Source organism: Marmota flaviventris, chromosome 9, assembly GCF_047511675.1.
Source record: "Marmota flaviventris isolate mMarFla1 chromosome 9, mMarFla1.hap1, whole genome shotgun sequence".
NCBI classification, from domain to species: domain Eukaryota; kingdom Metazoa; phylum Chordata; class Mammalia; order Rodentia; family Sciuridae; genus Marmota; species Marmota flaviventris.
This window is the reverse complement of record NC_092506.1, coordinates 114,953,596-115,025,684: the sequence shown is the minus strand read 5'-3', so window position 1 is coordinate 115,025,684 and position 72,089 is coordinate 114,953,596. Positions and strand designations below refer to the sequence as shown.

At 39.6% G+C, this 72,089-nt stretch overlaps 1 long non-coding RNA gene across 1 annotated transcript; it reads right to left on the bottom strand.

Annotated features, from left to right (window-relative positions):
• Positions 1-16,806: 16,806 nt before the first annotated feature.
• LOC139707136 (uncharacterized) lies at positions 16,807-43,317 on the bottom strand. Its single transcript, XR_011708681.1, has 3 exons — positions 43,176-43,317; positions 17,494-17,607; positions 16,807-16,909 (listed from the first exon to the last, which is right to left on the bottom strand). It is a non-coding gene; the product is annotated as an uncharacterized lncRNA (long non-coding RNA).
• Between the last annotated feature and the right edge of the window lie 28,772 nt (positions 43,318-72,089).

The following is a 72,089-nucleotide window of genomic DNA, read 5'->3' as shown; positions in this document are numbered from 1 at the left end:
AGACCCAAGGGAATTAAGAGAGAATTGAGCAAGGACACATCTATGAGTTAGCCATGTTGAAGGAGCAAGTCCACAATTCCTCATCTCTGCCCTACACACCAGTGTGCCCCCATATTATGATCAGTGTGTAAGATTGATTGATTGGCGATTGCCAGTATCTGCCAGGTATTATGCTGAATGGAAAGGTTTAGAAAGGTAGGGTTTTTTCTTCATCAAGAGGTCTCACATCCTGTAAACAAGAAGTAAAAGACCAGCCTTAGTGTCCATCCAGTGCAAAAGAAAATCATGTATCCCTCAAAACATGCTAGAGCTTTCAAAGAATATACTGCAAATGGGGCAGTAAACACTTAAGCAGTAACATGGTGATAAAGGAAAGTAAGGAATACAAGTAGTATGATAATCGGTCTATTGGTCCATTTTTATTACTGTAATAAAACACTTGAGATGGAATAACTTATTAAGTTTTGGAGGCTGAAAGTCAAAGATAAGGTAGCCCCTTTGATCAGGCCATAGATGAGGGCCTAATAGCAGATGGCATCATGGTGGGAACATATGCAGAGGCAAGAGATCACATTGCCAGGCAGGAAGTGAGAGATGGGGGAAGAGGCCAGACCTACTCATCTTATAACAACCCTCTCCTGATAAATAAACCAAGTGGTTTCATGAGAACTACCTTAATACCATCTAAAAGTAGTGCTTTCAAAGATCTAAGGACTTCCCCCTAGGTCTTACCTCTTAAAGGTCCACCTCATCTCACAACATCACCACACTATGGATTCAGCCTTTAACACATGAACCATAACAATTAAAAATCCCTTTATAAACACTGAAGGTTCATTTTCCTGATGTAGTCATTTTCCTACAATTGTTTGCTGGCACTAAATTTATTTTATTTTTATTTTTATTTTTTTTCAGTAGCAAGCTGTGTATTTATGAGTCATTTTCAGATTCTGTGTTCTAAACTGGAGCCTCCACAGGAACCCTGGCCAGCCTGACTCCTGAGCCTTGCAGAACTTGAAGGGCTGCTCAGAAAAACCTCTTTTCCTCAAAGATTAATAGATTTATCCTTTGGCCCAGAAATTACACACCCAGCTGTATGCCCCCCAAATTAAAAATATATGTGCACACAAAACTTATACATGAGCTATCATGGTGCATGATTGCCACAGGCCGGCTGCAGCAAAATAACCTGGGGGTGACGAACAACTTGTGTAGATTGATACAGCAGGAGTGGAAGCCGTTTATTGTAGGACAGGAGAGGTATTTATACATTCCACACAGCTTATCTTAATTAGCATAAACTAGATACAGCAGTCAACCAATAAGGAATCTCCACACTTAATGGCTCGCTGGTGTTACTTCACAAACCACTCCCTCTGGCAAAATGCCAGGCGCCATCCTGACTTGTTTACAGACTCTAACACATGATTTACAATAAACTGAGGAGCACTCAAAATGCCACCTGTGTATAATTTGGGGTCTGGCATTGTGATGCCTCCAGTTCTACTTTTCTCACTGGGGATTGCTTTGGCTATTCTAGGCCTCTTGTTTTCTTCAAATAAATTTCATGACTGCTTTTTCTATTTCAAAAAACAAAATGGCACCTATGAATGAACAGAATGTGGTACATCCAGGAGATAGAATATCATCCAGGCAGGAGTAAAAATGAAATGGGAGCATACTGCATTATGAGACATCTTAAAAACATGATGCCAACCAAAAGAAGCCAGGTACACAAGACCATATTATATGATTCAACTTCTATTAAATTTCCCCAATAGGAAGATTTGTACAGACAAAAAAAAATAGATTATTAACTACCAGAAAGTGGGAGGAAGGGAGAATGAGAAGTGATTTTTGATGAGTAATAGGTTTCTTTGAAGACAATAAAAATGCTTAGAAGTAGATCATGAGGAAGGTTGTACTATTTTGAAAATATACCAACATTTACTAAGTTGAACATCATAAATGGTGAAAGCAGTATGGAGATTTCTTGGAAAGCTGGGAATGGAGCCACCATTTGACCCAGCTATTCCCCTTCTCGGTCTATTCCCTAAAGACCTAAAAAGAGCATGCTACAGGGACACTGCTACATCGATGTTCATAGCAGCACAATTCACAATAGCTAGACTGTGGAACCAACCTAGATGCCCTTCAATGGATAAATGGATAAAAAAAATGTGGCATTTATACACAATGGAGTATTACTCTGCATTAAAAAATGACAAAATCATAGAATTTACAGGGAAATGGATGGCATTAGAGCAGATTATGCTAAGTGAAGCTAGCCAATCCCTAAAAAACAAATGCCAAATGTCTTCTTTGATATAAGGAGAGTAACTAAGAACAGAGTAGGGTCGAAGAGCATGAGAAGAAGATTAACATTAAACAGGGATGAGAGGTGGGAGGGGAAGGGAGAGAGAAGGGAAAAAGCATGGAAACAGAAGGAGACCCTCAGAGTTATACAAAAGTACATACAAGAGGAAGTGAGGGGAAGGGGAAAAATAATACAAGGGGGACAAACGAATGTCAGTAGAGGGGGCAGAGAGAGAAGAGGGGAGGGGAGGGGAGGGGAGGGGTGATAGTAGAGGATAGGAAAGGCAGCAGAATACAACAGACACTAGTATGGCAATATGTAAATCAATGGATGTGTAACTGATGTGATTCTGCAATCTGTATATGGGGTAAAAATGGGAGCTCATAACCCACTTGAATCAAATTGTGAAATATGATATATCAGGAACTATGTAATGTTTTGAACAGCCAACAATAAAAAATTTAAAAAAAAAAAACTAAATTTATTTTTTGAGTGTCATAATTTAAAGGCGTGTGCAGAACATAAAAGGGTAGAGAAAGCATTGCCTTGTCCTCCAAAGCTAGAAGAAATGAAGGCAGTTATGGGTGCAGGTGAAGTTGAGAACCATGAATAATCTCTGATAGCAAATGTGGACTAATTCAGCCTTGACTTATCTGACTTTTCCATGTAAATCCCATAAATAGAAAGGTGAGTTCAGTTATAATGGAGGTCATGGACCTCTTTATATTCATTCAGGAATCTTCACCACAATCTTTAATCCAAGTCCAATCCAACCCTGCTGTAGCAGATTTCCTTATATTCCTTTAATTCCTAGAATGCATGTCTTCAATACAAAACATTTCTTACATGTATGCTGTCTTCAACAGACATTTATCAAAACCTCCTGTTCAGCATCTGACTTTGGAAATTAACATAAAAAATTATGATCTTTGAAACAGATATATTGGTTCTAGAAAAAGTTTGTCTCGCCTATTAATATGTCAAATCTTAATTAAAGCTAAGATGTAGGCTTAATTACAATACTTTACTTTGGTGTAGACTCTCATGTTTCTTAGCTCCATGACTATACTCACACATCACCTGCCTCCTTTATTATTTAGGCATAATACCTAAACCAATGTATTTTTTTGTTCTTCTTAAGTTGTGGTACATTTAGGTTTCTTGTCTATGAAACCAATTATGATCATTATTTTTGGGGAGAGAGGTGTCTGTTAGAACAAAGATGCTGATACTCAGCAATGAGTATTGAAGATAACTTTCTTGGAATTTCTCAGTTGGACAACAGACTTTGTTGAAAGAGGAAAGAAAATCTATAAATTCTGTTAGTTACACATATGGTTAGCTCAGATCACAAAGAGTCCCAAAAAAGCTTAGTGGGCAGACCACAGGAGCCTCAGAACAACCGACTCCATGGGCTCATTCCCTTCAAAATCCAGTACCTACCCAAGTCTTGGCCTGGGGTTGGGGCGGGGCAGAGGGCAGGAGAACCCAAGTTCTAAATGCACAGAGGAGAAAGCCAAAAACAAAGGAGCGTGGGCCCATATGGTCCTCTAGATGTGAGCACACCACTGTCTCAAGACCCAGTGTGCTTCCACAGAATAGGAATGGCAGCATGCAGTGTTTGTCTAGAGAGGCACAGCTGGGCAGAGACAGCCTCCATTCTTCCCTTGATTCTCCACCTATGCCTGCAGGTATGGCAGATACTCAGAATGTCCAGAGAGGCCCATGGGGAATATGTAGCTCAGCTATCCTCATGAATTCTCCATTCAGGTCCTTCTCCCACTACCTCAGGTTTCCTGAATTACCTCATCATCACAGTTTCTCAATACTAACTCTCCTACTTCCTTTAGCCATAATCCTCTGGCTGTCAATGTCCCTATTTGTATATAATTGATATGATTTTCGGGCAAGGTGTGCCTAGCACCATGTACAATGGTCTGTCATTTCCCCTTCTCTGAATACTAAATTGCTTGTGATACAACCTAAGAATTCAAGTTCTGTTTTATTCATCATTTCTCACTGTGGGCTGATCTGAAATGCACAGTCAACCAAATTGCAAGTCCTTTTAAACCAGGTCTCTACACCCTTGTGCTTATGTAAACTGATTTTTTTTCTTTACTTCAAGCCAGGACTTGACTTGTTGAATTTCATTTTATTGATTTTGGCCCCTAGTTCCAGTCTTTTAAGACTATTTTGAAACACCACCCAATTCTGGCCATCTCTTCTTCAACATTTTTGTCAGCCAATTTTATAAGACATAAGAGAAATATATATCAAGCTTGTGGGTAACACAGGAAGTCCTATATCCCTGGAGGTCCCCCTTTGGAATGACTCTAAAGCCTTAATCAGCACATAAAAGAACAAGAGAACACCTCCCTTGCTAAAACACAACACAAAACTTGGCAAGCTTTTTGGAGAGGAGAAAAGCTCCAGAAATATGCCTGCCTTAGGTCTCAGGTTGCCCTAACTCTTCAATTCAGAGTACAAAGGTCAAGTTAGACAGACCTGTATTGGGGTCCCAGCTATGGAAGTCATAAAAGTAAATATTGAATAATTTTCCTATGAACTACCTAATAATCATCACCTTATCCGAGATGTGCTAGTATTCCAAACCCAAAACACAGAGAGATTCACTCCATCTGGAGAGACTTACCTTTCACATACAGAGCTGGAGCCGCTCACCTATAGCAGGCCTCAAGTCCAACAGTGCTTTCATCATACGGCAATCAAAATACAGAATCTGACTTAACTTTCCTATATGCACATATAAATACGCCGTAGTAAATACCTACATCATGTATAACCACAAAACTAGGATCCTAATTAGAATAAGAGGTAGTCCATGTGTGTACGACTATGTTAAATTATACTCTATTGTCATATATAACTAAAAAGAACAAATAAAGAATAAATTTTAAAAAAAGAATTAGCCAACTCATGGCTACAGGAACTTCCTTTTTCTTATACTCCTTGATTGTGGTATTCAACCATGGTAAATTAATAAACCATACTCTATATACAAAGATACAATAAGGCACTCAGATTGACTCCCTGCTAAATTCTACAGGTAATACCCCTATTGCATTCCCACTGAACTCCCATATGGTCGGTGCTATGGTTTGAATATTGTCCCCCAAACTCATATAGTAGTTTAATTTCCTAAATCACATTACATGATGTTAAGAGAATAGAAGCTTAATTTGACTATGGTGTTTAGAGGTAGGGCTATAGGGAAATGATTAGAATTAAAGAAGATCATTGAGGCAGAGCCCACATGATTGTATCCTGGTAGACTTACAAGAAAAGGGAAAAAGACAAGAATAGACACACAAGATAGACACACATGTTCTCTGGATCTTGCAATGTGGTGCCCTGAACCACCTCAGGACTCTGCCAGCAAGAAGGCCGTCATTACCAGATGTGGCCCCTCAACCTGTACTTGAAGAACTATGAGCCAAAATAAACCTCTTTTTTTTTATAAAGTTAACCTGCTTCAGGTATTTCATTATAGTAATAAAAAAGAGACTAACACAATTTGTATTCACTCATCTCTATATTCCCAGTCAGTATCTTAGACTATCAGTATCTTGAAGTCAGTATCTTAGACTGTCAGTGAATAGTCAGCACCTCCTATATAATCTCAACAACCATTTGCTGGTAGTTTTAATCATTCAGTAAGCATGTATTTCCTTTCTTTACTTTTTAAAACTCTCTCTATATCTCTATTTCTCTCTATCTTTCTTTATCATAGGACCTCTCTTCTACCAAGAGCAGGTTCCACACAAAATGCTGGCTCAAATTATAGCTAACTATACCACTTAACTAGCTGTGCAACCTTGTAGAGATGATTTATTCTGCGTCTGATTTTCTTCACTGCAAAGTGGGTCAATAATAATACCCAACTGACAGGCTTGTTAGAAGGGCTGTGGGTGAGCATGTATGATCTTAGGATGCTGACTGACAATTATTTCTTGATATTTGTCTCTACTTCATCTATTTTCTACTTAAAAGATAAATTTTCCACCTTTCTTCTGATTTACCTTGCCATGTTTTAGTCAGACCCAGAAGATAGCACCAAGCAGGCTTTCTTACCTAGGTTTTCTTAATTAATTCCCTTCTCTCTTTTAGTCCTTGATGTTCTTCACATATGACTCATAGTATAGGGTCACTACTAGATTTCTTGTATTAACATACATTGATTATAAGATACATCATCAATTAAAGTAGTTTTCAAAGGGAAAATAAAAGAATCATTGCCACACTGAATATATGCATTGTTTATCCACATTGCAACTTGCAAAACTTAAGTACATAGATATGTTTTCAAGTGAATATTAACATGTTAGACCCATATATATGGCAACTAGAATATGGAGAGAATTACAAAATTATTCTACAAATGGACCACAAAGCTCACTTGGCCATCTTGCAAAGATAATAATACCACTTATCACAGAGGAAGGCCAGACAAAAGGTTGAGTGGTTTATATGATCCATTATTTTTTGGAAAATACAAACTAAAATATATGCCTACTCACAATATAAAATTATATCTGTATTTTAAGTGATAATTAATCTTGTTTGAGTTTTTTTTTTTACTTTGGAAAAGTAAACAGTATAAAATTTAACATTTTAATCATTTTAAGTATATAATTAAGTGGTATTAAATGCATTAAGTACATCTAAAAACAAACAACCATCATCATTATCCATTTACAAAAATTTTTCATCACCCCAAACAGAAAATCACTAAACTTCCCATTTATGTTTTCCCTCTACTCTGGTAACCTCTATTGTATTTTCTGTCCCTTTGCATTTTCTTATTCTGGATACTCATATAAATGAAGTTATACAGTATTTGTCCTTTTGTACCTGACTTAGTTTACTTGACATAATGTTTTCAAGATTCATCCATGTTATAGCAGGTATCAGAATTTTGTTACTTTATAAGGTTTCAATAATTTTGTATATATATCTGCTATAGTTTAAATATTGAATGTTCCCCAAAGGCCCATGTGTTGAAGACATGGTCCCCAACCCATAGCGCTATTGGAAGCTAGTGGAGCCCAGGGGAAACAAGTTAGGTCATTAGGGGCATACCCACATGGGGAATATTGGAATCCCAGCCCCTCTCTTTCTCACCTTTTCCTTCCTGGCTGCCATGAAGTTAGCAGCTTCCTCCACAATATGCTTCTGCTGTGACATGCTGCCTCACCACAGGCCCAAAAGCAATGGGGGCACACGACCATGAACTGAAACCTCCAAAATTATAATCCAAAATAGAATTTTCCTCTTTTAAATTATTATCTTAGATATTTTGTTACAGTAACAGAAAGCTAACTAACACAATATATAAGAATAGAATTGCTGGATTATGTGGTATTTTATGTGTGCTTATTTATCTTATGTGACATTCCCATCAGCTATACATGATGGTTCCAATTTCTCCACATCCTCAACAATACTTTTTCTTTACCATTTTTTAAAAATAATCATCACCCACTGTGCATAAAGTCAAATTTAATTGTGGTTGATTTGTATTTACCTAATGTGTAGCTGAGCATCATTTCATGTACTTACCAGCTATTTGTATATTTTCTTGGAATACATACATATTCAGTCAAATAAAGTTGCCCATTTCCGAAATGGGCTGTTGTAGGAATTCATTATATAGACCAGATATTAATCTGTTTTCAGATATAAAATTTGCAAACATTTTCTCCCATTCTGTGGGTTGCTGTTTTTTTCTCCTGATCCTGTTTTTTAACTTACAAAATTTAATAATTTAGATGAAGTATAATTTAATTTTTATTTTGTTGTCTGTACTTTGGCTGCCATAGCCAAGTAAGCATTACTAAATCCAATGTCCTGAAGCTTTTTCATGTGTATTCTTCTAAAAGCTTTATGGATTTAATTCTTACATCCAAGTATTCATCCCATTTTGAGTTAATTTTTATATATGATGTTAAGGATGGGCTCAACTTCATTCTTTTGTATGTGGATATTCAGATTCCCAAGTACCACTTGTCTTTCCCCTGTTAAATGTTCTTAGTACCCCTGTTGAAAATCATTTGACTGTGTATGTGAAGGATTATTTCTGGGTCCTATATGTTGTCCCATTTGTCTATATGTCTTTCCTATTGCCAATACCATAACTACTTTTATTAGTGTAGCTTTGTAGTAAGTTTTGAAATCAGGAATGGTGAGTCCTCCAACTTTGTTCCTTTTCAAGTCTATTTGGCTACTCCGGGTCTTTTGAGATTAAATTTGAATTTTAGGTTCAGTTTTTATATTTCTGTTCACTGTGACCAAAACACCTGACAAGAACAATTAGAAGAGGAAAAGTTTGGGGGTGCTCATGTATTCAGAGGTTCAGACCAAGGCCAGCCAACTCCATAACTCTGAGCCTGAGGTAAGGCTCATGGCAGAGGGGTGTGACAGAGGAACACAGTTCAGAACATGGCAACAGGAAACAGAAAGAGATCTCTGCTCACCGGGGACAAAATATAAACCCCAAAGTAATGCCCCAAGTGACCCACCTCCATCAGTCACACCCCATCTGCCCAGTTACCACCGAGTCAATCCATATGAGTGGATTAATCCATTTATTAGGTTAAAGCTCTCATAACCTAATCATTTCACCTTTAAACCTTCTTTTGTCATCTTGCACATGAGCTTTGAGGGATTACTATTCAAACCATAACAATGTTTACCATAATCTGGAGGAATTTTCCTTTTTTCTTATTCTATTGTTTTTCTATTCTCTATTGTATTTATCTTCACTCAAAGCTTAATAATTTCCTTCTTTCTGCTAACTTTGAATTTAGTTTAATTTTCTTTTTCTAATTTCTCAAGGTGTAAAGTTAGGTTATTGATATGTTTCTTCTTTTATAAAATCAGCTAAAAATTTTCCTCTTAGCCCTGCTATGCACTACCCCATACATTTTTTTGGTATGTTGTGTTTTCATTGTTATTTGTTTCAAAATATTTCTGAAATTCCCTTGTGATTTCTTCTTTGAACTATTGGTTAAGGGTGTGTTGTTTCATTTTTACATATTAGTGGATTTTCTAGTTTTCTGTTATTCATTTCCAGTTTCTATTATAATCAAAAAGATACTTTATATGATTTAAATCTTTTAAAATTTATTAAGACTTGCTTGGTTGCCTAACGTATGATCTATCCTATCTTAGGACTAAGTACATAAATATAGAACATGACAATGTTTCACATACACTTGAGAAAAAAAAATGTGTGTTTTGCTGTTGTTGGGTGGTATGCTTCATACATGTCTCTTACATCTAAATGGTTTAGAGCGATGCTGAAGTCCTTTGCTTCCTCAATGATCTTTTGCCAGGTTGTTCTATCCCTTATTGAAAGCAGAATATTGGAGTCTCTACCTATTGTTGTAGACTATCCATCTCTATCTTCAGTTTTATCAATGTTTGCTTCAAATATTTTGGAGCTCTGATGTTTGGTGCATAACTTCTTACAATTGCTATGTTTTGACAAATTGATACTTTTTTCAATATATAATGTTTTTCTCTATATCTTGGTACATTTTTTTCCTTAAAGTCATTTTTTTCTGATATTGATATAGCTATCCCAACTCCCTTTTGGTGACTTTTGGCATGAAATATCTTTTTCACATCATTTCACTTTTGACCTATGTGTATCCTTAAATCTAAAGTGAGTCTCCAGTAGGTAGCATATAATTGGCATTTTTATCCATTCTACTAATTTATATTTTAATCCATTTACATTTTATCTACTAAATAAATGTTTTAATAAATTTACATTTAAAGTAATTGCTGAAAAAAAGAACTTACTTTTGTAATTTTGCTATTGGTTTTCTGTTCTTAATTTTTTTCCATTACTGCTTTCTATGGGATTTAGTTGATTTTTTGTAGGTGATATTTTATAACATACTGATATGCTGCTGTGTCTTTTGGGGGAAGAAAATAAGACATAATATTAGTTATAATAAGGCATTCACATTAGATGTGATTTACAGGTTTCAACTACTTATATTTGTACATACATGGTTTTGTACCATATCTCATGATCAATTTGGCCAACTGCAGTGATAGGAAAGAAAACAGCTGGGGAATGGGCATAATACTTCTCTTTTTCCTGGTCTCTGTGTTGAATCAACTGAGAAGGGAAGATTAAAATTCCAACTTTATTATGGGTATAGCTGTTGGAAATAAGGCTTAGATGTGGAACAACATTAGTCTTCCTAACAGTAAACTTTGAAATTCAACAGACTTAATCACATCACTATGGCAATCCTATACTAGATAAGCCTCATCAGCAGGGACAGAAGTACCCTCTAAAATGCTACAGAAGCAAAGCAGAACATGAGTTCTGCAAGGCAGATGGCAAGAGCATGAGGAGACGGGAAGGACTGAGCTGCACTTACCCAGTTCCTGATCCCAAGTTTACTGATCAGAATAATCACTTTTCATTATAAGTATGCATTGATTTAGAAATCTTCTGGAGACTAAGTTTTTTTGAAACTGGGACTCCCTCCTACACTAGCTGGATAGAGGCTGTCATAAGAGACAGGAAGATGTAGCCTAACTTCAAAAGTTAAGAAAGGAAGGAGGTGCCTCTCCTGCTCTGATACAACAGGGAGAAAAATCACAGCCTGGCACATATCACCATGCTTTGCATTCCATTGCTGCCCCTAGTAACAGTTTCTGACAACAAAATGTGGCTGGAATGCACACTTGTGTTAAATTATTGCTCTTGTCTAGGATAAGATAAAAAGACATTTCTCCTGAGTGGCTTACTGAATAGAAAATGGGTCTTGATGGCCCAGCAGTCAGGTATTTCCTGACAGGGTATCCTTATACCAATTACTTAACCTCTTGGTACTCTGGTTTCTTCATCTGTTAATAAAGTGAATTATAATAGTACCTACCTCATAGAGTTACTCTGAGCTTTAAATAAGTTGATGTATGTGAACTACTTAGAACTATACCTTTGAGTGTCCTATAATTGTTGAATATTATTACCTAATACTCTGTCATTTTCAAATCTCTTTATATTAAAAAGAAGGCAAGGAAGATAGACATTTCATAAATAGGCTTATATGCAGAAACAGAGTCTGTGAAGTTTATATTGCTCATTTTACAACACTAACTTTCTCTTCTGGCTCGGAGAACTTGGGGGTTGAATGGGGATCCAATACTCCCATATATCAGGAAAAATTCACAAGAACACTGTTGAGATTTGATGATGGAAGGAAAGACATGATTTCAGAACACTGCTATATGTGCATAAGTCTTTCTGATTCCCATTTCCTTTCCTTCCTAACTAACTTCCTTGATACTTGCTATCCCAAGTCACAGTCTTCGTACCCCATCCATAAGGGAAGGGTGAGTAGTGTTGACAAGCCCTTAAAGTCAAGGGATTTTCTCTCCCCTGTAAATTCTGTTATTTCAGAATGGCTGAGATGTGGTGAAGTGGGGATGACTGCACTCTGTGCTCCAGAGGCTTTTGCTGGAGTGTTGGCAGGAATTGCATCATTGGCAGCTCAAGGGAGGCCAGGGAGGACATCAGGGCTAAGCAAGACAGAGCAAAGCCATGATCCCCACATGAACATTCAAGGAACCAAATGATAGGCTGGAGCTGGAATCCCTATGGCTGCAGCTCAGAAGCCAGAAAAGCACAAAAAAAGGCCAGTGAGCCTTTGGGAAATCCCAGCTGTTCGACACAGGAGACTGGCAGAAGGCCACCAGCAGGACCACACTGTGGGCCTTCAGGAGTGCTCCCAGCTGAAAAACCAGGGGTAGCATTTCTATGGGTGCATAAGCTGTCAGAGGAGTTCAGAGCAAGGATTCTTCTTGAAAGTTTAAAGGTAAGTTAGGGCAGGACTTTGGGCACTAAAATGATTGTCAGAGGCTTCCTGGAGACCATATATCCAGAGTACTGGTTGGAAATGGACAAGGGCATGCTATCCCGGCAGTTGGTCTTCTTCTAAGAGCCTGTGACATTTGGAGCTTATAGTACTAATTATAATTGCTGATACCATCTATTAAATGTCTACTCTGCCAGGAAACGTGCTGACATTCACACTTATCATCTCATGTAAATTATCCAACATCACTAGCAATTATAGAAATGCAAATCAGAACTACACTGAGATTTTTATCTCACTCGAGTCAGAATGGCAATTATCAAGAATACAAGCAACAATAAGTGTTGGTGAGGACGTGGGGGGAAAGTACACTTATACATTACTGGTGGGACTACAAATTGATGTAACCAATCTGGAAAGTAGTATGGAGATTCCTCAGAAAACTTGGAATGGGACAACCATTTGACCCAGTTATTTTACTCTTTGGTGTATACCCAAAGAATCTAAAATCACCATATTACAGTGATACAGCCACCTCAATGTTCATAGCAGCTCAATTCACAATAACTAAGCTATGGAACCAACCTCGGCACCTTCAACAGATGAATTTGGATAAAGAAAATGTGGTACATATACATAGTGGAATATTACTCAACCTTAAAGAAGAATGAAATGATTGCATTTGCCAGTAAATGGATGGAACTGGAGACTGTTATGCCAAATGAAATAAGCCAATCCCCCAAAATTCAAAGGCTGAATGTTCTCTCACAATGCTGACTCAAAATAGGTGGGGGTGGCAGAGGAGTAGAGGTTTATTGGATTGGAAAGGGGAGAGTGGGGAGGGGGAAGAAGGGGGTAAAGGAATGGGAAAGACAGTAGAATGAATCAGACATAACTTCCCTATGTTCATATACATGACCATTATAACTCTACATTATGTATAACCACAAAAATGGGAAGTTACAATTCATGTATGTATGATATGTCAAAATATATTCTACTGTCAAGTAACTAAAAAGAACAAATAAAAAAATATTTAAATAAATAAAAACACAATATCAAAAAATATTGAAAATTCTAAAAGAAATCCTTGCATTGAACATAACACACATTTGGATGTAAATTCCATGTCTTGGGCCAAGGGAGTTAGCTTGTCTCATTCCCAATTGTGTACCAAGGCCAAAAACAGCATGTGCCAGTCCATCAATATCTGATGACTATTTATCTGTTTTCTAATGTGAAAATTTAAGCTTAGAAAGATTAAGTAATTTCTCAATGTTACATAAGTGGAAAGCAAGAAGTCAGAATTGAAAACCAGGTCTGACTATCTCTTAAATTCTTGTTTTTTCTATTTTTAAAAATCTTGGGTATATAATAGAAAGAATATTGGCCTTGCCGGCAGGATAACCCACTTTCTAATTCCAGTTCTATTTCTAACTATGTGACCTTGGGCAAGTGCCCTTCCTTGGATGGACTTCAATTTTCTCCTCTGAAAATTAGAAGAAATCAGACCAGTTAATGTCCAGGATTCCTTCCAGCCTTTTAGTCTGTGATGCCTATGACTAAGAGAGCCTTGTGGGCTTGGTGTGAGCCATAGGGGAAGACTCACAGGAAATGGAAACATGGAAGGGTCAGCCAATGGGTGGCCTGGAAAATGCAGGGCCAGATACTGCTGTAACAAAAGAATAGCCAATGGGAGTCTAGCTGTCTCTCCCATCAGGAAGTCACTTCATTTCCTCACTCCAGTAAGCAAGAAGTTGCTGCTTCTCTTACTCCAGGGAGATGGACACTCTGCAGCTCTGGGAGGTGAGCAGCTGATTACTTTCAGAGCCTTGTGATCATTCCAGATAGATGAGGGGGCTGATGATCTCTGGTGATTACAGCTAATTGACATTTAGGACTTTCAAGATTCTCAATGTACAAGACCAGTTTCAGTCATAGTCAAACAAAACTTTGAAGTTTCATTTTCCACTTAGGGTTTAAACTCTTGTTCAGTAAGATTCATCTGTTTAAAACAGTGACACAAAAGAATGAATTTTAAAACAACCAAACAGTTGCTTTGAATTATGTGCTATGTTAAAGATGGCTAGTAGCCGATTTAACAAGGGTTTACTGCCTTGGCTTTCATACCATGATTAAGAATAATTTGCATGTGTTTGTACAGGCCTATTCCCAAAGGATCATAACATTTTCTTCCCAGGAAATCCAAAGCCACTCACACGTAGTCTTTGATATCCTTTATTCCTCTTCTGAGAGGTAAGGAAGATGGTTTTGTTACAATAGAATTGTGACACTTGACCTTCTTGGGAGACAGGGTCCCTTCCATAATCTGGTGAAAACTTGTGGGTCGTCTCCTGTTCCACCCTTCCATTCCCAAGTCACAAGTGCAAATACATACAAAAGTTTACACGTACTCCAAGTGATTCTGAATCCTCCTATAGCAAATCCATAAAGGTCTTTAACGCTAGTCCAAAGTCTGAGTTATTTCAAAATATGGTGCTAGAATAATTGATTATCCCTATGCAAAAAAAAAAGGAAAATTGAATCTTGATCCTTACCTCACACCTTATAAAAACTTTAAGTAATTCAGAGGCTAAAAACTAAATGCTACTTCCAGGAGAAAATATAAGAGTAAATCTGTGACCATGAATTAGACAATTCCTTAGATATGATATAAAAAGCATAACATATAGTACAAGCAACTAAGAGTGTGCTACACTACGAGATTGCAGAAGAAAGCTGACTTTTAGGTCTTCTCAGGGGTCTGCTCCTGTCTACAGTGATGCAGTCAGGGCAGAACACAGTCTCTGTCCCAGAGCTGCACCTATGCCCAGGATAAATCTAACAGGAAGCTAGGAGAGAAGACTCATGTGCCAATCTGCAATGTACAAAGTACAGAGAAAAGTGCTAAACAAAGGAAGAAGAGAGACCACAGAGGGCAAAACTGTCTGCAGGGCTTTCAGAAGAGATGGTCTTGAACTTTACAGCAAGTAATTTCAGGAAGCAGGAGGAAGAGGAAAAGACCTTGAAGACATGGAAGCAGAAAGTTGTATGCTACCCTCAAGGACTAGAAAGTTGCTATGCAGAGCTGCATAGAAAGGGTGTATTGAGAAGTCAGATCTTAAGTTAATCTGATCCAGGTCCAAGTAAATCCAAAAACAAGCCAGACAGAGAACTTGAAGCTTGAAGCTGGAGGTGTAGCTCTGTAACATCGCATTCCCCTAGCTTCTAGCTTGCCCAGGCCCTGGATTCGATTTCCAGGAGGGAGCGGGGAGCTTTGGGCTTGATGACGACAATGAGGTCCTCCTTCTAAACACAAGGTGACATGATGAAAGTTCACTCATTCAGATGCACTGTTCCTCCAAACAGGGCTTCTGCTGAATTAAATGTTGGCATTGGTAATTAATTGTCCACCCACAGTCTGTATTATCAACCCAAAGTACAGCCTCAAATGCTTTCTTGGCACCAGGTGATCACAATCAACATTCAGGACACTCCCTGCTGTATGGCGAAGCTGATAAATGAAGGACCTCCCATCAGCCTTTCACATCCACCACCATCTCTACCATCGTTTCTCTTTGGCTACACATTTCTTCAGACAGCAGCTGTTTGTTCTTTCTGTGCCTGCTCCTTATTCATTTAAACTTGCTTCCACCCAGGAGCAAGAAAAAGGCTGGAAGTGATCCAGAATCCAGTGTGACATGGCCATGACCAGATTCCTCAAGAACAACTCTAGAAAAATTAGTCTATCTCAGTGAGGAGGGTGGAGAGAAGAAACTTTAGGGATTCTGTCTCTATGACCCCAGTGTGAGATGGCAGCTGAACTAAGGTAGGAATACACAGGTAAAACCAGCATCAGAAACTCACAAAGCAAAAACAGAGTTTATTAATCCAGTGTGGACAGCCAAGATCGTCTGTTGATGCACTTCCCCACCTAACAACTGGCAAACCATTTTAAGGGTGGGTTTGGGGGTACAAGACTGGGCTCATCCTGGAGTGTCTTCTTTGTCAGATCTTCTGTAGCTTTAGTTCGCTGTGGCCAGCAGAGCAGAAGCAAAGGTAGAACAATACTATGTTTTTGAGTGAGGTAACTGCTCTTGAGGATCAGGGAATGAAACAGGGTGATTTCCAAAGCTGTTAAAATTGTCCTTCCCCTCCTAACAAAGCATCAGAGGAGAGATTTGCCTCGTGCTTTCCTCACATGCCTGTGTCTGTCTGAGTCTCCATGGTGATGTTGTGTATGTTTGCATGGCTGGAAGGATCCAGAGATGAAAAACGAAGCCAGGGTGGACCAGAGCGGGGAGTCCAGCAGGAATTCCTCTCTGCTCCTCTGCAGGCGATCAGCTAACAGAGAGCTAACGTACCCTTCCTAGGTTAGTCATCCAGCCTGCTATTTCCAACAGCTCTGAGAAAAAAACACGAACCACAACAGTTACTCCAGGGATTGTTCATGAAAGTCTGTTTTTCCCCCAGGCAGAGTTTCATTGGGTAGGAATTTCATCATGAGAATTCCTTAGGCCAAGGTACCAGCACACAAAAATAGCAAGGCAGCCAGCGGGTCCCTGGGTGGAGACAGTAGGTATATCAGAAAGTGCTCTGTGATGTCTCACCTGTTTCTGCCGCTGCCTGGTATTTCCTGTCTATGCTACGTGGACTTGAGGAGCAAAGCTCTTGATACCTGTAAGAGACCTCTTTTTCTAGATGAGATCTGTAACTCATGATGTTTCTCCTAGTGGAAGAAGAGAGAGAGCACCCATGAGTATTCTTAGTAATTCCTCAAGCAAGACAGTTGACCTTTTAACTCCTTCTTTGTCTTCTGAATCACCTCCCAATGTTCCCTTACATTTAGGGAGCCATAAAGGGGATTCTGACCAGCATGTTGCCCAATTAGGGCCAATGTTCCTATATAGAATACCTATTTTTAGGCAAATTGTATAAACATATGTGTCATGGCCATCATTTAATGCAGCATCTGGCATACATTAGGTGCTCAAAATATTTATTAAACAAATGAGTAAAGTCCCCATAAGCAGTGGGACAGTGGCAAGGGCATATGGAAGGTGGTTGCCATCTAGAAGTTTGGTGAGTTTCATGGGGTGAAGAGAGACTGTTGAGTAGGATCAGATGCTAAGCTATCTGTACTTCAAACACATCCCTCCTTACTCCACAGCCTGCACCCCCTTACAAAAATTTGTTTCTCTCTCTCTCTCTCTCTCCCTCTCTCTCTCTCTCTCTCTCTCACACACACACACACACACACACACACACACACACACACACAAAATCCTTGAGGAATGTGGAGATTAAATTTACCTGGTGATGTATTGGTAGATATCAGTTGGCCAACAGAGTGAATTTCTCATTCTCAGAGCCTAAGAGTTTGGCAGATGGCAAAGTGGGATGAAGGGGAGACAGACTTGTAGCAGGCTAAAGAATAAATTAAAACATATAAAATATTACTAGCAATCTTCCATAGGCCATGAAATATCTTCCTAAGCTGACAGTACTGCTCCAAATAAAAATGTACTTAAATGTATTTCATAGGATGGTGACATGGTCTGAACTTGCATGCCCCATTACTTTCCTGAATACATGTGCTGCTTCATTGTTCTGTCCTGTGTCATTCCCAAAACTTAGTGGTCATTTAGTCACCTAACAAACATTTATAATCTAGAGCAGTGGTTCTCAGTCAGGGCAATTTGGTCTCCTCAGGGGATACTGATAATAATTGAAGACATTTGTTTTGTTTAGTTTTTAAATTTTATTTTGAAATTAACCTTAAAATGCAATATACATAAATAAAACACAACTATTTGAACTCTAAATGCAACTATTTAAGCTCAATTTTGGAAAAGGTATACGTATGTGATCATAATCAAGATGTAGAGTATTTTGAACATCCTAAAATGTTTCTTTCAGCCCATTCCCTGTAAGTCTCAATTCTCATCTCTTGTCCTAGACAACCTATTCAGCAACTTCATGTGACTATATGTTACATTTGTCTCTTCTTCAGTTTTAGAATAATGGTTTCATAAAATTGCCACTATGTACCCTTTTCCACCTGTTTTTACATAGCATAAAGTTCCAGAGATCCCATTTTTTAAAAATTTGTTCTAATTAGTTATACATGACACTGGAATGCATTTTGACACATTATACACAAATAGAGCACAAATTCTCATTCCCCTGGCTGTACATGGTGCAGTCACACCAGTTGTATAATCATACATGTATGTACATAGGTTAATAATGTCCATCTCATTCTACTGTCCTTCCCCTCCCCACATGCCCTCCCCTCCCCACACTCCCCTCTGTATAATCCAAAGCTCCTTCACTACCATCCCCTACCCCCTCACACCCATTATGGATCAACATCTGCTTATCAGAGAAAACATTTGTCCTCTGGTTTTGGGGGTTTGGTTTATTCGCTTACCATGATATTCTCCAGGTTCATCCATTTACCAGCAAATGCCATAATTTCATTCTTCTTGAAGGTGGAGTAATATTCCATTGTGTATATATACCACATTTTCTTTATCCATTCATCTATTGAAGGGCACCTAGGATGGTTCCATAGTTTAGCTATTGGGAATTGAGCTGCTTATAAACATTGATGTGGCTGTATCACTGTAGTATGCTGATTTTAAGTCCTCTGGGTATACGCCAAGCAGTGGGATAATTGGGTCAAATTAGTGGTTCCATTCCAGGTTTTCTAAGGAATCTCCATACTGCTTTCCATGGTGGTTGTACCAATATGTAGTTCCACCAGCAATGTATGAGTGTGCCTTTTCCCCCACATCCTCATCAACATTTATTGTTGCCTGTTTTAATAGCTGCCATTCTGACTGGAGTGAGATGAAATCTTATAGTAGTTTTGATTTGCATTTCTCTAATTACTAGAGATGATGAAAATTTTTTTCATATGTTTGCTAATCGATTATGTTTCTTTTTCTGTAAAGTGTTCAGTTCTTTAACCCATTTATTGATTAGGTTATTTGATTTTTTTGGTGTTAAGTTTTTTTAGTTCTTTATATATCCTGGAGGTTAGTGCTCTATCTGATGTGCATGTGGTAAAGATTTTCTCCCATTCTGTAGGCTCTCTCTTCACATGATTGTTTCCTTTTCTGAGAAGAAGCTTTCTAGTTTAAATCCATCCCATTTATTGATTCTTGATTTTACTTTCTGCACTTTAGGAATCCTGTTAAGGAAATCAGATCTAAGCCAACATGATAAAGATTTGGGCCTGCTTTTTTTCTCTATTAAGTGCAGATTCTCTGGGTCTATTAAGTGCAGATTCTCTGCAGATTCCTAGGTCCTTGATCCACCATGAGTTAAGTTTTGTGCATAGTGAGAGATAGGGGTTTAATTTCATTTTGCTGCATATGAATTTCCAGTTTTCCCAGCACCATTTGTTGAATAGGCATTTTTTCGCCAATGTATGTTTTTAGCATCTTTGTGTAGTATGAGATAACTTTATTTATGTGGGTTTGTCTCTGTGTCTTCAATTCTGTACCATTGATCTTCATGTCTATTTTGGTGTCAATACCATGCCATTTTTGTTACTATTTCTCTATAGTATAGTGTAAGGTCTGGTATTGTGATGCCCCATGTTGAAGTCATTTTTGATTGTCATAACTGGAGGAGGGTACTGTTGACATCTTGAGGAGGCCAGGTATGTTTCTAAGCATGTTATAAAGCATAAAACAGATCCCAACAAAAAAAAAAAAGAATCATCCTGCTTCAAAAATGTTGAGAAGCAGAAAGAGAAACACATGATAGATAGCACAGTAAGCCTTCCACCCAAGTCCTGGGAAGTCACAGAAGGCATATTGGATGGGGCAGCATGTGAGCTGAGATATGAATTAGGAATAAACACAATTAGGAAAAAAGATCTCAAGCAGAAGAAACTACACCTGGGGAGAAAAATTTAAAAAACTGCGAGGATAGTAGATGTTCTTTTAACTAACTTTCCCTTACAAGCTCATGTGTAAAACGCATTGATTGATGCCCACAGCACCCTGAGCATACATGGTTGGCAAGCCTGTGTACCTCTACTCCCACCAGGTATGCTTACCAAGGGCCAGTAACTTTTACTCCCAAAGCTATTAATGCCAGTCTAAATGTCAGTTTGGTTATACAATTAGGTGTCGTATAAACTCTGAGATATGATTACAACAAGAAAGTTGTTGTATTTCTTCCAGGCAGAATGCTTTGACAAGATTTCATGAAGAGTCCTTTAAAAATGTCATCAAATTAGGTATAATCAAAACAACTCTAATAGTTTGGGAAGAAAAAAGGTTTAAAATGTAAAAGAGTTATGCACTCCCATTGTTTCACAAGTGTCCTTACATTCTTAATCCACTTTAAAAAAAACTGTAATTGGAAATCATAAATAATCCCTTATTGGTATGGTTTATGCAAGAAAGATGACTCTGAACACTAACCAACTTACACCAAGTAAAGCACTTGGCCTTATCTCAAAACACTGCTAAATAAATGCATACTTTAATGTTTTGAGTTAAAATATAATAAGCATCACATGTATATGTCATTCAGCTTTCACCATATCTGGGTACAACTGGGGCACAGAACAGAGACCATGATAACATACAAAGAACAAGAGATGAACTGGGGTCAGGTCATGAGGAGTCTTGTAAGCCATGATGCATTTGGATCTTGATAAGTAATAGAAGCCATTAGAATGTTTTAAACCAGGGAATGACTTGGCCACATAATGTCCTTTTTGCCTTAGCTCCAGTGAAGAGTATGAATAGGAGGAAAGTAAATTTGGAGACCACAAGTTCAGCTAGGAAGGACCTGCAGGAATATGCGTTTCCTATGATTATTGAGGATAGAAATAACATTGGTGATGCAGTTATGGAAATGGGTTCAATAAATATTTAGAAATTAATATCCAAAGAACTTGATTATTGACTGACTATAGTCTATAAAGGAAAGGCTAGAGTTATAAAACCACACTTGGGTCCGGGATGCATGAATTATTCATGGTGATATCTTTGAGATGGAAGACAAAGCAGAATAATTCAGGCAGGGTGGGAAGATGTTGAGACCAATTTTGGACATGTTAAGTCTCATTATCCTGTGAGACAATCAACCATGTAAAGATTTTCAGTATGTGATTGGATTAAAATTTGAAATACACAGGAAAAAATCTGTGGCTGAATATTTTTTGCCACCTGATTCTCAAAAAAGATTAATGTCTAACACTGTCAAATGTCAAATAAGGATCTGAGGAAATTGTACTTTACTGTTGGGGTTGTATTTTGGTACAATTACTTTGGAAGATATTTTAGCACTATCTTATAAAGCAAATCCAATAATTCTATTCCCAGGTATATGCCCTAGAGAAATTCTTGAATATGTGACCAGAAAACATATTCAGGAATGATTCAGTACCATTGTTCATAATAGCACAATATTAGAAGCAATCTAGAGTCAAAAACAGATGGATACAGGTTAGTATATATTCAAAAAGGATTATAATGAAGCAGTAGAAAATGGTAAAGAGCACACATGTGCAAAAAATATGAAAGAGCCTCAGAAATAAAATGTTTAATGGAAAAACAAAAAAAATTACCAAAACACCTCTATCTGTATATTATTTTTTTAAAACCTAAAAAAATAAGCAAAATGAACAAAATATAATTTATGTATGCATGCATTTGGAATAAAGTAAAACAAAAATCAAAGGAATAGGAAGATAGTTGAGGATAGTTGTTTTCTCTGGTGAGAGAAGAAGGCAGGGTGAGGGAGGAGGCAGGTGCACATGTAAGGAAGGATACAAGTTACTGGCCATGCACCTGTCCTCCATTGAGTGATGACATAGATGTTCATTATACTACAGTATGTTAACAAATTACATACTATGAATATTCCTTTGTATTAATCAAGAGCATATTAAGATTAATACACAAAATGGAAATTATGCTTAGATTAACATTTTTTTAACATCCCAACCAAGGATTCAAGGACTGTTTACATTTATTGCCTTGCTAGGATTACGTTTATCAGATTGTGTTTTAGGACTTGAACTTCCTTCACCACAGGTGAAAATTTGTGGCCCAACTCTAGGATACATGTAGGACCACAGAGTGTGCATTTTGTGTGATAAAATCATTCATAACTTCATGTCACTAACTGTATTTTCCTATCAGCCTGACTCATAACAGTTCTGCATTTTCATTCCTTAGTGTAATGTGCATTTCTGTAAGTCACCTCATATTCTTTGTGGAATGAGGCAGGGTGCAAATAATCAATACTAAAACACTGTATCCCATGGGAATAGGAAAAAGTCCCAAAGTTTGTCATATTTTTTTCCCATTTATAGCAGGGAGTGCAGAAAAAAAAATAGGAGGTGCCTTTCATCTGGATGTTAGTCTGCTGCAAAATGTCTACCAGGGCCCTCTGATAGCCTGGAGGTCGTCAGAAAAGCCCTTTACTGGCTGTGTCAGAAAGTGTCTTGGAAACCCACCAAGCCCTAGAGCTCTGGATTGCCAGCCAGGGCCTGAAAATCAGATATGGTTCTGAGAATGCTTCCAGCAACCCTGCACTATGAATGTTTTTGAACCTTTGAAACCACCCCTTATGTAGTCCACAAATTCTTCAGTCCAGGGGAAACGGGATATCTCATGACCAGCACCCTCACTCATTACCCACCTCCACATAGAGAAGCAAAGTGCTTCCAGGCTGAAGAGTGGTGTGGACCACTTCATCTGAAGGTGGCATATTCTTGAAGATGGGATCCAGCTGTCAGGAAAATGGCTCCTGCCTTCATTGCACCCAGTCTGTTGGCTACAGGAAGAGTTTTCAACTCCCACAGATGATTAGGGTAATTGGTTCCTGTCTGTACATTAAAGCAATAAAACTTAAACATGTTTCAGTTCAAGCCCTGATCCATCTGCGCTGGTTCCCCATCCCGGTTGCACCACAAATAAATTAGGCATTAGAAAATCATTACTGAGGAAGATTCTGCTTCAAACTCTAAGGGAAGGACTGAAAGAAGCTTATATTAGCCATTGTCTTCCACACATGCTTTCCTAATCCCATAGATAGTTGTGACCCATACATCTTTTTAAAAATGTTTATTTGTTCTTTTTAGTTAGGCATGACAGTAATATGTATTTAAACATACATACATGGAGTATAACTTCCCATTTTTGTGGTTGTACATGATATGACATCACACTGGTCGTGTATTCATAAATGAACATAGGAAAGTTATGTCTATTTCATTCTATTGTCTTTCCCATTTCTATCCCACTTCTCTCTTCCCCCTCCTGCCATCCAATCATGGGGAACCTTCACTCACCTCTTCCCCTCTCATTGATATTCTCCAGGTCCATCCATTTACCAGCAAATGCCATAATTTCATTCTTCTTTAAGGCTGAGTAATATTCTATTGTGTATATATACCTCATTTTCTTTATCCATTCATCTGTTTTAGGGAAACTAGATTGGTTCCATAGTTTAGCTATTGTGAATTGAGCTGCTATAAACGTTGATATGGCTGTATCACTGTAGTATGCTGATTTAAGTTCTTTGAGTATATGCCAAGGAGTGGGATAACTGGGTCAAATGATGGTTCCATTTCAAGTTTTCTGGGGAATCTCTGTACTGATTTCCATAGTGGTTCCACCACTTTGTAGTCCCACCAGCAATGTATGAGTGTACCTTTTTCTCCACATCCTCGTCAACACTTATTATTGCCTGTTTTCTTGATAATTCATTTTGATTGGAGTGAGACGAAATCTAGGTGTAGTTTTGGTTTGCATTTGTTTAATTGCTAGAGATGTTGAAAATGTTTTCATATATTTGTTGGCCATTCTTATTTCTTCTTCTGTGAAGTACCTGTTCAGTTGTTTTGCCTATTTATTGATTGGGTTATTTGTCTTTTGGTGTTAAGTTTTTTGAGTTCTTTATATATCCTAGAGATTAGTGCTCTATCTGAGGTGCACGTGGTACAGATTTTCTCTCTCTGTTCACATTCTTGATTGTTTCCTTTGCTGTGAAAAAGCTTGAGTTTGATACCATCCCATTTATTGATTCTTGATTTTCTTTCTTGTACTTTAGGAGTCTTGTTGAGGAATTTGTTTCCTAAGCCAACATGATGGAGAGTTGGTCTTACTTTTTCTTCTAGTAAAGGGTCTCTGTTCTAATGCCTAGGTCCTTGATCCACTTTGAGTTGAGTTTTGTGCATGGTGAGAGATAGGGTTTCAATTTCATTCTATTATATATGGCTTTCCAGTTTTCCAAGCACCATTTGTTGAAGAGGCTATCTTTTCTCCAGTGTATGTTATAGCACCTTTGTATAGTATGAGATAACTGTAATTATGTAGGTTTGACTCTGTATCTTTATTCTTTACCATTGATCTTCATGTCTGTTTTGTACCAATATGTCATTTTTGTTACTATAGCTCTGTATTATAATTAAGATCTGGTATTGTAATGCCTCCTACTTCATTTTTCTTGCCAAGGATTGCTTTGGCTATTCTGGGCCTCTTATTTTTCCAAATAAATTTCATGATTGCTTTTTCTAAGTCTATGAAGAATGTCCTTAGAATTTTATTAGGAATTTCATTAAATATGCCTGGCACTTTAGCAAAGTAGCAGGATATAAAATTAACTCCCATAAATCAATTACATTCTTATACATCAGTGAGGAATTAACTGAAAGAGAAAACTATTCCATTCACAATAGCCTCAAAGAAAATAAAATATTTTGGAATCAATCTAACAAAAGAGGTGAAAGACCTCTACAAGGAAAACTATAGAACACTAAAGAAAGAAATTGAAGAAGACCTTAGAAGATGGAAAGATCTCCCATGTTCTTGGATAGGCACAATTAATAGTCAAGGTGGCCATACTACCAAAAGCACTATACAGATTTAATGCAATTCCTATTAAAATTCCAATGACATTATTCATAGAAATAGAAAAAGCAGTCATGAAATTCATGTGACCCATGCATCTTAATAATTCTTGTCCACTGCCTCCCATGAGATATCAACCACACTGTCCATAAAAATAGTTTTAGATGAAAAAGAGGAAAGAAGAGAGGGAGTAGGAAGAAGAGGAGGAGAAGGGGAAGGAGAAGGAGGAGGTAGAGGCATACCTCCTCGTGTGAAGAGTGTAAGGAGTATGGCTATGAAATTGATTCCCTCTCAGGACCTATGCTTATGCCAGTATGTCAAAATCACATTGGACTGGGGCTACGACAGACCTTGCTCTTTCCTGTATAAGCTCCAGTATTCTTCATAATAAGGAAAAAAGAAGAGCAGTTTGCCTCTTCCAGGCTTATTCAGATCTTTACCACCACTTCTTCCTATGCTGTCTTGAACAAGCTCTGTGTAGGATGAGGTTTAAGAAATTCATGCTCAGAGGCACCTGCAACTCTGTCTCTAGAAAGTTGTTGAGTGAAGCAAAGAAGTCTTTTAAAGTTGCCCAACACATTCCAAATATACAAAGAAGCTGTTTGGCCCATGCAACACCCAAGCTATCTCCCAGCACTTAGTAAATGGCAGCTTGAAAAAGCCCTATTCTGAAGGCTTGCAATTGAATTAGATGATACCCCCACCTCTTACTACAGGGGGGAATAATCTATGCCAAAAAACTCAATTATCAGTCTCAGTATGCCCTCTGGCTATGTTTTTTGCCCATCCAAAATCTTCATGTTCAAAAACCATGAGGTAGGGTGTGGGCACGTCAATTTGGTAACCTTGATATTATGAGATAGTATATCAGAATCTTTAGAGAAAGAAATGCTGGACTCCTGCAATCAAACCACAGCATTTAGTCTCCTGGGAGAAAAGCAGGCAAAGAAACCATTATAAGACTATGCTTCCCACATGAGAAAGTCTCAGAAACCAGGGGGGGGCCTTCTGGGTAAATTCCAGGAGTGCTCCCTCTTCCTCCTAAGAGAGGGAGACCAAAGTCTAGGGGATAACATGTTCATATAGGGTCACCTTTAAAAGATCTCTTCCTGCCGTGCTCTGGCTCTTGTCTTGATAAGGAGCTATACCCCCTACCCTCCTTGACCAAGGGAGTTTCTCTAGACTTTTCTTCCCATCTTTGCTTTTACAGATGTAGAGCAATTGCAATTCCTAAATCAAATGGTAGAACGGCAACAGCATCTAGGAAGAATTTTTATTGAAAAATGTCGTTTCCTACCTCTGGCACCCACCCATCTCCTTCCTCCCTGCCTGGGGCCTTCTCCAGGGCAGCCGGCCTGGCTCTCTCACTTGGCTTCTCCCCAAGTCACCCCCACTCAGATCACATGGAGGAGTTTCCATGCCTTAGTCTGGCTGCTGGCTCTCCACTGCCAGGACCCCTGCTCTTCAAGCTGTTTAATAAAGTTTAGGAATAATGTGTAAAGGTAAGCACTTTTATCATCATGATCCCGAGCAAACAATCCTGCTTAACTATTCCCTGACATCTGATTGATTTCTGGCCTCACTTTTAAATCACATTTGCAGATCATAAACTTTTCCCTAGGTCAGCATCACCAAAGTAGATTTCATGGAACACCAGTTTGACAAAATGCGCCTAAAAGCAGAGATTCCACCACCATTTTATATATATATATATATTCTCTTACAGAACACATGCCCTTCCCAGAGTTTCTCATGATTATTCATAGTATAACTTCTCATAAAGCCAGTTTTCTTGAATTTCATCTTTTTTTCCATAACACCCATGAGCAGAAGAGTTCTGTAAAACACATTTTGGACAATGCTGTTCTAAGCTTATCTTTGAACTGAGATTGCAAATTAGGAACATTTAAATCCTCATTTATGCCAGAAAATGACTGTGATGCATAAACATAATAATTTGCAAACATTTTCATGATCTTTAAAAGTAGAGTTTATTCTTTAGACTTCTGTAGACATTCTTATTGTATTGTTAAGAGTGCTACTAAACAGGCAAATGCTTCTTATACTCTGCCCCATAGAATCTCCTGTCAACCAAGGCTTGGAGGACTTCAAAGAAGTTCTTTCTGAACTTGGGAGAAGAGGGAAATTGAAGGGTTTTTCATTACTCATTTGTTACTCCTCTCTTTTTTCCTTCCAATAGTTGAATTTTTTTTAATTTCACTACCAACCTAAATTAAAGCTACAGTGAGATATTGCTAGACACTTTTAGTAATGGCTAAAACAAAAAAAAATAGTAACAACACCAAATACTAGTGAGAAGTGAGAGAGAAAGAATTATTTACACATTGCCAGTGGAAATGTAAAATGGTACAGTCATTCAGGAAAATAGGCAGTTTTACATAAAACTAAATACTTAACTACCACACAACCCAGAAATTGCACTCTTGGGCATTTATCCCTCAAAAATGAAAACATGCCCACATAAAAACTTGTGTACAGATGTTCATAGCAGCTTAATTTGTAAGGCCATGCTATAGTCTGAATGTTTATTTCTCCCTTCCTCCAAAATTCATATGTTGCAATCCTGACCTCCATGGTGAGGTGACGGTGTTACAAGGTGGGGTACTGAGGAGGTGATTAGCTCATGAGGGCAGAACTTTCATAAAAGAGGCCTGAGGATCACTCTTCCACATGTGAGGAAATAGCAAGAAAATGGCCAAGGATGAACCAGAAAACAGGCCCTCACCAGACACCAATTCTGATGGCACCTTGATCTTGGATCTCCCAGCAGTCCCTACAACTGCCAGAAATAAATTTCTGTTGTTTATAAGCCACCCAGTCAATGGCACTTTGTTACACCAGCCCAAGTGGACTAAGATTGCGCATATCTAGAAACAGCCCAGATGCCCTCCAGGGACTGAATGGTTAAACAAACCATGGCACATCCATAACATAGAACACTTTAACAATAAAAAGGAATGAACTATTCCTATATGCAACATCTTGGATGGATCTCAAGGCAATTATTTTAAGTGAAAAAAAGCTAATGCCCAAATATTACATATGGTATGATTCTATTGATATAACATTCTTAAAATGACAAAATTTTAGAGATTGAGACAAGATTAATATTTACTAAGCAATAGGTATGTGGGTGACAAGGAAGTGGGCATGGTTATAAAAGGCGATAACTAAGGATCTTGTGAGGGCACTGTTCCAGATCTTGAATGTGGGGATGGATAGGAGATCCTACACATGTGCTAAACTTGTGTAGAACTAAGCAGTCACACACACACACACACACACACACACACACAGATGAGTATAGGTAAAATTGGAAATACAATTTGGAAAATTTATTTTCCAAATAAGACTAGTAGATTTTACTAATGCCAACTTTCTGCATATGATATTGTACTATAGTTTTGCCAAATGTTACTATTGAGGAAACTGGGCAAAGAACACATCAGATGTCTCTGTATTGCTTCTTGCAACCAATTGTTATCCTATGATTATCACAACTTGAGCGTAGTAATTGTAAAAATCTGAATGTGTCATTGAATTCCTCGTGCTTCCAATATAAACAAGAGGCTATTTCATAACATAGTGATATGCTGCTGTATCTCTTTGGGGAAGAAAGTAAGAATGGTATTAATTATAATAAGGCATTCACATTAGATAGGGGAATCTCTCCAATGAGTTTACAGATAGTGGTGATGGAACAGAAATTTGTGCAGGATTTATTCTTTTTTTTTTTTTTCTATATTGTCCTCCACAAACTACCTCGCCATCCTCTGTGTAAAGTCTGATAAAAGAATCAAACTCAAGTTTGATACTAGAATGTGACTAAGTTACTTGAAAACATTTTGATCCTTTCGGGACTTGCTTCATTGGTGAGCCTGAAGCCACATGTAATCTAGGGGTAATTTTCCCTGCTAGTGAGGCAAGATACTTCTTAGAATTAACTGATGCCTCTTGATATGAGTTTCCACTATGGATTTTGGAAACAGGCAGTACTCCAGCTCTCATCCAGTTAGTGTTTGTTCCTATCCTCCAGGGCGATTCTTTCCCCAGCTTTGAGTAATTTCCTTACACACTTGGTCTGATCAGTACTCAACTGAGTGCTTGACAGGGATCCTCTGAAGATCTCTGGGATTCTCTTTTTGCCCCAGTTTCTCATTTCCAGTAACCTTTCATGAGAATTCTACCTGCCTTTGCGCCCAACTCCATCTCCTCAACCCAGGGGAACCGCTGACTTTGTAACTTGGAAACCTTTCAGACAGAGGAAGAACCCCGGTTCCTCTACTGGCACTGTGACTTGGAGACCTTCCAGATAGTAAGCTGGGGTAACCATAAGGATCTCCTCATTTTTCCCTTCTTCTTATTGACCACTCTCCTTAGTTATTGGATGATCAAGGTCCCAAGTGTCATCGTCTCATATATTTTGCAGTTTTTTAGTTGTGTCAGTGTGAGGGTAAATCTGGTCCTCCCTTCTCATCTTGGCTAGATGTGGAAGAACCTTAGTTACTTTTACATATCTCGGTACCCTAGGAACTCTCCCCGTCCCTTGTCAGATCAATCTGGGGTCTCCACCTATGTACATCATGGACCCCTCTATTTTTCCTTTGGGTTAATTATAACAATGACAATTTAAAAATTTGTATATAATGCTGAGGTGAGACAGAATTTCAGGATTCAATTCTTCCTCTGAGGGGAGAACATAAAGAGAATAACTTAATCAGAGCTGGGATCATTCCCCAAATTATAAATAGAACAACCCATAATAACCTTTAAAAGCTAAGGTTAATATAGTATGATGCTTCCAGGCTTAATCAGAACAGGAATGAGCCTCAGCTCTTTAGCCCACTCATGTGGACCCATTATTCCTAAAGGACTAACCCAGAAAACATTGCCAAAACAAAAATATTCTTTTCCCAACATGGGATTCAACGGTCTATGCTCTAAGAAAAGGCTGGACTTATCTTGAAGTGATATCTTTACTTAAGTTGCTGACTCAAAACTGACAGAAGGAACTAGCAGGTCACCAAATTTTCCTAGTGGATATTGGAGCTCTTTGTGCCCTCACTGAAGGGCTGTAGCTATGGAAACTTAAGGTCAGTGAATGTCTGTGTTCATATCATTGAAGTTATTTGAAATTGAAAGGTCAAGAAAGAACCTTGAGCCTCCATCTGTGCGGAGGTATGTATTTTTTTAGAGGAATAGTTTGAGATGCATATGAATATAAAAATGATCCTGCTATCAGGACAGCCAGGCCAGATAAAGATTTTGTTCATCAGCTTTCCATTACTGTGACAAAATACCCGAAATAATCAAATTATAAGAAGAAAAGGTTTCTTTTGGCTCAGAGTTTTTGGACATTTCAGTTCATAATCACTTGACCCTGTTGCTTTGGTCCTGTGGCTGCACATTATGTCATGGCAGGAGGTCATGGCAGAGGAGATATGTTCACTCCATGACAGGTAAACAGAAGGAGGGGTCAGGGTCCCACAGTCCCCTTCAAGGGCACAGCCTCAGTGACCTAACTTCCTTCTACTACACCACATCTCCTAAAGATTCCTCCACTTCCCAATAGTGCCACAGACTGGCAACCAAGTCATTAACACATGGGTTTATGGTGGGCGCTCCATAAGCAAACTGTAACAGGTATCTTCCTTGTGAAGGCTTAAGATTTGAATTTCCTACCTTCATGCAGAAAAACAGGAAGTTGAATCTAAGCATATCTTCAGTCTTGTTGCTTCTTAGTAGAAGCCTTCCCTTCTTAGCTCTCTCTAGTTCTTCATAGGGAACCCTGTACAGTGTACATGTACATTACATCCCCATGGGAGAGAAATGCTCTTCTTCATTGCTTTCTTGGGTCCAGTGGGAGTAGTATCAGCTACTAACCTCAGCTCAATGCTGGATCATTTATGGCTGTCAAACAGGGAGGTTCCGAAGTCCAAATGTTTTGCCTCGTCAGTTATGGAAGACTGCTACTATAATTTGATATGATTTGTTCCCCAAAACTCATGCAGGAGTTTACTCTCCAATATCATAGGTATTAAGAAGGTGGAAACTTAATCTAACTCCAGGGCCCTTGGAAGATGATTAGTATATTTAAAATAAGGTGATCAGGGTAGAGATCCCATGATTAGATCCTTGTGGTTTTATAAGAAAAGAGAGAGACCAGACAGATGCATACAGAAAAACTTGCACATACTCTGTCTCTTGCCATGTGATACCTTGTGCCTTCTTGGGACCCTGCCAGCAAAAAGGTCATTAACAGATGAGAATCCTTTAGCTCCAGAACCATGTTATTTAAACCTCTTTCTTTTATAAAGTTAGCAGGCTTCAGGTATTTCCTTATAATAATGCAAAACAGACTAATACATCTATCCTTTGAAGAAATAAAGGAGGGATTGCAACAACATTAGGGCTACTCTTATTTAATATTTACCCCCACAGACTCCCTGTCTTATTCACAATGATATCCCCAGCTCCTATTTATTGTCTGGCATATTAGAGGAACTTAGGAAATAGGGGATGGAGGGACAAACCTCAGCAAAGCTTTCACAGCCTCTAACAAATCTGGACAATGAGCACAACAGAGACAGAACATGAAATCCAGCACTAGCTATATAGTTCTAGTCCATTTACCATCTTGTTAGATGGGCTTCAGGAAACAGAACTGAAAGATGAAGAGATGACCCTTCACATCACTTAGGAACTCTTCCCAGCACATTGCTGCAATTCTCTGCCAAACCCTAAAGCCCCAAGGCTCCTCTTAGCTCAGTAACATCTGTGCATTTCCTTAAGTCCATTTCCAGATTTGATAAATATAGAAGGCAGAACAGAGTGGAGCAGCTCAAGGAAGTAAGAGTGGGGATAATGGGTCCCTGTGCCCTAGAAATCTGGCACTGCTGGACTGTGCTAAATTAGGTGCAAAGAAGCCATCTGGTCAATTTAGTTTTAATCCCATCAAGATTTTTGAAAAAAACATTTGAGAGTGGATCAGGAATAAAGGGAAAATTTTAAAATAGTATAATTAGATGTGATGCCAGAAAGTCTTGTCATGAGGCATCTAAGAGCAAGGAAGGAAAATAAAATAGAAATGGCAAATGTGATTAAATACACCAAAATAAATAATAACAAACCCAAGCAGGCCTTGGCCTCAGCCCTGCATTCTTCTAGTCAGTTTGCTGCCCTCTGTGTGCCGGATTGCTTGGCAGGCTGATCTTAGCTGGGCTGGGTTCAGCAGTGCTCAGGAATGTGAGTGGGAAGAGGTGGCCAGGCACTGCTGCCCTGACAGGGTCTCACCTAAGGCTGGAAGGGATCTGACTGACAGACACTAAGCAGTGCCCCGCTGTTTTGGTACCCTGTACTGTAACAGATGTGACACCATGATGTAGGTACTTACCACCTCTTCTCCCCAGGACAAAAAGACAAGCTATGAGAAGTTTTTTCAGCACTGAAGTGACTGCTATTTAGTAAGCCCCTTGCACTCTGTAATCCCTGAGAACATGTGTAGAAAAACTCTATGGAGATATAAAATTCTGGTATTTCATAAGGCAGCACCAGGAAACACTGGTGATCTTGAATTTCCAGTGCTGGTATAACTTTAAGATTTCATACCAGTTAATGCCAAGATTCCTGGGATCAAAGCTCTTTAGAACCAAGAAGGATTACCTCTATTACTCTAACCCAGAAACACATCCAAGAACAAAGCTATCAATTAAATTGGAAGTTGACATATTTTCTCTATTTTACCAGTTCCACATCTTGCCAGATACAGTCAGATAGAGCATTATGTTCAGAAATTGTGTATACAAAGCAATAGTACTTATAGTACTTGATGTAAAAATAAATAAATAAATAAATAAAACACTTAGAGTCCAAAGGCATGGTTCTGTGTCTAGATCTACAACTTACTTTGTGATCATAGGCAAGTCACTGAAAGTCTATGAGTTGCAATTTGTTCATGTATAAGAAAGGTATAATTTCCTATCTTTGTAAATTATAAACTGACAAACAATTGTTAGGTGGTGTTATTATTGTTAAAATCTTTCAAAAATCTATTAGAAATACTCATAAAAGAATATGTAGCAACAGGCATACTCTTCCTCAGAATGAGGAGAATGAGCTTTGTTTCCCATTTTGGGGTAACTTCCTTCACTTCTCTAAGCCCCTCTAGATTATTTGCAAAAGGATAAGGTGAGATTAGATCTAAAATGCTTCCCAATATGAGCACCCTATTATACATAAGTTAACTCACCTTAGGGAGAATGACTTACAACCTTAAGGACTAGGTGCCAATGGCTCAGAACCTCCATGTTCTAGATAGGGGTTTGCAAACTACTACCTACTGTGCCAGATCCACTCCACTGCCAGTTTTTGTAAATAAAGCTTTATTGGCACATGGCCATGCTTATTCATTACTATGATCCATAGCTACTTTCATGCTACAATAACAATTCAGCACAGAAACTGTAAGAAGACAAAGCCTGCCGAGTTTATTATCTTTCTCTTTACAGAAATTTTGCATTCCCTGTTCTAGATGGTTACTGGGTGGTTTCAACAAAAATAGCAAATCAAATCTTACTGTAATTCTTGTGTTAAGTAATTCTTGTGCACAAGATACTGAAAAATAATAATAATAAATAAATAAATCTACTCAATTTGTGAAAGAAAGAACATTGATACCTTTGGTATTATTTTTACATACTGAAAGCATAAATAGTGAAGGTTTTTAGGTCACAAGAAATAAGGCCTATGTTATGTTCATAAGAGAAATAAAATTTCTCTTATAAAGTAAATGAAAGGAATCACTATTTCAAAGGAAATGAATCCTCATACTTTGTATAAAAACTCACCTATTCCCTGGATTGGAAAATTCTCACACTTTTTTCTCTCATGCCATTCCCCTTCATGGGGGAATTGAGGCTTACTTTCTTCCCACTCCCACTGTTCATTCCCCAAACCCAGAAAAACCAGAAACAAGAAAAGGATTAAAAACAGCAAATTCTTAAAACATCTGGGTCTCTTGAAACTGCAAAGCAGAGAAATGCACCAGAGAAGTAGAATTTCATCATCATATAGGTATTGAGTCCCACACCCCCACCCGACACAGAGACTTTGGACATACAGGGTCTAAAACAAGAAAGTAATGGAAAGTAATAGGAAGAAAGGAAGAAAAGGTATAGCCACCAGGTGGGACACTCTCTAAAGCTTTAGCAGAATGAACTTTCTTCCAAGTGGTTAAGTGATTGCCTGCTATATGAGCACATGTGTGCTTTTGCAGCTCATGTGCCAGGGAGAAGTGTTACCTTCCATTAATAGTTATCTAGTTATCTACTGTATATCAAGCCATCCCAATTGTTTATTAGCTCACAAAATCTATACATAACTAAGTTTAGCTTAGCAGTTCTTCCCCAGTCTCTCCTGAAGTCGCTCATACAACTACAGGTTTTGGATGGTCTAAGATGGCATCACTGTCTCTTCTGATGGTTAATGCTAGCCCTTGGCTAAGTCACATGTCTCTAGCAAGCTCCATGGTGGAGGATGTATTTCTAGCAGAAAGAGAAGGCAAGCACTAATGCACAAGCACTTTTCAAGCCTTATCTTGCACCACATTTGCTAATGTTGTATTTGTCAAAGCAAGTTTCCTGATGTGTTAGCCAGCTTTCTGTTACTATAACAAATACTTGAGATAATCAACTTAAAAGAGAGAAGCTTTATTTTGGCTTATGGTTTTGGAGGTTGCAGTCTATGTTCTATTGCCCTGTGGCTTTGGGCCTGTGGCAAGGCAACAGATCATGGCAGAAGCCCATAGCAGAGCAAAACCACTCACCTCATGGCCAGGGAGCAGAGAGCACAAAAGAATGAGGTCTTTCAGTCTCCTTTGAGAACATGGCCCCAAATGGCCCAAAGACCTTCCAATAGGCCACACCTTTTAAAATTCCCAAAACCTCCCAATAACACCAACCTGGGTCCTGAGCTTCTAATACATGGGTCTTGGGAGATGTTTTAGATCCAAACAATAGCACCTGTCCAAGCCCAAATTAAAAGAGTAGAGAATAAGTCTCTAACTCATAGTTGGAAGAACAACAAATGCACCATGTACAGAATATGCATTCAGAGAGGGGAGGAATCTGTGCTCATGTTTCACAATCTAACACATTGTCCTAGTTTTTAGTTCACAGAGGATGCCGAGTCAAGAGTCAAGTGTATCGTGTATGTACAATTTGTGAATCTGTGAGGCATCAGAGGAGGGACACTATATTTGAAGGACTCAGAAAAACTTGGGATCCTAGGTTAGCTTCACTGATTTCTCACTGTGTGATATCAAAGACATATTTGATCTCTCGGAGCCAATTTCCTCATCTGTAAAGTGATGACAGAAATGCCTAGCACTGTATTTTTTATTGAAGTCTTCTAGGATTTGGCATCTGCCTACAGAAATCTGTGCCTCCGCCATGCCCCATGCCCCAGGCCCCAGGCCCCATGCATCAGGACTAGCAATGATAATTGAGGTAGAGAATGTGGGTTTGGCTATTCTGAGCCATGAGGTTTAAATAAAAACATAATAATCCCCAATATGCAACTTCTCCCATCAAAAACCGTATTCCATATAGAACTGTTTGGTCTATAAAGACCTGAAGGCCTGAGAGCCCTCCAGACCTCCGTCTTCACAAGAGGCCATGACTCACACTGTCTCTGGAAGGAAGGAAAGAAGCAAGGAGACATTAACCCCATCACACTCCAATTTTATTCCTTGTCCAGTCATAGAGTTGTTAGTCAAGAAACAATGTCAGGAAGGGAAGGAGGTTGGTGAGGGGAGAGACTTGATCTTGCCAGATTCTGTTAAAGAACTTGAGTATGGACTTTCAGATTGATACTAACCATAGGGAAAGGCTCTTGGAGACTCGTGCATAACAGGCAAAGGTGAATTTTCCAGAAAATTGGAAGTCATTGTCCATCAGTTTTTGAGAAGGTGAGGTTCAGGACCTGTCTTCTCCAATGCAGAGCTGTGGTTTCCAAGCACCCTACCCACAGAACAAGACCTGGGTGGGGTCTCTTGTGGCTTGTAGCAGCCAGATCTGAGAATCCCAAAGCAATCTTACAGCCAGAGTGTAAATGTACTTGTTGGCAGGAAGTACACTAATAATTAAAGTGCTTTGGGGACATTAGGAGAGTATGTTTATGTAAGGTTCTGAGTGATTCTTGGATGCAATGCTAGGGCCTTAAAATGACATGTTTGCTATGGGGATGATGTTTATTGCATCAATAACCAAAACAGAGAGGAGCATGAGGTAAAATGATTTCTCAACAAGTCCACCACAGGTACTTTCTCTAATGTTCTCAAAATGATGGATAGTTGGAGGGGGCGGGGGCAGAAAGTCAGTTGCCCAAATGATTAAAGTGAGTTAGGTTGACCAATTCATTCTGGTTTCCAAGTTTTAGCACTGGCAACTATATCCAAGAAATCCCCAAGTCCCAAGCAAACCAGAATGATTGATCATCCTACAGTTGGAATATCATATAGGTACCAACACAGTCACCCATCCAGAGAAAATTTAATCCTTAACACTCAATGATATTTGACAAATATTTTGTAGCAGGGATAAATTCAACAACACATTTAAGGACAGCTCCTGCTCCTACACTGGTCCTCACCGACCATGTTAGTTTAAAAAAAAAAAAAAAAAGACAATGACCAAAAAAATAAGAGTAAGATACAGAGATTTTAAGAAATTGGTTCACATGATTTCAGATACTGGCAAGTCCAAAATCCACAGTGTTGGGCTGGCAATCTGGAGACCCAGGAAAAGTCACTGTTATGGGCTTGTGTCTGAAGGCCATCTGGAGAATTTGGGAGTTTCAGTCTATAATCTATTGCCCTGTTAGTCTGTTTTCTCTTAAGTCTTTCACCCAATTGGATGAGACTCACCATATTATGGAGAATAATTTGATCTATTCAAAGTCCAGTGATTTAAATGTTAATCTCATTTAGAAAATACCTTCACAGCAGCATCTAGATTGGTATTTGACCAAATATCTATTTACTTTGGCTTAGCCAAGTTGATGCATTTTAACCATCAAACTTGCTCAGATGCTTGTTGCTCTATTTTGTAACTTGAATGTCCTTCAAAGGCTCATGTGATGAAGGCTTGGTCCCCAGGGTGCTGCTACTGGGAAGTAGTGAAACCTTTAGGAGATGTCTCCTTCCCTTCTCCTCCCATCTCTCTCTTCTCTCTTCTCTCTTCTCTTCTCTTCTCTTCTTCTTCTTCTCTCTCTCTCTCTCTCTCTCTCTCTCTCTCTCTCTCTCTCTCTCTCTCTCTCCCCCCACTTCCTGGTCACCATAAGGTAAATAGACCTCCTCTGCCATGCACTCTGTCATGATTTTCTGCTTTGCTACTGGCCCAAAGCAATGGGGCCAAGCTACCATGTACTGAAATCTCTGAAATTGTGAGCCAAAATATTTTTTTCCTCCTTTTAGGTTGATGATCTCAAATATTTTGTCATAGCAACAGAAAGCTAAGACACTAGTCAAACGAAGATATACATACAATGCCAGACCTGTTAGCAACTTGGATTCTCATGGAAGATTCTAGGAAGAATGTCTTCCAAGAACTCTGATAACCTGATATCCATGTGAATATCACCTACACTGGCTAAGAACCAGAAGGTTCTAATTGGGCCTCTTCAAGACAAGGAGAAGAGCAAGACTGGGACTAAAGTCGGCCAGGGCCATTCTCAGCTTACTTAATGGTGTTTTGAAGTCACAGCAACACTGGAAGGAAAGCACTGATATGGCATCTCCTCCCTAAACTGTGGGAGGAATTGGAAAGCAGCAACTCTGGCCTCTGTGAAAGTTCTGGGTGTGCTAGGCTGCCTGGCTCTGGCTATAGTAGTGACAAGAGGAAGGAAAAGCAATGCCTGTCGAATTATAGAGCTTAGAACATGGCTGGACCTTCCTCCTTCTAGCTAATATATGAAAGTATGGCCTGCTGCCACTATTTAAATAGAATATATGATCCTTAAAATATTACAACTGTAATTTTCTACAAACCATAGAATCTCAGCACTGAAAGGAACTTAAAGTTTATCTAATCATTGTCTCCAGCTGTAACATTTATTAAAAATGTACTGCAATAAGCCAGAAGCAGCATCATTGTTTAATTGGCTCTGATTCTCCAGTCTTGTATTAAGAACAGACTTTGTTGAAGGCATTTGAATTCTTCCAAGGGACTCTAATTGCTTTTTCTACCATGGCATTTATTTTACTTCAGTCTTCTGTTTTGTTCATCCTGTCAACGATTCACCTGGGTTCTCAGTGACTAGCACAGACCCAGAGAAAAGGAGGGACAAGGAGGATGAGCAGTCAGAAAAGAGGAGAGTAGAGCCTAAAGACAAGCAGAGGCATGAAACAATAGAAAAGGTGAGGCAAAAATGGAATGGCATGGGTGAAGTAAGGTGGAGTGGAATGAGAGGAGAAATAGCCAGGACCAACAGCAACAAGACAGCCAAGAGAGGGGCAGAGGGGGTGGGAAATGCAGCAAGACCAGTCACAGGGCCAGGACCTGACGAGTGGAGCTGGGCTGGGAAGGAGTTATGTGGAGGAGCAGATTCTAGTTGGTGGTGGCAACAGACCCACCAAATGGTCTGAAAGGACCAAAATGTTGGTGGCTTGGCCACAGGCAGAAACAGCTAGCTCTGTTAGCCTCACTTCTACTCCAAATGGCCTACCCCAGTTTCTGGAAGTTGCTGTAATCAAATTCTACACCTATAAGGTAAACTGGCTCTTCTTCCTCTCAGACAAAAGGGTGAAATTTTGCCCATTTTTGATGAGCTTTCCATATTCTGCTAATAAGTGCCCCGGCTGACATCCCTCTCCAGGAAACCCAGTGTCTCCTCTATGTTAAGTGTCCTATTCTTAGGAGACTCCCTCGGCTAAATGAAAACACACACATACACACACACACATCTTCCCAAAGCATATTCTGACATTTTTTCATATCAGCAAACAAGCCATAGAAATTTCCCAAACCCTCTAAAAAACATGCTTATCCAGCATTTTCCCCAGCAGACACAAAACTCACTAATTCACACACACACACACACACACACACACACACTCCTGAACATTGAAAACTAAACATCTGGTCAACCTAAGTGGAGACATAATATTTCAGAGATCATCCTGACAGCCCATGGGGGAGTCAATACTGTGGCCTCTGATGGTGTTGACCAGGTTGTATATCGAATGTACAGTATGTCAAAAGGAAAAGTCATTTCCAAGAACAATGATGGAAGTTGCCCAAATATGTGCTTGGAGAAAACCAAGTGAATTTGGGTTTTGGTCCAAGTAAAATATCAAAAGGATGAATCAGAAAAAATATATATGGGGGGCTTTGTAAAGTTATTTTTCTTTGTATGGTTAAAATGGCAGAGTTTCAATTCAAATTTCAAGTGCACAAGAGATGTGTCAAATGATCCAGTTTGTAGCTTATGACCAGCCTGGAGGGGAAATGATAAAACATTGTTTTGATTATGAACCTAAGATTGTTTCAATAAACACAGCCTGGAGATCACGTTAATTTCAATTTTTTTAAGTGTCTCTATTTCTTTACTGAGCTTTGTAAAAGACTTTTTGTTTTGTTTTGGATGGGGTCTTTGAGGTTCCCGCTGCAGCCTCAGAGCCTTCATCATCCCTACTGTTTTCTGAAGTCTTTTGGTCCTTCGGTGTGAAACTCCTTAGAGGTAATCTGGAGTCTAAAGCTTTTATAACACTAGGAAATAAATCTCATTCTCAGGGTCAGTCAAAGGCTATGAGACATTAAATGACAACCTGCAAAACTGACTCCATGTGTCTGTGACTTTGAGGTTATGTCAGGGAGAGAACTTGGGATTAAGAGTAAGAAATCCTGATTTCAATTCCTAGTTGTGCTATGTCTGAGCTTTGCCTCCTTCCATGTTTTTTTTTTTCATTCAGCAAATATCATTGAGTATATAATATGTGCCACACATAGGTACTGAAGAGAGAAATAGAAACCAAGTTAAGGATTTTATGTTTGGGACGGGGTGACAATGGAAACACAAATTGTATAGCGCAGTATGGTACTTGTTAAGTAGAAATGCAAACAAGATACAAACATCTCTCAGATGAGAGAGGAAATCCCTCTTTGGGGAAGAGAAGAATAGCTGGGCTTTTGCAGGTTATACATGGGTTCAGTCTCCAAAGATGGTTAGAAATCTACCAGGCGAGTAAGGAATGGGTGAAGGATATTCTTCGTCAAAGGAAAAGCAAGCCCAAAACTCAGGTAACACAGAGCATATTTGAGAAGTTGTAGGCAGACTGCTACAAATGAATTACAAACCATACAGAAGGGGTAAAAGGAAAGGGTCTCAGGAAAAAGTGAAGGTAAATGGTAGGCAGAGACCAAAGTAATGTTATAAGGTATTAATAATAGGAGGTCATATTTACATAACTATTTGTATTGTCCAGCACTGTTCAAACATTCTACAAACATCATCTTATTTAATGTTTACAAAAATCCTAGTAAGAAGGTGCTACTGTTCCTCTGTACTTAATGGATGAGGAAACTGGTCCTTGGAAAACTTATGTGACTTGTACAAGATAGAGCAGTACAAAGGGAAGCTGGGACTACATCTGTCTGGCTGCACAGTCAGTCCTCCTATGCTGTACTCCTTCCCTCACATGAGTTTATTAGATTTCGCAAATGAATATCATTGATGACCTTTGCTCGTTTAATTCTGATAGCATGTAGGATCCAGAAACTATGTCTTAATGGGTTGAGAAGTCAGCAAACACATGGGAAAAGATTAAGATCAGGTCCAAATCTTGTCATTTCAATGTCTGGTTTAGGCCAACAAAGCTGAGGGGATGCAATGAACGTGAAGGTTGAGCCAAGGATAAGGCATTCCAAGGAAGAAGACTCGGAGTCTAGAGTGTACTGAGTATACCCCAGGGGAAGAACATTGGCCCAGCTGGATGAGAAAAGAGTGCTGAACATGGTGTAAAATAAATTGGGAGTGGCACAGAATGCTCCACAGTTCAGAGATGGGAAAAATTACTTCCAATGGTTACTATATCAAGAGAGGCATCATAGAAAAGATGACGCATGAGTGGGGCATTGAAGAGTAAGGCAGAGCAAGGGTGGAAGGACAATATAATTGCAGAATGGCCAGCTGATAAATGTAGTGAAGCAGTAAATACAATCCCAAGAAACTAACAGTTTACTGAAGCAGACAGAGTCCAAGTGTGAAACTAGAATAAGGAAACACTGGTTGGGACCAGGTGATAGAGTGCTGGACTAAGAAATCCAGCCTTAACTCACGAGGGAGAGCCACTGAAGGTTTCTGTACAGGGAGTGATGGATCAAGAACCGCCCTGAGTGATACCCTGGCTGCCTTGGTCAGGTGGAGGAGTATGCTCAGTCAAGATACCCACTGCAATAGTCCAGGTGTGGGGTGGTGAGGTCCAATCTGCAGAGATTGCAGGCAAACAGAAAGAAAAGGAGTTCCCAAGACAGATGGTAAAAATAGAATCAATTGGACCCTGGGTGTCAGTGTTCACTCAAAGTATTCAACAACTTCAAGAATACCTATACTGTTAACAGAAATAGAAAAGCCAGGGCAAAAACATGGGTTTTTTTTTTTTTTCTTCTTCTTTTCATATCTTTTAATTATTATATATATAAAAAGTTTTTTAAAGAAAAATTTGAAAATGAAGTAAAAGGAAAAGAAAAAACAAATATCTGCAATCTCACTGTAACCATTCTGTTTGGTTTATATTTCCATGTTCTTTTTTTCTTTCCTTACACTTATGTATTTTTAATATTTTAATTTCAAATTAAAATTTTAAAGCTGTTTTCACTTATCAGATATAATAAACATCATTCCACATCAATAATTGCAATTCACCATCATTTTACTAGTTACATAGAATTCTACTTTATGGAGTTATCACAAATCTACTCCATGTTTTCTGACACAAACTGTCCTGCATGATTCCAATTTTAATTATAATTAACATCTTTGAAACTGAATCTCTGTGTATCTTTAGTTACTTCTTTAGAATAAGTTCCTAAAAGCATGATTTGTGATCAAATGAAATGTACAAGATAAGGTCTTTAAAACGTATTGTCAATTTGTTCTTCAGAAGAAATTAACTACTTATGGTTTTATCAGCAGGATGGGAAAGTGAACAGAGAAAATCTTTTGCTGAAGAGGAAATGTGAGTAGTTTCAGACATGTAGATTTGAAAGTGCCTATAGGATGCATCAAAGGCAATGGTAAAGAATGAGTTGGGAAGGAAGAAACTAGATTGGAAAAGGAATATCAGATTCTTCTTCCTGCTCCTCTTCTTTCTCATCACCACCATTCCTTCCTCCTTCCCTTCCCCTCTCTCCACTTCCCTTTTCTACAGATATTGGTGGAGTTGAGCCAGGTTGGCCCTCCAGAGAATAAACAGACAGCAGCCTAAGCCAGGGAGACAAGTGTCAGCACAAGAGGAAAGAGTGGGTTACTCTGAGTGGCAACCTCCCAGTGACCCATGAAGATAAGAACATGGCAGCCCTATCTCTCTGAAGGTGAGACTGGGAGAGACTGCAAAGGAAACCTTTCCCTGGGGAATATCCAAGTTGTCACTGAGGTGGGGAAGAAGAAAGGATTCTAGAGTGAACAAATCAGGAAGCATGGATTTGCTCACTTTAGAATCATGGAATGTGTAGGTTTGAAGAGATGGGCATCAGCAGATGATGCTTGAGTTTTATAAAGACCTGAACCCCTTCCAGGGGCAATATGGAGATTTGTTTCAATCCTATAGGCACATATTTCCAAACTGAATTCTCTAGAATTAAAACTTCTCATTTCCTCCCCCCAATTCCCTCTCCATCTCCACTGCTAAATTCAAGGATTTGCTCCTTCTGTCAGGCAGAACAAGGAAAGTGGGCAGGGGGCTCTAGAAGTTATAAGGAAACTTCCCACAGAGAATCAGACTCTTCTCATAGCAGGTGGTAGAAGAGTGAGTCACTGAGAAGTCATCCCGTAAACCACCAGAGCCCTGTTTGAGGCCCCACACTTCACCTTTCTCCAGCCCTTCCTTTCATAGCCAAGAACTTCCACTCCAGCAGTGAGGGGCAAGCTGATAACATCACACAACTGGAGGCTCCAGGATGTCTCCACTGAGGACACGAGGCTATAAACATGAGAAGAAGGTCAGGCTCCAGGAAGACACTCTTCATAAATCCTCTTGATCCTTACTGTTCCATCTAGAAAGAAATTAAGTACAAAATATTGGCCTTGAATGAGGTTCATCCAAGATTTATACAGCTAAAAGGGCTATGTTCCTTTGAAGGAAGAATTAGGAAATGCAGCAGTGGCTGATGGTTCTAGAAGAAAGAGAAAAGGGGCAATTTCATCAACCAAATTAATTATTTCATATCTACCTGTAAAATAATATTTTACCTGTTACAGAGTGGGTGCTAATTCTTACAGTGCAGACTGAATAGTTGTAGTAGGTGTTTCTGGGTATTGTGATATCATAGGTTTGATGAACAGAGTTTTTTTCTAAGATAGTGCATTCTGTGAGACAATAGGGAGAAAAATTTCTTGTGAGTAATTCAAAGTTTTGGAAGCAGAAAGAACTAGGCATGATTTTGGCTATTTTACTGAACTACTCAAGTCTGTTTCATCTGCAAAGTGGATATAATTAAAGAATTTTGGATGAGCATTAAATGTGAGGATGCATGTCAAGTTAGCATGATACCTAAAACAGGTTAACTGTCCCATAAATATGAGTTTTTCATCATCACCATAATCATAACTACAATTATTATTCACCTGGGTGAACAATAGTCTGTAATGTCCTCAAGGGAATTAAAGGAGGTAACTGGGTTATGGAAGGACTTACTCACTTTATGGATCTCCTAAATTAACCAACAGCTAATAGTGTCACACAGAAACTAATATTAAATACTCTGGGTTTTTCTGAAAATGAGTTACAAATGAAAGATGATGTCTGTCCTTAGACAATAGGAAAATGTGGCCTGGTAAACCAGCCCTTGAGTGCTGTGCGAGAATGCAACATCATTGACAGATAATACATTCATTCATTGATTTGGTGACATTATGAGTCTCTGATGTATGCTAAGCTCTGTTTTGAGCAATAGGGGTATGGTGCTGATCAAAGCAAGCCATGTTCTTGCTCTTATGAGCTTACTGAGAAAGAGGTAAAAGCTAAAAGATGAACAAAAAAGCAAAAGGCTAAAATGTGCTCACAGACCATGGGTAGAGCACAGTTACCATGGAGTCCTTACTGTCCCTGTGAACATTCTTTGAGTGTAAAATCTGGAAGCAGGATAAAGAAAATGTAGATGAAGACTTTGGAATCAGTCAGCCAGGTTTTGAATCTTGGTTTAGCTTTTTTGTGTGCCTGATATCTCTGAGCAACAGCTTCTTTGATTATAAAAAAAAAAAAATTAAGGACAAAAATAATTTCCTTCCAGAGTGCTGCAAGGATTAAAAATGACAAGTCAAGTACTTAATTTGATGTCAAACATATGACATGCATTCAATAAAGTACAGCTACTTTTCTATTTATGAAATTTGCATCTTTGGTTATTATTTTTTCTTGCATCCTGGTTAGATTTTAGTGAAGTTACTTTGAAAATACACACTGTCTTGGCTGAAGAAAAGGAGGGTGCAAGATGTTTGCCTAAGGCTTTGCAGATGCAGGGTGCCACAGACAATGAACTTAGCATGTTCATCATGTTAGCATGACACTGACAGCTTGAGTCCTAGATAGAACCCTGGAGAAAAATCATAGCCTTGGAAGGATCCGTATTTTGGTGTGGAAAGTATACCCATAGGTTCCAAGGTGATATTGGACAAGAAAATCATTCAAAGGCATAGACCAGAACCCTAGTAATTAAAATGCACGTTGGGATAGGCTTCCTGAGGGCTTACACCATTTTTCTCACTTGATCCTCAAGTGCCTCTTGACAGGCCTGTTTTATTCCTCATTATATTGCTTGCACTTAAGAACTGAATGGAAATCATTTCCATTGTTGTTGTTGCTATTGTTTTGTTTAGTAGTCTGTTATTTTAGTCCATCTTGTGTTGCTATAACAAAATACCTAAGCCGTATGATTTATTTTTAAAAAGAGGTTCTTTGGCTTTCAGCTTTAGAGACTGAAAGTCCAAGATTGGCTGCCATTATCTGTTTGGCCTCTGATGGTGGACATCTCCTGTATCAAAACTTGGTGGATTGTACGACATGGCAGGAGCATGAGGGAGAGATGGGTGGGGGGTGATGGTGAGGGAAAGAGAGAGAGAAAACTAAGGGAGTCAAACTTGCTCTATAAGGACCTGCTCACAGAGTAACCAGTCCAGTTCTGTGATTTAACCCACTTCTTGGAGATGAGCATTAATCCCTACTGAGGATATTGTCCCCAATGACCTAATCACCTCCCAGCATGCCCTAAGTATTAAAGGTTCCACCACTTGAAGAACAAAGTCTCCAACACACAAACCTTTGGAAAACAAACCATATCTAAACCATAAACACTTTTCACATTGGCATCTCTTTTTTAAATACACATAATATATACAGTGTCATTTTAATCATTTTTAAATGTACAGTTCAGTGGTGTTAAGCACATTCACATGTTGTGCATATTGCCTCTCTGAAGCCTCAAGGTCACATGACTGGTGGAAGCAGTACCCTGTGGTAGCACCCTTGATGTTCCCTATTTCCTAATTCAATTCCCAATCATCAGACTTGACCTCATTTCTGGTCTAGAACTTCTGGTGCTTTTCTTTCTGCATAACAGAGAGTGGTTTGGGCACCAAGGTAAAGCTTCATTCAGGCTGCTATGTCCTCACCTTTCATCTGGAATATAGTTTGTGTGAAATTTAACATCCTTCACCTGCTTCTGACACACACTTCCCAGGACATGATTCAAATGGAGCCACATTTGGCCGACATCTGCCTTTCTGACCTGCCTAACTCGGCAAGGCATCTGGGATCTGGCAGAAGAGAACATTGTTGGGTTGCTGTTTCTGGCAAAGGCAGGCAAGGTTTGATGCCTAACATAGCAAGGGACAAGGCAGGGTTCCTAGGTCTTTCCCCAAGGCCTTTGCTAACACTCTGTGGGGTTCTTCAGGAAGTCACTCTGGGGCTGGGCTGTCAGGAACACGAATAACAAAGTCAGTTTCTATACAGTGCCTTGCTGGTGATTCATGTGACCCCCAAATTCTTCCAGGTCTTCCAGATCCAAAATATTTGAGAATGCTTAACTCTATCTGAGGAAACTAATCTGGCTTTTAATTATGATAATAGTTCATGTTGACTTAGTACCTAGTAGGTGCCAGCTAATGTGCTAGGTGACCTGAAGGATGGTACCTGTGCAGCATTTATCAATAAAGATGAGAGATAAGGAGATCTCTGAGACTCTTGCCAGGCACCATGCTTTCTAAATTCCTAAAGGTCCACTTAACCAAGGATGCTTTCAGGATAAATTCATCTTTAATCTGACCTAAAACTCTATACCGCTGAATAGAACAAGCCCTCATGACCAGCTTAATAAGCCCCTTCAGCACTCTTAGTCTTAAGTCCAAATTCTGGAGAAAATCCAGGGCCACCTCGTCTATGCCTTCTTCACCCAGTGCTGAGCCTTTGTGGGGGCCCTCTCACTCATCCATTCCAGCAGCAGGGGTAAGCAATGAAGAGACCAGAGGGAGTAAGTGGACGAGACGGCACCTCTAAAAAGAGAAGATACCATTCCTCTCCCTTCTCACCAACATGATTCCCTCTGACCACAGTGACCTACCCAATTGGACCTGTGAACTCTCTTCTACCCTCCCTCATGTCAGAGCACCTCCTCTGGGTTTAGGAGGTAATGCCCTTACATTTTGAATTTGTGAACAACTAGGCTTTTAAATCTCTGGTCTCAGGGATGCCTGAAAAATTCTGGGAAGGAATCAAAGTCTCCGCATCTTTGAGAAAATTTCAATAAAGGGGCCTTAGGAATACAACTATGTCCATCCTCTGTAGTGTCTTCAGTAGTGTGTTATCAGAGAGGTTAAAAAAAAAAAAAAAAAAAAAAAACCTCAGGACATATATTTTGATTGCAACACAAATGCCCTCCATCCCAGAATGAGAATTTATCAAGGTCTGTAAATTTTACACTAACTGCTCATGTCTGAATTTAAATAACACAAGTTCATACAGAAAGTACCATGTTTAACTTTCTTTACTTCAGTTCAACAAATGGAAATGCAGCCATTGGGTTCCGCTCATTCCTGATTGTAGCTATTCTTTCTCTGGCTTCTCTGAAAAATTTTACCCTGATTTTCAAACCCAATTCAATCACCCACATCTTATCCTGCTAAACAGCTAATGAAGCAGTAGCCATTTTTCCATTATCCCAGTTCACTCAGCTTCCTTGTTCGGTCAGACACATGACAGCATGAACCATCAAACCTTCACATATTAAATCAGTCGTCTGCACAGATAGCAAAAGTTCAGACAGAGGATGTTTCTCTTCATAAAGAGCACCCAAATCTCATTCTACTCATTATCTTATTACTAGACCCTAGAGGAATATGTCAAAATTGGTGAGAAAAACTTAAGGATATAATTTTCTGAAAGTTTAGCATAGGAATGTGACCACCAAACAAAAAACGAACATGTTCTTAGGATAAATTTCTGGAACTCAAAACACGCAAGTAATATCCTCCTTTGTGTTATTGGACCACACCTGGAATATTCCTTGCTTCACTTGCAGGCATCACTGAAAGATGCCTGGAAAGAATCATTGGATCCCTCAGGGATCTTTAAAAGAACAAGACATGTAGCTTCAATGAAGAAAGTGGTTAATGTTTTGGCATGGATATTGGAGCAAAAACCATGAAAGATATCTTCAAATTCTCCAAGACTTGTCAGGAATCAGAGAAGAAATGGGACTAACAGGTGGATGTTGCATCTCTGCACTATTAAAAAAAAAGTTCCCAGGAGAATATTCTGAAAGTTGAACTGTTTATAAAGTGTTTAAATAGCTACTAGATGACTGTTTGACTTAAACACTGCACAATATTCATGTTTAGAGATAGATTAAAGTAGATAATATAAGAACTCAATACTCATGCATAGATTTATATTCTTCAACTCATGGATAAATGAAGAGGTATCCTGTCTCACCTGTAAAGCACTTCCTAGAGTTGGAAGTGGAATTTTCAAAATGGCAGCCCTAATAAAACAAAACTTCTTGGAATCACAAGTTGGGGTATGATGGATGGAGAGGAAGAAAGATTGGAATGAAGCTCTAAACAGAAGTAGAGGATAGGATATACAGGAGGAGAAAAATCAGAAGACATGTAGAGCAAGTGTTTAGAGAAATATGATGGCCTGAAGAGGGACTTTATGAGGAAATTTTCCCAACAAAATGAAAAGACAAACCTCATAGAGGAATTTATTGCTTATAAATGCAAGCTTGGGAATCTAATTTGTAGAGCAAGAATCAACCTAAACTTTCTTCAGATCTGCCTTGGCAAGTCATTGGGCATCTTCTTGCCTTTGTACAGCAGGAAGATAGAGTAGCCTCCCTGAAACACCCTTCAGCTCCATCTCTAAAAGTAATTTCCTCTCACCTTACCTTCTCAGTTTATTTTCTTTATGCTCAGCAACCAAATGAACATTAGAGAGCAGTTGACCACAGAAAGCCAAAACTCTGAAGATGGCCACTGCAGTTGTCATCAACTAAGAAGGACATAAATGATGACATCTAAATCCTGCACCTGGGCTCTGCATGACCCATCCCAGTGCCTGGGCCAACTCTAAGCCATCTGACTCACCAAAAGGAATTCTCTTGCAAAACCATTATGTGGTTCAAGAATTGGTTCTTTCTCAACTGACGATAAACCACTTCCTACTCTTATCCCACTTCTTACTCTATAGTTTTGGGAGAGGTGCAAACAATATATTCAATTCATGAATTTGTGTTTTAGAATCATAATCCAAGAAGCCATGTTGCATAGTATTAAAACCCTGTGGTCATACTGCTTGGGTCTGTTATTTGCTAACAATTGACCTTCAGCAAATTACTTTTCTATGCCTCAGTTCCTTAATTTATAAATAATAATAGTACCTAATTCATAATAGAGTCCCTTCCATCAAGTCAGAACAAGTCTGCTGCAAATTATTGCTTCCCTCTATGGACTGACTTAGCTCCCAGCCATGCTGTAGGATAGCAAGAAAGAGATGGGAGATGCCTTTGCCGTGTGCATAGCAATGCAGAGGGTCTGGTAAAACAAGGCTTAAATTTTCTCTCCAATAAATAGATCCTGCTTCAAAAGGTAAATTTGGTTGTCTCACCAAGGCTCTGTACATTTTCTCAATTCCCATCTTCTAAATTTACCAAGGAATTTCAAATAAGTTCCTGAGGTTTTAAACCATTTGGTTATTAAGAAAGTCTTCACTGAGAACCTACTAAGTACTAGGCACTAGAGATACACTGGAAAGCAGAAATACATTAGTTATTTTCTCCACCCTCCAATGCCCTCCCCCTTCCTTTACTATAAAAAGTTCTATCAAGCGTCCCTTTGCCCTTTTCCTTCTTCAAAACCTAATTCCTAGAAAAATAACTTGATAATCCATTCATTCATTCATTCAACAAATATATGTTGAACTCTTATTAGAAAGTACCTACTATGTGCCAGATCTGCAACAGGTAAAATTTTAAACATTTATAACTTCTCTTATGTGTATTTACATTTCAAGGCTATTTTTCTTTTACTTTTTATTGAGATATAATTCACATACCACAAAATTCGTCCATTTAATTCAACCCTGAATTCCTGTGTAATTCAGGGTTGTTACTATTTTCATAAAGTTGTGCAACTACTACCGCAAATTCCAGAATATTTTCATCACTTCAAAAAGAAAACCTGCACCAATTAGTAGTCATTCTCCCAATGCCTCTTTCCTCCAGCCCCTGAAAACCACTAATTAACCTTCTGTCTCCATAGATTTACTCATTCAGGACATTTCATATAAATAGAATCATATGTGCCCTTTTGTGTGTGGCTTTCCTCATTAGCATAATGTTTTCAAGGTTATCCATGCTGTAGCATGCATCAGTTCTTCATTCTTTCATGGCTGAATAATATTTCATCATATGGATATGTTACATTTTATTTATCTGTTAATCAACTTATGAACATTTGGATTTGTTCCACTTTAGGGTTATTATGCATAATTCTTTATATGAATGTTCTTATAAAGGGACACACAATGTGTGTGTACACGTTTTCAATTCCCTTGAGTCCATACCTGGGAGTGGAATTACTAGGTCATATGGTAACTATATAGTTAATATTTTGAGGAACTGCCAACTGTTTTCCAAAGTGACTGCACCAGTTTCAATTCCCACAATGAGAAATGAAGATTTCAAGTTCTCTATTCTGGCCAACACTTATGATTATCTGAATTTTTGTATTATAGCATTCCTAATGGGTATGAAGTGATATCTCCTTGTGTTTTTGATTTGCATTTTCCTAATATTAAATGATGCAGAACACAAGGGTTTTTTTTTTTTTTTTTTGCTTAGTAACATTTGTGTATATTTTTGGACAAGTGTCTATTCAAATCCTATACCTACTTTTTAATTGGTCTACTTTTCTTCTTATTGTTGAGTTGTAAGGGTTTCTTTTTTTAATTCTGGATATTGAAGTCTTATCATATATTTGATTTGAAATATGTTCTCCCATTCCATTGGTTGACTTTTGCTTTCTTGATGGTATCTTTTGAATTATAAGTTTGTAATTTTCATTCCTTTGGTAGTTTGAGAACCATTGTCTAATTCAAGGTCATAAAGAATTATGACTATGTTTTTTCTAAGAATTTTATAAGTTTAGCTATTATATTCAGGTCTATAATCTATTTTTACTTAATTTTCATATATGACATGAGTTAGGGGTTCAAATTTATTCTTTTGTATGTAGATATCAGGTTGCCTCAAAAGACTATTAATTCTCCCTTGAATTGTCTTGGCACCCTTGTTGAAAATCAGTTCACCATAACTGTAAAAGTTTATTTCTGGACAATGAATGAATTATATATGAATGAATGAATTATATTATATATATATATATATATATATATATATATATATATATATATATATATATAATATATTATATATAATACATATATATATATCCTTATTTTGCATGTATGTGTGTGTGGTATATACACATATATATCCTTGTTTTGGTACCATTCAGTCTTGATAACTGTAACTTTGTAGTAAGTCTTGAAATTTAAGTGTCAATTTTCTATTTTCTACTCTTGTTCTTTTTCCCTTGAATTTCCATATGAATCTTAGGAACAGCTTGTCATTCCTGCCCTCCCTCACAAAAAAAGGGGGCTGGAATTTTGATAAGGATTGCATTGAATCTGTAGACCAACTTTAGGAGTATTGCTATGTTAGAAATAGTAAGTCTTCAGATCCATGAACACAAAGTATATTTCCATTTATGTAGGTATTATTTAATTTCTTTCAATGATGTTTTGTAGTCTTCAATATGCAAGTCTTACATTTCTTTAGTTAAATTTATTCCTAAGTATTTTATCCTTTTTGACGCTGTTACAAACAAATTTGTTTTCATAATTTCACTTTGAGATCATTTACTGCTAATGTATAAACATATAGTAGATTTTTGTTTTTTGGTCTTGTATCTTGCAATATTGCTGAACTCACTTATGAATTCTGATGGGTTTTTGTGCATACCTTAGGATTATCTATATACAAATAATGTCATCTGCAAATAGAGATAATTATCACTGTTTTCTTTTCAATATGGATAGCTTTTCAAGTAGTATTTCTTATTGTGCAGTTGGAACATTTTATGCTTCTATTAACTAATCTCAGGGATCAGTAATATGAGCTCCATGAGGGCATGAAGTTTATTTATTTCTCTATTGTAGGCCTAGCACACAGATTAGTTCCTGGTACATAATTACCATTCAATAAATATTCATGAATAAATTAGTAAAAATAATCAAGTAGATAAGACAGATTAATTCGGGATTTTTTTTCCCCACACCCTGTTATCACATCATAAGATGTGACTTATTCTACTCATTTAAAATGCCTACCTAGTGCCTGGCACTTAATTGGCACTCAATATTTATTTAATGAAGGGGAGGTGAATGAAGTCATAAATAAGTTTAAGGTTTGACATTTGCAAGTATATGAGTAAGACCAGATGGTCAGAACTGTTGGAGGAAACACCATCTGTTGAACAGCTCATTTCCATCTCAGTGGTAAATAATGCCATCAATTCCTTCTCGGTGTATGGTAAATAATGTCCCCCAAAATCACAGTGACAGTGAAACTCTGTCACAACAATGGCAACAACTCTACAACAATGGTTGTTAAAACTTGTTGCCACAAAAACAATACCATTATGTAATTCCTCTGATTTATATGACTTCAATAGTAACAAAGCAAGGGATGGCAGGCCACCTGGGCTGACCTGCCACGGCCCTGTCGGCACTCACCACCTTGCTTCTTCTGCTTTGACTCTCACCCAGGAAATACTTTAGGTACATCTGGAAACACAGTGAAAATACTTGGCAGGGGCACCATGTGAAAAGTCAACAGAAACACTCAGTGAGGCCCCAGTAGATCTGGGGCCCAGGGCTGGCAGATGGGGTTGGGGGGTCGCTTGCCAACTTTCCCCAGCTCCTGCTCACTCTCTCTTCTTTTAAAGGAACATTCATTGTTCTTTCTATTCCACCCCCATAATTCCAGGCCCTTTCTTGAGGCTTACAGATTGAAATTTATACTCTCCAAATAAGCATTTAATTCTATTTTACTCAGGCAATTATATAAATAATTGCATTGTTATTAGAAACATATTTTAAAATGTTAATGACCATAAAGGAGATTTATAGCTATTACAGACTTGTTAATCCTCAATAAATATGTTTTTAATTGGGTTAGCATATTGTATACAATAACTGTCCCACTCATTCTAGGGAGCCTTGACTGAAAGCATTGCAGTTGATTTGTTTTCCCTGGGGTTCTTTAAGTTACACTTTAAGATTGGAGATTAAAAATGGGGAATTTTCCACCCTGCAAAAAAAAAAAAAAAGATTGAGTACAGCAGTGACAAGAAGGAGCAGGCAGCTTAAGTGCAGTTGGGAAGATTCTGGATGAAGATCAGGAGATCAAAATCTGCATCTGCTTCTACTGCTAATTAGCCCTGTGGCTCTAGCCAAGTCACTTAACCTTTCTTAGTCACGGTTTCCTCATTTGTCAAATGGGGATAATCATACCTAGGGGATAATCACATTTCTGTGGTGGGGAATCTGATCCATGAGTGTGTGAGAAACGCTATGAAAGTCACACAGTGCAGAGGTGTGGGGTCAAGGGGATCAGGCTCGGCTCCACAGTGATTAGTGGAACCACCTCAGACATAGTGTTTAACTCCCGGCCCTCAGTTTCCTTATTTGTACAATGTAAATAATAATAGTGATGATAATAATAACAATAACGCCTGTCTTTTAAGGATTTGGCAAGTTTAATGAAAGGAGGTATAGGAACCTTCATGCAGGACCTAGCACATAATAAGCATCAAAAACGATTCTGTTCCCACTTCCAATCCATTAGCAATGTTACATACTTTCCTAAGATGAAATCCTAGACATTTGGGAAATTTCAGACCCACAGCCACCCCACTTTCTAACAGAGGGAAACAGGCCTTCACTACCACATGTCTTCACATTCTGCAGGCCCTGCTTCCCACCCTTTCCCTCACTGCAGATCCAATCTGTGACAAAGTTCCAATTAAAATGTTCAGCCTGACAGTCTGGTCAAGAGGGAAGTCACTGAGCTGAGGAATACAGGAGGCTACATTTGAGCTGGTTGTGTGTTTTTCCAGGAGAAGGGCTGTAGTGAGTTGGAATTAGGGCCAGTAGAAAATTCCTTAGTAGTCAGTGTCTTCCCAAGGAAAGAAGAGGAAGCATGGGAATGACTTTTATTCCTAGGCATGTAGCTCTTTGCTGTCTGCTCCAGATCAAATATGACCACTCTGGCAAATGACCAAATCTTGGAATCATGTCTCTCCACATTTTGCCAAGAGTCTTCAAAACTCACAGGAAACCTTGAGACAAACCCCCTCAACCAAGCTCCCCAGACAGAATGAGAAAACAACCTGTGCATAGAAACAAGACCCAACCGAAAGGCCAGCACAATAAAGAATAAACAGCAAGAGCCCAAGCAGTTACCCCAGACTGCTGTCAGTTCTCCTGATTTAACGGGACCTCTGCCCACCAACATCCCACCCTTCACTGACCCCCCAAAACACACACACACATGACACACACTCCTTCAAGGGCAAGGCTCAGAGAGCTTAGTTACATAAACCAGGCAAGCTTGTAAAACAGTCGAGGAATTAAATACTCAAGAATGTTTTGGCCAAGCTACTGACCCATTTCCCGCCCTGCAAAGCCCAGGAAGGAGGAGGGGCTACAAAGAAAAAGAACCAGGGGGAAAACAAAACCAAATTATTAAGTTCTTTCCATTAAATAAATAAACTCCTTCTGACAGGCCCTCCCCTGGAGTCCTGGGATGCCATCAGTCCTGGGAAATGACTTGAAGAAAAAAATAATAAAAACACCAACAAAGAGCCCCTGGTCTCCACTAAAGAGAGAGTGGCCACAGAGCTAATTCACTCCAGCAAGAATCCAGTGAGCATAGAGAGTTAGAGAAAGGGGCAGTGAGCAGTATGTTGATTGGATGGCAAGAACAGAGCCAGGAACCAGTGCCTTTCATTTTGAATTTCTGCCTTGACATACCTACTACTGATGGGAAACAGTCATATCTAACTTTCCAGGCTCAATCTCCAGCCCCTGCTGCCTCTGTTTTCCTGGAAGGACTGCAGTCAAGTCGAATGCAGCCTCTCCTCCTTCATTCTGCACTCTTCTCCAAGCACTCCATTCTGCATTCCTTCACTAACTTCCCCTTCCAACCAGCCCATCAAACTACCAGTTCCGTCATCTCCTTCTCTTCCTTCTTTCTCATCCCCAGAACCAACTAACTGCCAACCCCTGTGCATTCTAGTCTATACCTTCCAAATCAGGACCCCCTTCTGCAAATTCATTACACCAGATTAATTCAGGAGTTCATCAATATTCATTTTTATTAACAATCCTCTTTTTAGTCTCCTATTGGCCTGTTAGACTCTATGTAATCTGCTGCAGTGCCATGGATGTTGTTGTACTTGTAGAAAAAAAAATCAAATCAGATCACGTTCTGATTAAAGACCTCCATGAACTTACTGTCGCCTTAGGTGGGCACACAGGGCCCTTCACAGTCTGCCCCCTACCACCCTCTGCAGCCCATCCTTCCTTCCTGAGGACCCCAGCCACAATGTGCTACTGACCGTTATCAAGCAGCACCATACCCTTCCTACCATGATTCTTTGCTGTTTTGCTCTTTGCCCAACCTAGAATGACCTTGCTTTATCTCTTCCTGGTGGTCCCTTTACTCATTTTTTTAAAAGACCCACTGGTAAAGACCTCTGGTCTACAAAGTCTTTGCTGGTTCTCCAAGACACGGTAAACTCCTTTGTCCCCACTTGTTTGTATCAAATTATGGCACTTATCATGGATTCTAATTCTCTCTTCTGTCGGTCCCTCTAGAATATTTCTCAAGTGTTTCCCTTTATGTTTTATTCATATTTGTCTCACATGTGGCCTATATAGGCACTTCTTAATTTTTTTACTAAATGAAGGAACAAAACGGCAGAATAACCATGAATAAGCAAGTCAGCAATGTGGTCTTGGGCAAATAACTACCCTCTGGTTCTCAGTTTCACCACCACGTCATGAAGGGATTGAGTAAAGGAGCTTTCAAAACCCCTTCGCAGCTCTGACATTACAAGGTTTTATGAGATTCAGTTGAGAGATACTGACAGACTGGAATTTTCTGTGTGAGAACTGAAGCAGAGTGCTGTAAATATGTAAAGCGGTTGAGAGCCTTCTGTAAACATGTAGGTTCAGGGCACTCGAGAGCAGACAGGTTTATGCAGAGGTAAGCCAGATGTTTTCATTAAGAATGTAGCAATGTACAGTATCCAAACATTATATTAGAATTTGCAATCTGATATGCCTGCAGAAATCCAGCCCCAATCCTTTAGGAGAGTAAAATTGATGAAAGGGGCCAGGAAGAAATAGAAACTGCTGAAGAGCAGGTGGGAAAGTAAGCAAGAAGACCAAGTGTGGTGAGCAGCCAGGGAGTTTCTCCAACACAAAAGCCTGCCTCCCCCAGACTTATCTTCCCAGACATCCCAACACAAACACAGATCTTCCACTTTGGCCAGACCGTTCTACTCAGTTTCCCAGGTTCATTGTTACATTGCCCAGTCCCCGCACTCCTGTTCTACTTCTCTTGGCTGGATAGACTGGGGCCTTCCTCCACCCATATTACCAAATGTTACGCATTCTTAGCATCCCCCCAACAGTTCACCTCCTTAACCACACAAACCCAAGGGAAAAACTCTTTCTTTTTCCTCTGAAATCTGTAACAGTTGTCTGACTCGACCATCCTATTTATTGCTATCTAGAGTGACACAGTGCCTGACAAATTGAAGACACTTGATAAAGGTTTTTCTGAATTAATGACTGAATATATTAAAAGCTAAGTGAAACCTACAGAGATGAATATTCCTGCATTCAGGAAAACTCACACCATAATGGAGGAATCAGATGAATGAAGTAACATCTGTAAGAGAAATATACACAGAAATTTATTAAAGTGTGTGGTTGCTGGATTTTTTTGGTTTGGGTTTGTTATGTTTCAGGGTTTAGGAGGAAGATTTCCTATATGCCTGAACATCATGTAAGATCCTTGTGAACAGAAACTAAGCATTCGTTGTCCTTCCAAAATACTCACCATAATGTCTTGCCCATAATCCCAAAGTATATATTGATTGATTTTTTCTGGATAAATTCAGGATTATTGAAAAGAGAAAAACTGTCAAAAAAAGTGAATAGAGCAATGGTGTATCTGAAAAGAGACTTCTCTGAACTAGGACAACTTGGGGGCTTAGTTAAAGCTAAAAAAAAAAAAAAAAAGTTAGGCTGCCAAGGAAAGAAAAGAAGCAACTGAGAAGAAAGAAGCAAATAAAAGAACGTGGCTGCAAAGAGCAAGAAAGGGAAGTTGGGGGAGGATGAATAATCTTTTCAAATAAACGCTGGGGTCTAGTTAAGAATGGAAACAATTAGTGTGGATGGTGTCAGGTCACATAGTACTAGACACATAAGGCATCTGGTTTCAGACAGAGTCGTTCTTTTGTGTGTAGAAGACTGCAATGGGAACAAAAGCGAGTTTAGTCAGAAAATATTCATTTGGTCACATAAAGAGGGAGAAGTCTATATCCAGAGATGTTGAGATTACAAATGAGACTACCTGAAACAGTAATTTAGTTCCTATTGCCTGATCCAAAAACATTATAATGAGGGAGGGAAGGAAAGATAGAGAGAGAAGGAGGGAAAGAGGAAGAAGGAACGGAAAGAACAGGGAAAGGCCACCTTCCAGCCTCGTGTAAGACTCAGTGGGCACGTTCTCCATTCCTCTTAACTAACAAACAACTATTGAATTAATAACCTTCCTTTAATTTACTTCACTGTGGAAAACAATATGCCTTGTCTTAATGAGATTACCCTGTCATGTTTCTTGACAGGCCTGGCATTAGTGCAACAACATATCGCCAGCATGGATTAATGTTCCTTCCTGTGAAGCACATGGGTTGTTTTACTTTAGCTGGAAAACAATGCTAGTCTATCAGAAAAAAAAAAAATCCAGAGGTATGTAAAGAAAGAAGGAGGGGATTAGCTCTAACCACTTTGCCTCAACAATGGTGGAAACAGTATGCCTGGTCAATGGTGGATACTTATTGTATATCTATTGGATGGATGAGTAGGATGAGTAGGTGAGAAGCTGGGTGGGTAAATGCCGGGTGGATAGATGAATGGATGAGTAGATGGACGGGTGAGTAGGTTGGTGAATGGATGAATGGGGGGGGGGGGGGTAGGTACATGAGTGAGTGTATGAATGGGTGAATGGATGGGTGAGTGGATACTGTGGGTGAGTAGCAGACTGAATGGATAGATGGATATAGAGAAATGGATAAGTTGACAGAGGATCTATGGTAAATATACTTCTGTGACCAAAATGCACCACTTTCCTAAATCTAACTGGTCACAGGGATAAATCCTAAAGTAATGATTTCAAATAACTGCTCATTTTGGGATACGGGGGAAGAGCAGCACTTGTGTTATGGTTAAATACTTATTTTTAATAGCACATATGTTAAGCACCATAAAAAAGTGTATAACACAGTAATCTCACTTGAAATTTATCCCAAATTTTTTTCTCAAAAAAATTATTTGCACAAAGATATTGAAACATAATCTGTAAAATATTTTACAACCTATTAATATTAAAGTAAATTGTTTCAATTTTGTATACTATTGGCCTATTGGCAGTTATAAAATAACAACAGAAATTATAAATCAATACAGGAGCATATTTAGGGTAAGGGAAAAATATTATATGTGCATTTCCTCTAGCTATAAGGATCATATATATAAACTCTGTAATTGTTTTTTGTTTGTTTGTTTTGTTTGGTGTTTTTTTTTTTTTTTTGATACATGTGGAATTTAATGCAGGGAATTAGTTATGCAAGTGATGCAGAAGCCAAATGGGAGAGTTGGGAAACCCAGTTTTCTTTTTCTTTTTTTTTTTCGGTTTAATATTTTATTTTTTTCTATCTTATTTTTTGTTTTAATTAGTCATACATGACAGTAGAATGCACTTATATACTTTGATGCATCATTCATAGATGGGATATAATTTCTCATTTTTCTGAGAATACATATTTAAACTCTGTAATTGTGCAGAATAAATAAATAAATATTACAGATTATATCTAATTCAATTGCAACTATGCAGAGGTATGTTTGCATGTCAAGAGGCTGGAAATGTGTTAAGATGGCAGAATTCTGGGTGAATTTTTTTTAATTTTAAAATAAACTTGAGGCATTTAATCTCTTTATGTATGTGTACTAATATTTTTAAAGGCAATAAAATCAAGGAAAAACATGCTTAAATGATTAGCATCATAATAATAGGCTGATATAACTCACACCACTTAAAGAATCATGGAGCCTTGGGAAGGGTATTAAGTCCTCACACTCTTTCCTTCACCTTCTCTTCTCCTGCCTTCTCCATGACCTTGACCCATCAGTTACCCAGGCCACATAGCTGATGCCCCTTCCCAACATTTTGCCTCCATAGCCTCTGCTACTTCAACTCCTCGGCCTTCAACACTTCAATCTAAAAGATATACTGAGCATATTAATTTTATTGCTGTATAACAAATTACAGAAAACAGTTTAAAGCAAAACTTTTATTATCTGACTATTTCACTCTGTCAGGGGTATAGGCTCAGCTTGGCTGGGCCCTCTGCTCAGCTCTCACAGGCTGTGAAGTATCCATTGGCTACACCCTCATCAGGAGGCTCAGCTGAGGAGGAATCCTCCTCCAAGCTTACTCAGCTGGCTGTCAGAGGTCACTTCCTTGCAGCTGTGTGACATGAGTCTCCCCTTCTTACTGGCTGTCAGCTAAAAGCCACCTTCAGTTCCTTGCCACATGGCCTTCTCCATAGGCAGTTCACAGCCGTTCACATCTTCAGAGATCAGCAATGGAGTTGCACTGTAGTCTGCCTAGACAGGTCTTATATAAAGTAACAAAATAATAGGAGTGACAGCTCCTTGTCTTTGCCATGCTCCATCTGATGGAAGCAAGTCACAGTTCCCACTCATACTAAAGGAGAGAGGGTTGTATAGGGCAAGCCACCAGGGGACCTACATCATGAGGCCTCTCAACCCGAGCCTCCCTTGTCATAACCCCAACTTCACTTAGACCTTCCTTGACTACCTCAAGTCTCTTGAATCTGTATCTTGATTCACTAACAAACTTCTAAAAAGTCACTCCTTCCCATTCATGAAGCACGGAGGATCTTCCTCGGTTCCCCTGGCTAACTCCTTTTCATCTCAGGGCCTTCTCCTCTGCCTCCTCATCCCCTTACTTCAACTCCTTCCCTCAATTTTTTCACCCTTCTTTCATCTAATCAGCACCGATTTTGTCTAGGTTTCAATGTCACTTCCTCAAGAAGGCTTCCTGATCTCCAGACTAAGATATCATGTTGTAATGAAATAATATTCCAGTTATTGTGGGCTTAATACCTATTTCCTCTATTAAGTCACAAGCTCCATGGAAGAAAGAAAGATGTGTCTCCTCTTTTTCCCTGTTCTATCCTGAGTGGTCATTTACTTCAGTGCCTGGACCACAGGCAGTGTGCAATAGATACATATTGAATGAGTTTATAAGTAAGTATAGGCAAACACTTCTGAATACTGTGGCTGCTGAAGATACCAGCCTATTGCCCCTTCTTTCTTCAAAGATGTCACCTTCTGCTGTCCTTTACCTATTCACAGCTTCTATTGCACCCAACACCTGTTCAAATATGCTTTGGAACCTGAACTCTCCTGATTCTCTTCCTCGCTCTCTAATCACTCCTTTTTTGTTGCCCCCCGAGATTGTCTTCCTTTTGTGGAATTTCTGCTTCACCCCTAACCAGAGAGGTCTAGAACCCACAACCTAGTCCTAAGTTCTCTTTCTAATCAGACCCACATTTCCAACTGTCAGTTGTACTTTTCACTTCAATGACTCAGCCACACCCCAAGCTCATCTTGTTAAAAGGTTCATTCAATAGAGATGAGGAACCAACCTTGGTTCCTCATCTTTGTTGTTGCATTAATAATGTCCTTCAAATCACCCAGGCTCAAAACCTCAGAGTCACCCTCAGCTACTTCTTATCTCTCTTTGAATTGGGGTTGCACTCAATTCTTTCTCTCTATTCCTGCCAAACTGATTTCATTTGTCCCTATTCACAGGGCATTGGTTCCAAGGTCCCTGTGAATACCAAAATCTAAGGATGCTCAAGTCCCAGATGGTAAATGGCACAGTATTTGCGTATAACCTACATACATTCTTCTGTAGAATTTAAATCATCTCTAGATCACTAATAATACTTCATACAATGTAAATGCTATGCAAATAGTTTTTATGCCATATTATTTTAGGGAATAGTGACAAGAAAAAGTCCTGTATGTGTTCAGTAGATATGCAGTTTTTTCTTTAAAATATTTTTGATGTGCTGTTCATGAATCTATAGATGCAAACCCTACAGATATGAAGAACCACTGCTTTTCCCTTGAGGACTCCTAAGCAAAATGATTATCTACTTCCACATTCTAATAACCACTTACTGATTGTCTTTCTACAATTCAGGTCTCAATGTATCCCTGTAGCACACAATCATCTTAGTAACCATTATTGCCCCCAAAACTATCCTACACAATCTTCTATAACTCTCATGATCTGGCTCCCACATGTCTTTGTCACCTTAGCCTTGAACATCCACTCTCCTCACTCATGGGCTTTTGCATGATTGTAGGCATATCCCCTACCTGGAATGCCCTCCCCCTCATCCCTGCAATAGGACAACAAAAAAATACCTGCCTGCCTCTCAAAGGCCAATGCAGACCTGACTCCTTTCATGAAGAAATACCAGATCCAGAATCTGCCGTTTCCTCTGCATTCCAAGCATAGCCTGTGCTATGCTTAGAATACTTAGCCCATTTTTTTTATAATAACTCCTTGGGCATCTCTAGTCCCCACTACTAAATGGTACAATCCTTTTGAGGATGCTGGTCATCTTAATCACTACTGTCTCCCATGCTGAACAGAGTGCTATGTGCAATGTGCTGTTTTAAAATCTTATTTTGAAGAACCAAGGTTGCCTCAGTGATAGGCTCCCTTACCCCAGAGATGCTCTGGTTAAGTTGAAATGACTCAGGCTTGCCTTTACCAAGACTCTTCACTCTAAAGCTGCAAACAGGAAATCTATAGGAGGAAAATCTGTGGTTAACAGAAAAGCAAGCTCTCAGCCCAAACCACCAGCTGCCTTGTTAAAATTAACAAGCAGCAAAGAGAAACATGTGGCTTACGAGTTGGGTTTCTTATTGTTATTATTCTACACACACACACACACACTACATAGTATATCTCTCTCAGGAGGAATCTTGCAGTTTTAGTCAGCCTTTGCATCGCTGTGACCAAAAGACCTGACAGAAGCAATGTAAAGGAGGGAAAGTTTATTTTGTCTCACAGTTTCAGAGGTCTCAGTCCATAGCCAACTGACTCCAAAGCTCTGGGCCCAAGATGAGGTAGAAGATCATGGCAGAAGGACCTGATGGAGGAAAGTAGCTCAAGACATGGCAATAGGAAGCAGAGAACACTCCACTCAGCAGAGACAAAATATGAACCATATAAGCACATCTTCAGTGGCCTGTATCCTCCAGTCACACTCTACCAGCCTCCAGTTATCGCTATCAGTGGACTAATATACTAACTGGGTTATAACACTCATCAAATCATTTCACATCTGAATCTTCTTACATTGTCTCACATTAAGCTTTCCAGGGACCTCATATCTAAACCATAATGCTTGCTTTAATGAGTAGCTGGATGAGCAATTGGAAGATGAAGGACAAGAAGGAGCAAACAATTAGTGGATATTCTTTCAAATCCAAAAGATGGAGGGTAATAGTGTGACCCAACCTTTACCAGAGGGTTTCAAAGCCTCCTAAAAGTAAAACTATGCCTCACAGGCAGGGTCACTCAGAGACACTGTAGTACAGAGGAGTCACAACGTGTCCTCATTTCTTCCTTGATATTTGTAGCACTCTGTTTAAAAATTGAGACTCTGAACTCAGAAAGATCTGTGTTTGCATCCTGAGGCCTCACTGGAGTGAGCATCTGTCTCAGGGTCTTCTTTTGTTCAATGAGACTAGGATAAAACCATGTAATCCAAAACGTTCTTGGATAATACATGAGATAATGTATCTGAAGCAATTTGTGTACAGCATATCTATGCTCTCAATTAACGTGAGAGCTTTTCCTTTATTTTTAATGTGTCTACTATGTGCTAGATTTTGTGTTCAATAAAATTTTAATTATCATATACTGATGGACACTGTGGTACATGCCTATAATCACAGCCACTCAGGAGACTGAGGCAGGAGGATTGCAAGCTTGAGGCCAATCTTGGCAACTTAGCAAGACCCTGTCTCAAAATAAAATTTCAAAAAATGGTTGGCGGGTATGATTCAGTGGTAGAGTATCCTTACCCAAATTCAATTTCAAGTAACAAGAAAAAAAATTTATATTCATATTATCTACTGAAATTCACTCCAAGTGAATAAAAGGGAGATTACGGACTAGCTATATCACGAAGAGGGCCGAGCTGCTTCCTGGGTGTGTTCGCCAGCCTTCTGTCACTTTCTGTCAGCTTTTTGTCAGCTTTTCATCTCTGATAAAATGCCTGAGAAAAACAACTTAAAGTAAGAAAGATTTATTTGGGGCTCACAGTTACAGAGATTTCAGCCTATGGTTGACTGACTCCATTGCCTTGGGCCTGAGGCAAGGCAGAACATTATGGCTAAAAAGCAAGACAGAGGAAAGAGTCTCAGCTCATGGCAACCGGGAAGCAGAAAGTAAGATAAAGAGAGAAAGGAAGGAGCTGGAGACAAGATACACTCTCCCAGGGTATGCCCCCAGTGACCTACTTCTTCCAACTAGGCCCTGCCTCCTATAATTTCTACCATCTCTCAATAATACCATCAAATTATTAATCTGTTGATGAATTAATCCACTGATGAAATTGGAGCCTTCATGATCCAATCACTTCCCAAATGCCCAACGTCTGAATATTGCTGCACTGGGGACCAAGCTTTAAGCACATGAGTCTTTGGAGAACACTTCATATTCAAACCATAACAGTCACTATAACAAATATGTAAGATGATCATCTTATAAAGAGGAAAGGTTTACTTTGGCTAACATTTGGAAGTTCCAGTCCATCATCCATTAACCCTGTTCCTTTCAAGTCCATAGTGAAGTATCACATCATGATAGGAATGTATGGCAGAGCAAACCTACTCACCTCAGAGCTAGAAAGTGAAAGAGAGAAAGAAGAAGGGATAGGGTCCCAATCCCCTTCAAGGGCATGGTCCAAGGCACTACCACTTCCCAATAGCACCACCCTGGGAATGAGACTTTAATACATGAGCTTATGAGGGACGTTTAAGATCCAAATGATAAGGCAGGGTGTAGCTTACTGGCAGAACACTTGCCCAATATGTGGTATGTGGGAGGCCCTTGGTTCAATCCCAATACTATTAAAAAAAAAAAAAAAACATAGTAACTGGGAAACTCCAGTCATCTCAGTCCTGAGGCAACCCTGTCTATGAAGGCAGGGTTTGGGCCCAGGAGTGGTTAGCAAATTCCTGTGCTATAGTGCTGAAAACTGAAAATAGAGCCATTCTCACCACTGTGGACCTATAAACACTTCATACCGCATTCAGCAAGCAAAAATTCCACTCCCCCAGTGAAGTTTGCACAGGCCCAGACACATTGCCCAGTATTTCTTTTTATCCTCTTCCCTAACGTCCTCTCTTTTATTTCTTGTGTACATCTTTGGCCTTCCATCAAAATCTCGTGTTGTAAATATTTAACAACCAGCTCTCAGTGCCAGGTGGGGAGGGCAGAAGCCTGAGATGTCATTTTCCGTGGTGTAAATGTTCTTACCACAAGTCGGGAAGACATGCACTCAATCAGGTCTCATGTGTTTGCATGCTCCATCGCACCACTGCAGCCCACAGAAACTCCTAGGATAGGACTCTCTGCAGTCCTGTCTCCAGAGGAGATATGTTAATTGCCCTGGATCTTTCTACTTTCTTTCAGACCACTTGGAAATGATCATCCTTTGGAAGGTGGGTCTCCCCAAGTACAAGAATCTAATAAGTCTTTCTCAAAGTTAGGAATATCCAGAGCTGCAACTTATAGCCCTTAAAACTGCACAGCACACAGCTCCAAAAGATCATTCATATGGGTTTTTGCAAAATGTAGGGTCTGGAAGTGACTGCACTAGAGTGATAAGATCTTCCTGGGTTAAGGGTAGAATAGACATGGCAAAGTTCACCAAGACTCCAAGTTGAATTCTCAGCCTCAACAACTTGTCTAGCTGCTAAAAGTTCTAACTACTCAACCCAACAAGGTAGTGCATGCTGATAATCCCAGCCATTCGGGAGGTTGTGGCAGGGGGATTCCAAGTTTAAAACCAGCCTCAACAACTCTCAAAATAAAAATTAAAAGGGTATGGGATGTAGCTCAGTGGTATAGTGACCCTGGATTCAATACCCAGTATCACACACTCAAACATACACACACACACACACACGAAAAAAAAAAAAAAAACTAATCAGTCACTAAGCCAAATCCTTGAACACTTAAACAGGATGTAGAAGGCCTTAGCAGGTCAAATTTATACTCTTTTCTCCAATGAAGTAGTTAGAGATCCACTGTGAGTTCCTAGCTTCTCACCTGTTGAATCAGTTTATTTCTTAATTTATCCAACAAGTTAGATTAGTGAGAATCTCCTAGGTCCTTGCATCAGGCTAGACATGAACTAAACTATACAAAGCAACATCATAGTGTAGAAGGTAACACAGACAAGCAGATGGGAAATCACCTATGTCATTTGCACTTCCAGAAGGAAGCATCTCTACAGGTAAATTTATGTGTGCTAAAGCTGTCATAGATTGAGGAATTCCTCTATGTTATTTCCTCACTCATGAAGACAACCTTATAAGGCAGACATTATTAGCTCCCTTTTACAGAGGAGGACCTACAGTCTTGGAGACATTAAAGAACTTGCCCAAGGTCACAGAGGCAGCAGGAAGAGGACAGGAGGGTCTGCTTGGAAAGCTCTTGTCTTAACCTCTGGGTTACATCAGATTCCTAGATCGCTTGGCAGTCAGCGATGCAATGGTGGCTGATCTCTGGGTCGGTAGAAAGTCAGTGGTTCTCTTCATCCTCTGGAGGCTGCTCAGCTGACAGACTAGGCAGATGGGACCCAAAGGAGGATACAGTCCAACTACCCAAGAAACCTGTGGTCCCATATGCAGTGCAGAGCAACCGCCCAGACCTCTGCAAGACACCCCACCCCAGAGGGCCCACCCCAGATGTTTCCTTGAAAATTCTGACTTTGGGGTCTTAAATAGTAGTTGGGCACTATTTCTAGAAGCACACATCACAACCAGTAGAGGTTTTATTTTCTTATTCTTAACAGGGCCTTCCTTGCTTTAATATTGGAAACCCTAGAGACATCAGTGGGCCATAGAGCAGAGACAGGATTAAAGTTAGGAAGGAGAAGGGCAAAAGAAATGTGGAGATTTCTTTCCTTTTTTCTTCTTTCTTTTCCTTTTTCTTTTTCTGTGGTCCTTGTGATTGAACCCAGGGCCTCACTTGTGATAGGCAAAGGCTCTACCACTGAACTATACCTCTAGGCTGGAAGGAGAAATTTCCATGCTGGAAACTCGTTCTTGTCTGCCAAACCAGACCCTCAAGATGAGGCAAAAGATGGGATTGGGAGACACAGTGCCCTGAAGAAAATCTCAAGGGACTCCACATCAAATAGGTCCAAGAATGGTGAACAGACACTCGCTCTGTCCATCCCCAGGGCCTGCTATTGTCTGCTTTCCACTCTGGCCTTTTAAAGCCCTGCAGAAATCAAGCTTGTTTGTCTCTCTTGCTAGATGCATAGAGATCTTGGAGATGGCCCTTAATTTTGACTTAAATAGCAGAAGAGGATTCAAGAAATCTGGAGAGAAGATTCCTTATCCTTCCTTTGAGGTCAGAAAACATGGCCTCGTTCATAGCACTAATTTTCTTGAGCTTTTGTTCCCAGAGCAATATAAAGAACTAAATCAAACAAAAAAATAAATAAATATATTATATATATTAAGTAAATATATACATATATATTTGTGCTTCATAGCAATTAGAAAAACTAGGCTATAAAACACTTTCTTCAATATCTGACTGACCTTGCAAACGTAACTTAAGTCTTGGGATCTTCTCCATATCCCCAGCGAATTTCAGGTGTCCTGGGAATTTTGTTCCATCTCAAAGACCCAGAAGGCCTAAGAGAGTTTATTTTATGAGTCCAGATAGATGGAAAATAAATGTTAAAGATGGAAAATATGGGCAGGGTCAAGACAAAATTCAAGGCAGACTTGTACAGCGAAGAAATTTTGAAAACTTTGTGCTGGCGATGCTTCTGATTCATGAGCACACGCACCACAACATCTGACCGTGTCTGCAGGCTGCCGTTCCTTGGCTGGAGCTGGCAGGGCCCTGAGCCAGGTGGAGCATGGAAGAGTTCTTCCTGGCAGCAGATTTGCAGGCTACACAATCTCTGAGTTCTGCAGTCAAAAGCCATGTGGGGACATGGCAAGTCCAAACTTCTTGGCCCCTACCTGGAGGCCATAGCTCACATCTGGGACTTGAGTAAAGCTGCCATTGGACCTCTGGCCATCATCCCTTTGGCCAGATCTGATTTCTGTTGAGAAGCATTCAATAAGGTCCTTGGTTTTCAGATAAAGAACTTTCTTTGGGCCTCAGTAGTCTCTCATGACAAATAATACAACAAATGTTTTTCAGGGAAATAGGGAAAGCTGACCCAGGGCAGCACACAGCCCCCGCCCTTCATCCTGCCACCCCTATCACCTTACAGCCAATGAGTGCAAAGCCTGGGCCAACACAGGCCAACTTGGATGGAGGGTGACTGTCAGGCTCATTCCCAGGCTCTGCTGGAACACCACCAGTTGGGACACCCGCCTGGCTGGGCTAACCTCCCTCTGACCCTGTTTGTCTTATTTTTTCCAAAGCCCTGGACAAGGAAGAGGTAATCAGAAATCACTTCTTTTCAGAGGCTAAAGGGGGTATGGGAGATAGGAGGAAGAAGGAGATATTTGCAGCTCTCACCTTTACTCCAAGTGGTTTCTTCATCCAGTTGCAAAAGCTGTTCTGAAAGGACTTTCCAGTTGCTCTGAGATGTCTCATGCACCAGCCATGAGTCTAAGCCCAGTCCGTGTGCCTGACATCTGGAGACACTTCAAATCCAGAATCTTCTCCTTTCTCGGTAAGGGAGTCTGGCAATATGGGAGTCTCTGACCCTTACAAGGGGCTTACTTGAAGCCCTCATATGATTTTCTCACGGGAAGATCATCTTTCTTCTTTCAGAACCCAGGGCCCCCTGACCCAGATCTGCCTTCCCATGCTTCTGTGTGCTGGTCTCATTTATTTTTAATATCATCTTAATCTCTTTTTTCCCCATCAGCTGTGACCTTAAACTCATTTTGAGGTCATCCCCAGGGGGTAGAGCTAGGAATCCATAAGTACTGTGGAAGGGTACCTAAGGACTTGGGGTGCCATACCAAGTGTAGTTTGTATTTAAGTTGGTTCTCCTTCAGGATCCAGTAAGAGGTATCTAGGTGAGGCTTCTCAAAATGTCCAAACTAGAATACTGCCAGTGAGACTGTCAGGGAAATATGAGGAACTGAGAACCCCCAAGAGCTCTGGTAGAAAGTCCTCTCCAGCAATTACAAAGTACAGTTATGGATTCCTGGACCAAAGTGAGCAAAATTTCACTCTGCTGTTAATTCTTATCTATCAGACAATCTCCTCTTGGGACCTTAGTTTTTTCAGCTATACAATAAGAGATTGAACAAGATTATCTTTAATACCTCTTCCAGCTCTAAAATTTAATGCTTCTAACCTGCCTTTGGAGGCTAGAGCTTTTTCACTTACATGTTTTCCCTCATCAGAGCCCTATGTTCAAGATCAAGAGCTACTAAAGAGCAAAACTCCATCTTTCTAGTACAATATCTAAGATGTATGAAAATGTATGTTAATATATGCTTCAGGATGATTCAGCCCCATAGGCAATGATTTCACACCTACTAACAGGTTCCTGTGCTGGGTGATGTAGAGAAGCCACAGTGAGAAAACAGGAAGTCAATGAATACCAAGGAAGGCCACCAAGCTGGGAGAATGAACTTCTTTCCAACCACAGTGATGTTGGGTTCTAGGTGACCCTGCATTTGCAGAAAGCTGCTCCCTGCCTTTCCTCTCTGCCATCTTGGCCTCATAGAATCTCAAGCCATCCATGTCCCATGGAAGATGAGCTCATCTGTACCTTTATGCTTAGTGTGGCCTCAATACTATAGGGGATCAGATCTTATCAAAGCGTTATAAGCTTGTCTATTCTCCAGAGACTCCTAGATGGCGGGAGACCAGAAGGAACAACCTTCCAGAATGTTCCTTCATGGAGACTATTAGCCCTATCATTCCACCACAAGGATAATCAATGCACAAAAGTGAAGAGCTACAAAGCCAACAGGCTCACGTTCGGGTGAGAAATGAGCTATGGTCTAGATCACATGCTAGACCATAACTGAGTGCTAGATCATAGTCTCTTAACTGACTCATTTTGGAGCATCACAGAGAATTGCCTTGAGGCTCCTGATCTTTCCTTCCACCAGACTCAAGTGACAACTTGATTTCCTGATCAAAATACTGAGGCAGCCCCGGCCCAGACCAAGAGGAAGATCAGCCATGGAGGAGGCTGTCAGAAGCTACTCCAACAGAGACCTGTCCCATATGCCTGAGCACAGTTATCTTTAAGTGTGATTAGGAAGTATAACAGCTCCCTTCCCTATTAGTTGTAAACTAGCCTGTGTGGGCAGTGAGATGCTCCAGATCCAGGAAACACTGGGCTTAGCTGACAGCTCAATTATCATGGAGCGTCTCCCCCACCCTCCACCTCCTCCACCTCCTCCTTTTGCCTTTTATTGCTCTTGGCAACAGAGAATGCCCCCCCCCCAGGTCAAACTTGTTGAAAGAGCAAGGGGGAGAAAATTGTTCTCATCTGAATAAATAGTCAGCTGTTTCCAGAGGGAGAGCTCTCCCCACGGCAAGCTCCCCTAGACAAGCCAACGTGGTGTTGGGTTGAAATGGGCACTTGAACTTAAGCCAGTGCTATCTGGGTGAGTCTGGACAGGGCTGACAAGCAGATGGGGCACAACCCATCCCCATGACTCTGAAATGCCCCAAGGGGAAGTGAGACAGCCAGATGGAAAGGTGGGTACAAGGAGAACTTGGACCACACTGTGACTAGTGTCCATCATGTACGGGCCCTGCCTTCATGTCAGCAAAGGAAAGAGGGGAACAGTGAACACTGGCCATCACAGAATCCAGTTCACAGGTTGTCTCTGACTCCTTAAACATGGAGCCCATGGTTGTAGTCTCTGACTCCTACCCATGGTGCAATGGATGCTCCCTGACACCCCAAAACATGCACAAGCTGCTTTGGGAAGGTCGCCTCACCCTTGCCTGCCCCCAAAACTCAGAAAACATTTCCATTCTAAGAGTAACACCAAGTGGGCTTAGGAAAAGGAAGTGAAAAGCCAGAGGGCAAGGGAGAAAAGAGCTGTAACAGGAAATGAGTGGACAGAAGGAGGAAAAAGGACCCACGTGTTACAGTGGACAGAGCACTAGAACTAAGTCCAGTGATGGGATTCTAGTCCCAGTTCCTTTCGACATGAACTGGATGGCTTCAGCTGGGCCCTGAGTCTCATGTATAAGAAGAATGTTCAACTAGATCTTCTCTGAAGTCCCTTCAAACTCTCAGCAAGTTTGCGGATATCAAAGATCAGAACGATATTAAGTAACTTTGGGTCCGTGCCCCTGCCCCTGTACCTCCAACTTTGAAGTAGTCATGAAGATCTTTATTCCAACCATCCTTTCTGGCATCTGCTCTACACACAGCCTCCCAGGTCCTACACTCTGAGGGATAGGAAGAAAATTCTTCTCATTCTCACTACGTAGGGATGCTGCTGCACATACTTAGTGTGATAAGTCAAATCATATGGAAAATGCTTTTTTCTGCTCCAGTGCAAAAGCATTTCGAGAAATGAAAACTCGGTCAGCAGTGTTTTGATCTCTGAGGGACAGAGAAAACCAGCAGGTCAAGCCTTTGAAGGGAGCCAGGAGAGGCATCCCTAGTAATGAAACATTCCCAAGAAAAAAGGGAGCTACCTGATAGAGTGCTATTCGCTAATATTTTTTCCATCCAGGCCAGCTTTATGCCACATAACAATTCCTTACATTTATGTAGTGTTTGACAGCTTACAAGGTGCAATACATAGATGACTTCATTTAATCCTCACAACCTCCAAGTCAGGGAGGTGGCATTAGCCACCTCTACAATAGTATCTGCCATCTCCCAAAAGGATCATCTTTGTGGGGGTGGGGTAGAGGACAAACAAAAACAGGAGAGGATAGTGGTGAGTTCCAAGGACAGGGAGAAGGAGACTTGTATTTCAGGGTGCATTTTACTGCACTCTTTCTCAATATTGCATCCCTTTTTCCTCAACTCCTCAATATAAATCAAAAATGTCAGCACTATCTGACCAGGACCCACAGCAACAAGCTAACAAAAACATTTCATAAAATGGTACATTTTACAACTAGCTAAACTGAGGCCCAGAAACGTGAAATGAATTGCTTAAGGTCACATAGCTACCTAGTCACAGAGCCCAGATTAGAACCTGCTATCCTGACCCCTGATCACACAGGGACAAATCAGAATGCCTGGACCAATGGGAAGAACCAAGAAGGACTGAGAAGTCCCCAACATAGCCAACTCCACTGCATCCTCCTCCCCTCTCCTCTTTTACAGTCACAACATCAAGGCCATATGCTCCACATCAAAGTTGGAGGCTGAGCCAACAAGCCTTCCTCTCATATGGAAGGCCTCAGATATTCAGGTCTGAGGCATTAATTCCAAATCTTCTGCCAATCCAAACAGAGCAGGCTGGTCAGAACACTTTTGCTTTTTTCCTGTTGTTCATTGAGCCATGCTGTTCCAGCCTGAGCCCATCTGACATAACCATAG